The following is a 71,708-nucleotide window of genomic DNA, read 5'->3' as shown; positions in this document are numbered from 1 at the left end:
TTTTTTTCTTTTGAGGAACAAATTAGTTAATATTTAAAAGTCATTAGAACAGTGTCTGGAATAGAAGCTCTCTATACCGGTTATCTGTTGGGCTGACTAAGTGAGGAGCCTTGTCCCTGCCTTCAGAACACATGCTGTGAGCGGGGCAGGTGAACGTGGATAATGACAGATCGTGTAGCGTGCAGGGAGCCTGAAGGGAAAATGGTTCCAACTGGAGCAGCCAGGGTCTCTGCGGGTCTGGGTGCCAGCAGAGTGACCCCCAGCTCTGGCTGTTGTGTGCAGCACACAAGGAGAGACCCCGCTGCTGAGCCAGCTTTTCAGGCAAGTTGGTGAAACACTTCATAAGAAAGAGGATTCTGTTTAGTCCAAACAAGATCAAGGGAGCAGAGGTGTGCGCTCCTCACCGTCTCTGCACTAATAGTCTTAGCAGCCATTTGGCTTCATTTCCACATTTACTAGACACTACAACTCTCATTTTCCCCTCCAGCAATTAATAGAGGAGACATCCAGAGCTAGTTCAGGGAACATGAAAAGCCACTCCAAGTGGCCAAATTGTTACCAGTATGCTTGGAAATACAACATGGAAATAATGCTCCATTCCAGGGCAACTGTCTTTCTTGAAACGCCCAGGAGACAGATGTTATTGATAGGTTAACCCCTTCACTGACTTTTTAAATTGTGTTTTTATGTTGGAGCATCATGGCATTGTGAAAAGCTCAGGTTTTGGAGGCAGAGGTGCCCAGATTTGGATTCTGGTTCCTGCTGTGGACCAATTCTGCAGCCCTCCCAACCCCATCCCTCATATCTTCAGCTGGTGCCTCCTGGCAGTACTAGAAGGACTTCAGCTGGGCCGTGCGGGGAAGAGGAGCTCATTGCTCCACCAGTGGGGTGGCAGATGGCTCACCCCAATCCCTTGTCATGAAAACCTTGCATGATTCCAGATTCTGATTTCCCAGGAGCTTGCATTTTCTTCACCATTTCTGCCTTGAGGTCCTAACTTCTTTGGGCAGGGTGGGGGACTTCTCTTTTTCTTCTCCTCCCTCCTCCCATCTGCCCCAGATAACACAGGGACTTCAAATTCTTCTCCTCAGAATTCACATCCAAATCATTTGGGGGCTCAGCAGACAAAATGGGCTTTTACTTGACAGCATTCTTTTCTTTCTTTTTTATTTTCTTTTCCTTCCTTCCTTCCTTCCTTCCTTCCTTCCTTCCTTCCTTCTCTCTCTCTCTCTCTCTCTCTCTCTCTCTCTCTCTCTTTCTTTCCTTCTTTCCTTCTTCTTTCTTTTCCGAGATGGAGTCTCACTCTGTCACCCAGGCTGGAGTGCAGTGTCATGATCCTGGCTCACTGCAAACTCCGCATCCTGGGTTCAAGCGATTCTGGAGCAATCATCTTTCTGAGAAGACAGCTAAGAATATAGATTGCAGAGCTCTTCCTGTTTTTGTTGGAGTTGCTTTTGTTTGAGCTTCCCCCCAAGCAGAGCCTTGGAGATGATGCCAGTGAGGGAGCAGGGAGAGTGAGGGAGCAAAAAACCTGTGAGATGTGTATTAGCAAGACAGCTTCTATAGATAGCAGAGACTCAGCTCTGCAGGAACCTCTGAGAAGAGTCACCCAGAATTGTCTGTTTAAAACCCACACGTTTGGAGTGTGTGTCTACTGGCTCTAGGAAGCCACAGCTTCCCATATTTCCAGGCAGCACATGAGCTGAGTGAGATGCTGTGCTTTCAGAGAAAGCTCAGAAGCAGAGAAGCAAAGAGACCAAAGGCTTGTACCTTGGGATATGTTAGCATGTGTGCTAGAAATTGTCCACTTGCTGTGGCTCAAACTGGAGGTGCCATGCTGATCTGGAGTGAGACACTTACAGCATCCGCCACACAGCAGAGCACGTGAAGGTGCCCAGCTTAGTGCCTGTCACTCAGTGGGAAGTCACTTCCTTTTCTACACTGCCTCCATTCCATCCTGGGACCCTTCCTTCTGTCTGGCTCTCCATGAGATGTTGACAAGGCCGGGATTCCAGCTGGGGCTGTCTGATTTAATTTCAATGCCTTCTTTCCATGACCTCGGCAAGCATTTGATCAATTGAAGAGGTGAAACAAAGATCATTTTCAGTTCTCAAATTGTTGGTTTGCATCTCTGGGAATTAGATATTTGCTAACTCTGGTGAAACGAGACTAGAGAGCAAAGATCTGGGAAGGGAGTCTCTGTCTGTAAGACAGTCTATGTCTGTATCAAATCGAACTTGTGTTTTTCTTTAAGTGTGTACCGTTTCAGGAGAGAAAATAAACAGAGGTGAGGTCAGAACTGTGTACGGAAAGGACAGAAGGATGAGAGAGCAGTACCTTGCTACATGGCGCATCCTGAGAGACAGATAGGATAGGCGGGTGACAAACCTGAGAACTATTTCACATTGGCCCTTTCAGTCACATCACAGACTAGTTTTCAAGCGTGGACTCTACAGAAATGAAATTCAGAGGGAATAAGCTGTTCATAAGGTAATCACAGGAAAGACTCCCTTTTAAACGTTTTATTTTTAGAGACAGGGTCTTGCTCTGTCACCCAGGCTGGTGTGCAATGGCACTATCATAACTCACTGTAACTTTAAACTCCTCAGCTTCAGTGATCCTCCCACCTCAATCTCCGGAGTATCGGGTTTACAGGTCTGTGCCACCATGCCCAGCCAGATTTTTAGAGACAGGGTCTCACTATGTTGCCCAGGCTGGTTTCAAACTCCTGGTCTCAAGCAGTCCTCCCACCTTGGTTTCCCATAGCGCTGGGGTTATAGGTGTCAGCCACCATGCCTGGCCTGAGACTCCTTTAACCTGACTGGCTTTCACCCATGACTGCTCACCTCCTTTTCTAGACTTGGCTCTAAGTGAACTTTTACTCTTTTCTCAAATCAAATTCACTTTTGAAAGGAAAAAATTGGCCTTCTCGGGAGAAGCAGAAGTCACCTTGATGTGGGGCTTACAAGGCATGGGTCTAAGAGAAGAGCGGCCAGAGCCAGGCCACCATTGATGGTGTGATACAGGCAGGTCCTTTCCTACCCCCAGGCCTCACCTGCCCCAGGCCAGTGGACCTGGGCACACTCTAGTGCCTTCCCTGCCTTACTAGCATGTGCTTTCTCCCCTGAGGGGTTTTCATGAACAGGAGTTTCTTGGGGAGTCAGCAGGCCCATGGGCGATGGAGCACAGAGAAGGCACTCATGGTTTTGAGACATCACAGAAACCAGTTTTGCAGGGGAAAATGCTTTTGAAGGTGAAGGGTGGAACATATTTGAACTATCAAAAGATTTTTTCCTAACCCAACTCAATGTTAGAGGCCAGGATAGGTGTCACCTCCATCCTGAAAGTAGTGGAATTCCCATATTGTCTCTTGTCCTAGATCTACACCCAGAATCCCTTGTTACTCTGAGTAGCACTCAGGGAAATCAATCCCACAGAAGGCTGGTTCCTAACTGCTGATACAGACAGACTCGTCACTTTTGGATCCACTTTTTCTATGCAGTGGCTTTTCAAAACATTGGAGCTAAAGAGATTTTTAGACAGCCCAGATAAATCAACACGGTGGGTACTATGAAGACTCCTTTTACGAACAAGCTTTGAAATGCTAAAGATCTTTCTAGTGGGGCCCCAATATACCATGTACCACTCTGAGGATCACAGCTTATACACTCTTCAGTCTAAATTCTATCATGGGCTTTTGGCCAAAAGCAATAAGATCTGACCCCAGTTGCAAGCCCTTTGTACATGGAGCTGTATAATAAATTTCTTTTTTCTTTTGTGTAATTTTGTATATGCCGGAAAAAATGATCAAATAAAACTATTCAATGAGTGGCTTCTATTAAGTCTATATTGAAACTGTTATCAATTTTCTTCCTAATGGGAAAATAGATTTTCAGAAAAGGTAAATCAGGTTGCACCCAACATCTGCTCATTTGCTCATCCTTACATTTTTAATGGCTACCATTACAAATGATGTTTCTGGCCAGGCATGGTGGCTCACACCTGTAATCCCAGCACTTTGGGAGGCCAAGGCAGATGGATCACAGTTCGAGACCAGCCTGGCCAACATGGTGAAACTCCCTCTCTACTAAAAATACAAAAATTAGCCAGGAGTGGTGGCAAGCACCTATAGTTCCAGCTACTCGGGAGGCTGAGGCAGGGGAATCACTAGAACTTGGGAGGCAGAGGTTGCAGTGAGCTGAGATTGCACCATTGCATTCCAGCCTGGGTGACAACAGCGAAACTCCATCTAAAATAAAATAAAATAAAATAAAATAAATAATGCTTCTGGGGAACAGCAAAGACAATGTGAGTGTGGGTTCCCAAGGAGAAGGGCTTCCTCACCCAGGTTGAAGAATGAATAATTCCCTGTTCATTCCTGTGAAAGCCTTGGGAAGGAGGCAGAGGCCTGAGGGTCAAATTTTCTTAGAATGTTCGCTCATGGACTTCCACTCCAGCAGCTCTAGCAGGAAGGGCCCTGGCTTCCTCATGGCTCGTTTTGGGGGTCCATAATCCTGGATTCGACACCTCACCTGGCTCAGCGGCTGCATGGGCCAGGATGTAGTGGAGTGGTAGAATGTGTCCTGCCCACTGTGTGCCTGCTGTGCTGTCACTGGGGGCAAGGATGGGAGAGATGGAGGGAACAAGGGAAGAGCCAGTGAGGGGGCTCTGCTCCTGTGCAGCCTGGGTGAGGAGAGCCAGCTGTAAGCCCCATGTGCTGCCTGACTACAGGGCCCAGGAGTAGGGTTGGGGAGAAGCAAGGCCAGGTGAGGATGCACAGTAGCTGGGACCCAGGGTCTCTGTCACCAGCATTCTGCTGTCTGTGTCTGGAGAGAAGGCTGTTAGTGCCCAGGCTGTAGTCAGCCCTGGTACAGGGGTCCATGAAACCCCTTTTTCACCTGGTGAGGGGTGTAGGGGTATAGGAGATGAGAGCTAGGCTGGACAGCTCCAGGAAGGCCACCATGGAGCTAGAACCACCCCACTTGAGAAGCCGAGAGCAAGGACAGCCGGATTTGGGGCCAGGAGGACTCGGAAGGACAGAACCACAGATGAGGTCTGCTTCTGATACACCCAGGAAGTCAGGGAGGACTGAGGCTGGGAGAGTCAGGGTGAGGTGTTCCTGTGTGTGCCAAATGCTGTGCTAGATTCAATAGCAAGCACTCCACCTGTGGCACACACAGGCTGTGCCACCTTGCAGTTGTCCGCTCATTCGGTGCCAGGCACATCTTACTGTTTTCATTAATCTGATCCTACAGATGAAGAAACTGAGGCCCAAGGAAGTTATGTGACAGGTCCAAGGTGACACTGTATATAAATGGGAACTCAGAGTCTGGGACCCAGGGAGGCTGGCTTTTGGGTGGAGGTCCTAACTATGCACTGAGAGCCCTACTGAAGTCCTAAGCATGCACCAAGAGGCCACCATGAGCCCTGCTCCTAGGCACAGCTGGTAAGGGATATGGCCAGGACCCAAAGCCATTATTCTCTGCTTCAAAACCCAGGACCCCTCTATAATCCCAGCCCCAGTAGCTTAGGACAGAGCTAAGCATCCTCTGTTTTTTCGACAGCTTCTCCTCCACTAAGCAAACACTGCTAGCTGTCTCTTGCCTGTCTATTTTTGATCCTGGGCTCTGCGTCCTCCCTTAGCATCTCTCCCACCCCCAACTTTAATTAGAGCTCATGATCCACTCAAGAGCTTGTTCTGTGCATCAGCTCCTCCATCACGAGCTGCTCGTGTCTCTCAGCTCCTCGCAGCAAAGATGACCGAGAAGAGGACACATAGCTTAGAGTACAGGTGATCTGCCAGACAAACCTCTGGGGAGAGCAAAGGATAAAGCCACCCCTGTACCACAAGGGCCATGCTAAACTATAACGTTTGACCCTTGAGAAAGCTCTTCCCAACTGCTCAGAAGCAGGCAAAGCTCAGAGCAGGATGTGATAGGACTAAATTCCTGTGGAAATGACAGGATGCAGATACGTGGAAGATAATTGTCCCGATTGGGACCTAAGGCAGAAGTTTGGCACAAATGGAACTTGCATAAAATAAAATGAAATAAAATCTCAAAAGCAAGGGAGAAATACACGGAGCTTAGTGCAGTTCCATGACTTAAAGCTGCTGAACATTTCCACTGAGGTTGGATTTAGGTTTCTGTGGGCAGAACTCACTGCAGGGCTGAACCCAAGGACAGTTCTCCTGGAAACACCCCAGCTGGGGCCATCTGACCCACCAGATGGCAGGTCCTGCCAGGGGCAGGCGTTGAGTGGTGGCTGAGCTGGACTGGGGCTGAAGGCTCTTTTAGAAGTGGGACCACTGCTGTGACATTAATAAAAGTTTGGAAACTACAGAAAATTGAAAGGAGGAGGCGTAGATCCTCTCCTAGGCATATAGCCCAGATACAGCTGTTATTGTCATTTTATTATATTTCATTACAGCCTTTTTCTTTCCCATGTATTTTTGTGAGCATGCTGTGTAAACAAATTTTGTACACTGTCTTCCCCCCAAATGGGCTTCTGCATGTTATTACTTTGTAAAAATTACTTTATTAGTTGCTCTATATCCTGTCAAGTGAGTTGGAATGCTCCTCTTTGAACATCTGAGTCATTTCTGACTTTTCACTATTGTAAAGACGTTTGTACATAGGGTTATTTTCCATATTTGGGGTTATGTTTTTATAAAACACCTACAGAAATACAGTTCACATATCAAAGAGCACAGCTATTTTTAAAACTCTTGTTAAAAATTACCAACTGGCCCTCTCAGCATGACCGTCCGTGGGCCTCCCTCAGATTCACCTTGCAGTGTAGGCTTTGGCTTCTCTTTGCTATTTTCTCATTCATTCATTCATTCATTCAACAGTTATTGAGTCCCTGCTGTATACCAGGCACTGCTGTGCGTGCAGCAGAAACAAAAAATGAATCGGACACATCCCTGCTCCTTGGAGAACTCTCGGTCCAGAGGAGAAGATGGATGACAACACAGCATGCCATGTGGAGTCCGGGGAGTTGTGTGCCATGTGCTGTGTCTTTCTGGACAGCCCTTGTGGAGATGCCTGTGGCTAGGCTCCCCCTGAGGCCAGGCTCCCATTCCCTAATCCCAGTGTTCCCAGGAGCACCTCCCACGCTTCTCCTTTTTCCAGAATTCCTCTCCTCTCGCCCGCTGCCCAGCAGGGATCCTCATATTCAGGCCACAAGATGCTCAGATCTCCTGAGCTGATAACTGTGTCTTCAGCTTCCTATCCACACCAGCCCTCTTCAGACAGACCATGTAGTCGGATTGTCTGACCTATTTCATCTCCTGCTGCTTCTGTCTTTTTTCTCTGTAGCCCAGAATCTCCGGTCCAGGCTGCCTGAGCCTCTGAGCTCTTTTCTCCATACATCCCAATCAGTCCTGAGTTTCTCAGCCTCCTGCTGGGATGCAGAGAAGATGCCTGGGTAGAGGCAGCAGCACAGTGCTGGAGACATAGAGCATTTCCGCCATCCCTGTGCCACTTGGGTGGTCTTTGGGAAAAGATCTGGGCAATGGCCCTTCAGAGAATTAAACAAATGCAAACAATCAGGGGACAGAAGATTGGTTTTTTTGCAGCTTCGTTAGGTGCAAGCTGTTGGTCTGAAGTTCTAATGTTATTTTCATTTTTTTCTCTGTCATAACCTGTTTTGAGGTAAGAAAAGTTCATATAGTTTTTTTTTTTTTTTTTTTGACAACTTTTGCACAGAGGCAAAGTTGATACAAAGGAAGTCATTCCCTCCTGGTCCCAGAGGATAGTAACAGTAACACTTTAGCTTGCCTCTAATTACAGCCACCATGACAGTTCATATGTTGTAGCAATAAAAATAACCATAAACCTTACATAATCATTAAAGTTAAGCAAACAGCCCCTCACTGCATCATAATGTACAGGTAGTTGCTAATAATCCAGGAACAGCATTGGGGCGTTCAAGGAACATCTTTCCTATCTCCACAGTTTCTTAAACAACTTTAGAGACATATTTTTATTAAGTATATGCAAGGCAGATGATCTTAAACCTCAAGAAGAGCGTGCATAATAATTGTGTACTCTTCTAATGCTCTCCAAAGACCTATTCAGAGTCCATTCTGAAAGACAATAATATATCAAGAAGTTCTGCAAACTTCCTCCTAATGAAGACATGCCAATTTGAGACCAAGAATGTGGCCTCAAAGGACAAAATAACCACTGCTCTCAGTCTCTCGGTGTTTTGCTACTTTATTTCAGAGTGATTCAAAATCTAATTAAATTTCTAAACTCTAATGAAATTACAGAAGAAAAATCATTTAGGATTATATTAGGTACAATTACTCACAGCTGAACATTACAGTTACCCTCTTTCACCAGGACAGAATCTCTTGAGAAATCCCTCGTTATTTATCCACCATGTAAATCTGACACTTCTCCCACTATTTACCGGTTGGAGGTAAAGCCGAATTAATTAAACGTATATATCCTGAGCTGCAACTAACAGGTGGGGAGGGAGCTCAAGGAGAGGGAGGAAGCATGTGGGCTGAGATTCCCTTAAGTAAAAATGTCTAGGATGGGTGGGGACAGACTGACACTGGGCAGATGCTCAGGATCTGGAATCTCTTGCACATGGGCAGAGAGGCGCAAAGCCTTGGATGATGAATTTAGGTGTGGATGTGCATCCTAAGCTTTGCTTAGTTTTGGGAATCTTAGCTTAGATAGAAATATGGGTTAGAGAAGGTCTTGCCACCAGAAGATTGCTTAGGGATCGTGGCCTGGATTTCTGCACTAAAAGAGTTCAATACTTGATCAATCCACACTAATATAGATAATTAGAATATTTTGAGTAGTCAGCAGCTGGTTAGTAATTCCATGAAATCCATCTGTTTGAGGTTTTTCATCTCCTTGAATAGAGAGCTTTGAAGGTGTCATCATACTTACAAATATCATAGCACACTGAAACAAGTTTGGCTTTGGGGGACTTGGACTTTCAAAAATATAGACAAGATAATTCAGACCTTAATTCTTCCCATTAGGAATGCCTAGAAAAAATAAATAAAAATATATTTTAAAACATGTGTTTGAAGGTAGCAGAGAGATAACAAGGGAGTGAAGAGTTATGAGAATAAGCTCAGGAGGTAAAACTGAAAAATGAACTTGGACTTTTAAAAGTTTTTCTTCTAGAGGCATCTTTCAATTCCACAAGAGGTGGCTGAGAAGCTGAGAAGTGAGTAAAGCTGCAAATAGCTTTGAGGGCTAGAACTCAGAACCTGCCAAGGAAGAGGAACCCTGGTAACCCTCCCAGGTTTGGGTCAGGATGCAGAAGGACTAATCCCTAGAAGAATGGTCAACCAGAAACAAACTGGTCCTTGAATGGTCTGAAACCCAACTTTAATTCATAATCATCTCTGAAATTGGATTTAGGGGTTGCAGTTTTGCTAGGGAAATCTAGAAGACTGTCAAAAGCAACATGAATCCATTTGAAGGAAGATAACATTGTCCCAGGGTTAAAGTAATTTTATAATTTTTAATTTACAATGTCAGAGTCATTAAAAAATAATGACCAGACATAAAAGAAGACACAGAATTTTCTGTGTTGTGTTTCAGAACACACACACACACACACACAAACACACACACACATATGCAAAAAAAAAAAAAAAAAAAGAGAGAGAAACAACATACAATAAAAACAGACCCATAGTTGATTCAGGAACCAGAATATATACTTTGGAAGAACTATGCTTACTTTGCTCAAAGAAATAAAAGATAAAACTGTGAACATTGGTAGAGAATTGGAAAGTATAAAAAAGAATTAAGAAAATCATTCTTGTGATAAATTTCAATCACATGAAAATTATAGAGTACCAGAAGGAGAGGATAGACAGTATTAAACAGAAATGATATTTTAAAGATAATGGCTGAGAATTTTCTTTAACTAACAAAAAAATTAAAGTTTCATGTTTAAGAAGTCTTGAAAACTCCAAGCAGGATAAATCAAAAGAAAATTATACTTGAGCACATCAGAGTAAAATTGCTGAAAATGAAAGACAAATAAAAAGATTAAAGGTAGACAGAAAAAGAAGAAAAATAATCTATGAAGGGGCAAAAATAAGATAGGCTGCCAGAGATACATTTTGGTGATAGCAATGAGGCTTAAACTTCAGTGTTCTTCACTTACATGGGACCTTCTTGGGCATTTGCTTATGTGGTCAAAAGCTCTTATAAAATTTGCTAGTAAGAAATTTTAACTCTAACTGTTAAGACCACTCCTTTTCCATTCCAAGTTCCCTGCATGTACTAATCACTGTGATGGGTGGTGTTAGAGAAGTTCTAGGAGTTTTGGGAATCAGGCAGATGTGAAAGTGAGTTGGGGATTTATTTAGTTTTGGTTTAATGGGATATAGTTGTGTGGTTCTTGGTTACTTTCACATATATCCTTATGGTTTAGAAACAGTTCTCAGTACCACACAGAGGTATAAGGTCAAAGGTTGCATTAAAGTCTGCATGTGCCTTGTAATGGTTGGCAGTGGAAGAATGTGGATAGTAGAGAAAAACAAAAAAAGGAATGAGCAAACACAAGGTTTGGAACATACAGAAGCAGAATCTAGTCAATGAAAATTCTTCCACATCTTATATCTAATATGTGAGAGAAAATTGATAAGGGTTTCCCCAATTTTGGCAACAATCATAAACATTTTTTTTCTACATTACCAGTAAGAGTGGCACTAAAGAAACTGCTATAAACAATCAGTAACAAAAAATAAATTCCAATCATGTTACAAGAACTTTCCAAACTCTTTATAAAAGATAGTTATACAAAGATACACAAAAAATATGTAGCAAAAAAAAGAAATGGAGGAAAATGTATTCTAGTCTTTTTAGGCAGTTAATTAATAAAATATTATTTTGCCTTTTTAAGATTTTTGATATTTGTATTATTTTTAGTTTTTTATAAATTTGTAATTTTTTGTGATTTATTCTCTCATTCTAAATAAATATTCACTTTTGAACCAAAGTTTATGTTCCTTTTCTTAAATTAGCTTTCCCACATTTTAGATAGCTTTCACACTGTAGATAGCTGTCTTTAAAAATTATGTTTTTGTTTAACAACACATAGACAACAGATTGGGGCATTTTATAAATTTTCATATAATTTGTTTTATACATTTTAATAGTTTTATAATTATGAGGTGTCCCCATAAACAAAAAAAGGCAATAAAACAATATTTTCCAAATGATAAAGAAAAATTATTGCCTCTGTTTAATTCTGCTGATATCTAGCAAAAAATATCCCATGCAAATGAAAGTGATAAAGGCTTTTTTTGGAAAAATACAGAATTTGTCCGCTTCAGACTCACACTGAAAAATATACAAAGGTATTCTTCAGGCAGAAGGAAAATGCTCGCAGATGGAAGTTTCGAGATGTGGGAAGGAATGAAGAACAATGAAAAAAATACATTACTATACAAAAGAATCATCATCATCTAATAATAATAATCTCATCATAATAATCTCATTATTCTCACTATCACCTAGTAGGGGTTAGCATCTAGTAGGGCAAGGTACCCTCCACCAACAACCCTCATTCCTACCTCACACTCAGTCTCTTTTTTAAAAACATCTTAGCTATTCTTCAACTTGTGTTGATCTATATAAGGTTTAAAATCAGCATATGAGGCTCCTAAACATTCCCCTGGAATTCTTATTGTCATTATATCTAAACTATGCATTTCAGACAGCTATCATCTTTAGAACGTTAAATTGTCCCTAATATAAATGTGATGTTCTTTGCATTTATTCAAGTCTTCTTTAATGTCATTCATTGGAGATTTATGTCTCTACAAATGACTTACGCATTCTTCATTAAATTTCCAGATAGTATAAAATTTGTTACTATTGAGCCTGATGTCTTAATATTTGAAAATATTTTTGAATTTATTTTTGGTGTCTTAAAAGAAAGCTATTGCTTTATATGGCTGCTTTGTGTTCAAATATCTAGCTTAACTTCTTTATTAGTTTTTATAATTGTATATTAATGCTGTGGAGATTTCTATTCAGATAATTGTTTCATCTGGAAGTAATGGCAATTTCATTTCTTCTTTTGTGACATCAAGAACTCTTTTTGTTTTTAAAAATGATAAACAGGTTTTGAACTTTATTAAATGTACTTTCTGCATCTATTCAGAAAATTATATAACTTTTTGCCTTTGATCTACAGATATAGGGAACTACATTGATTGACTTTCTGATTTCAAACCATTCTTGAATTTCTGAAACAAACTTTTTTGGTATAGTTTATTAGTTGTCTTAAATAAGCAGTAGAATTGTATTGGTTAATATAAAAATATATATATTCATATGTGAATATCTTTGTTTGTTCTTCTCTTATCTGGTTTTGACACCCAGCTGATAAGAGCTTTTATTAAAAATAAGTTGAATAGGTTTTACTTTTTTTACTGTAGAAATTTCTGTAAGAATGATTTGTTCCTGTAAAATTTGGTAGAGAATAATTATAAGGCTCATCTAAACATGGACTTTTTAAAGGAAGAATGTCGTTGATTACCTTTTCAATTTTTAATGGCTTTTGTATCTTTAAATTATCTATTTTTTCTCATTTTAATTTTGACATTTTATATTTTTACAAATTTTTGTCCATTTCTTTAAGGTTCTTAATTTTATTGTTGTAAATCTTTATAAAATTATATTTTAAACTATTGGTATCTTATTTATTTATTTGTACATTATTTCTTCTTTCCCCATTGTAAGTCTTGCTAGATGTCCATTGTGTTAGTCTTTGTAAATAACCAGTGTTTTGTTAATCATTTCTGTTGTGGGTCTCCTTTCTCCTCTACTAACCTCAGTAACAAATCTCTCAGCTTTACATAGGACATGTGAGTGAAAGATAATATTTCCCAACTTCTTTGCAGTTAGGTACAATTATATTAAAAAGTTCTTGTCAATGAGATGTAAGAGGAAATGATGAGTCATAAGACTTGTATTCTCTCTTTGTTGAGTATAAATGTATTAGTATGACCTTATTTATAGTGTTAATCAAATTGTCCAACTTCTGTTTATTTTGTCTACTTGATCTCTCAGTTTCAGAAATAGATGTATGACATTCTCCAGCTAAACCTGTTTATTTCTCCCTATGGTTCTTTCCGTTATTGCCTTATGTATTTGAGATTACTTTTTAGGTGCCTACATGTGCCTGATCCTTATATTTCCTTTACTTATGTATGTATAATATTCATATGTATAATATTCAATATGTGTAATATTCAATTCATCTTTCCTCATGTAATATGCATCTTAAATTGTGTTTTATCCCATATTAAAACTTCCACCTTGTTTTTATATGTGTGTGTTACATTTGTTGTTCCTTATCGTCATCTTTTATGAATGTCTTTAAAAAATATATCTCTGTTTAACAACACATGGACAATAGATTGGGGCATTTTATAAATTTTCATGTAAGTTGTTTTATAAATTTTTAATAGTTTTATAATTATGAGGTGTCTCCATTTATATATTTCAATTTTTATTGAAGTTCAGTACACATGCGGGGAATGCATATTCAATATACATGCAGGGAATGTATACACACAGGTACATACCAGAAGAATTTTCACAAAAGAGTACACTGTGTAGAGCTCCCAGTTCATTACCAGTACCCCAGATCTCCTGTGCTCCCTCTCAATCACTCCCACCCCAGCAGAAAGCCTATCCTGGCTTTTCAGTGCAGAAATTAATTCGACCTCCTTTTGTACTTTACGTAACCTATCTGACTTCTTTTGCTTGAACAGTATTATATTAGTGAGACCCATCTATGTTGTTGTGTAAAGATGTTGGTTGTGCCTGTCTGTTACTATACACAATTCAATTGTGTAAATATATAATTTGTTTACCTACTTAATTATTAGGCATAGTGATGATTTCCAGATTTTTGCTATTTCTGTTTGGGCTATGAACATTCTAATATATTTCTTCTGGTGAACATACACATGCACACATTTCTCTTGGGTATATACATAGAAGTGGAATTGCTGGGTCAGTGTGTGTGTGTGTTTGTGTGTGTATGTATGTGTGTATCTGACCTTCATGCATATTGCCAAATATTTTAGTGATTGTACCAATTTACCCTCCTACCAGCAGTATATGAGCAATGTGTTTGCTTGACATTTTCACCAACCGTTGGAATTTTCTGTTTTTGTCCTTTTAGCTATTCTGGTAGGTATACAGCAGCATCATATTGTAATTTTAATTTGCATTTCCCTGCTAACAAATGAAATTGAGCACTTTTTCATATATTTTTTGGCCATTTGGATGTCTTTGTGTGTGTGTGTGCGTGTGTGTGTGTGTCTGTGCGTGTGTGTGTGTGAAGTGCCTCCTCAAGTCCTCTGCCTATTTTTCTATTGAGTTGCTTGTCTTGTTTTATTGATTCCAGGGAATATTTGCTATATTCTCCCTACATATATATTCTGGAGATGAGGTCTGGGTCAAATACATGCATTATAAATGCCTTCTCCCACTCTGGGTTTTATTTTTACTCTTAATGATGTTTTTTTGATGCACAAAATTTCTTAATTTTAATGAGGTGCAATTTATCAGTTTTCTCTGTTAGGTATTTTAGATTTTACTTAGGAATTCTTTATCTACTCCAAAGTCACAAAAATATTCTTTCCATTCATATTTATTTTACTTATTTTATAATCATTTCATAATTTACTTTTGTAGTATTCTTTTATTTTTCCCTTTACTATGCTTTTTGTCATTTGTTCTTTTTCTCTTTTCTTAGGTTTCCTTGGACAGGCTGAGTTTGCTTTTGTTCGTTTAAAACTTAAGCAGTCCATTTTTATTTATGATTCTGATGTTTATCCCTAGCCTATTATAATCCATCCAGATGTTTTTCTCCCCATTAATTTATTGAGTTTTGCAATATCTGTGTCTTTATTGGAATAAGATAAATTCATTAGCATAAGTTAACTTCCATCTGACATTCTATCTTCACCTCCATGTTAATATCATATAGAATTTTAATTCTTGAAATATGTGTATGTGTATGTCCATAATTATTTTAAAAGTGAAAACAGTGGGGAAAATGAAAATGGAGAAAAGAGGGATTTTATAAAAAGCATACAAATTTTGCCTATTTGTTTGGTAATTCCACATTTGGGTAATAGACTTGAAATTTTTGTTTTTGTTTTTGTTTTAACACTAATTTCTAGTATCTTTCTTTGCCTTCTTAAATTTTTCTTTTCTGGTGAAGTATTTCTTCTGAGTCCTTTCAAAGAGATCCTGACATTTTGCATGACTGAGACTGTATTTTATCTTTGCATTTAAATGAGAGTGTGGCCAGATATAAAATTTTTGGTTTTAAGTTCTTTTACTTTAACTCTCCATTTTATGGACACATTCATTTTCCCTTGTCAGTGATGTTCATTTTCTCTCTTAAAAGTCTTAGAATGTTCTTTTTTTTCTTTTCTGTGATGTTATTAAATTTTAGTAAAACACACATAGATGTTTTGCTTCCTTATATATCCTTTTTAACATTCTTTGAGCCATTTCTATGATAAATTAAATTTATTATTTATTCAAATATCCTTCATGCTCTTAACTTTTTTATCTTTTTCTAATTCTCCATGTATTTCAATGTTGACACTTTTACTCCAAGCTTCTTCTTCTTTTTTTTTTTTTTTTTGAGACGGGGTCTCATCCTGTTGCTCAGGCTGGAGTGTAATGGCTCAATCTTGGCTCACTGCAACCTCCGACTCCCAGGTTCAAGCGATTCTCCTGCCTCAGTCTCCCAAGTAGCTGGGATTACAGGCATGTGCCACCAAGTCCGGATAATTTTTTGTATCTTTAGTAGAGATGGGGTTTCACCATGTTGGCCAGGCTGGTCTCAAACCCCTGACCTCGTGATTCACCCTCTTCTTGATATTTATTTTATTCTTTCCATTCTCTTATTCTTCTTTCTGGTGTTTTCTGAGAGATTTCAGGAAAACCTGAACTTTGAGAACTCAGTAATGAATTTTCTGCTATGTTCTTTCTTCTATCTCCTCCATTGCGTTCCTTATTTACATACTTTCATACTCAGTGACTCTAATTATTTTTTATGACTGCTCATTCCTGCTCAATGTTTCCAACAGTCTCTCTTCTCCTTGCGTATTTTTGTGTGCTTATGTTAAATTACTTGTTTTACTACCCGTTCCATTAACTGTAATTCATCATGATCTGTTTAGTTTTTCACTTTTCACTTCAGATGCCCCGTTACCTTCTGTGTGAACTCATATTATTTTAGGACCATCGGCTGTGCTGGTTGGTGATCCGCACTAAAGGACCAGCACCCTCCCGGCTCCACTGGTGCCTTGTTAAGGGAGTTGAGAGCATGTTGAGTGTCATTCCTCTGGTTTTAGGATCTGGGTTCAGACACTCCTTATTTGGACACCTAAGCCCACCCGCTAAGGCTTAAAGTTTATCTCTTTTCATGGGGCTGCTCAGAAACTCCACGTGGCCCTGCTCTCAGTTATTATTTCTTTGCAGCAACGCTGTGGACATGCGTGCCCTGAGAGTGTGGCAAGATGGAGGCAGTGTCAAAAAAGGCTCCGGGAGTGGCCAGTTGGCTTTCACCTGTTGGTATTGGTCTCCTCTACTCTGGTGTCTTCCTGCTGTGAACACGTCACCTCCACCTGGCATTGGGCTGCCCTGCTATTCTTTTGCTTCCTCCAGGCAAGTGGGGTGAGAGTAGGTCAAGTAGAGGACTTCCCACCAGCCTGAACCTGGTGCAGGGTGCCTGGCCTCTTCTGCTCCTGGCTGCCAATTCCTACCGCGCACACTGATGCCCAGCTGCCTCTGTCTTCTCAAGAGTTTCTCATGGTTTTCAGTTTAGATCCTAGGGTTTCATCCATTTTCTCACTTCTCCGAGAGAAGCCCTGTGCTGGTCTACCAGGGACCCTACGCCTGTCCATTCAGGAACCTGTGATAAGTGTCCATTTATTTAAGTCATCCATTATATCTCCCAGTATAGATTTGTCGTGTTCATCTTATAGGTCACTCAAAATTGAGCTAGCTTTTGTAAATCAACATTGCAAAAAACAACAACAATAGCATTGACAACACACACTTAAATTTACTATGTGTTAGTCGATGTTCAGAACTATTAATTCACTTTATCTTCGTAACAACCCTATGAGCACATTTTTATTTCTGTTTTACAAATGAAGAAACAAAGACAAAGATTAGTTCTAGGGTCAAAGTCATCTGGCCCCTGAGTCTGTGCTCTTAATCACTACCTTACAGCTGACTCTGAATTTCCTTTTTAAAAGCCTCACTTAACCCCAAGACCGTTTCTCTCTCCAGCATTTGTTTATTCTTTTCCATCCCAAGTCTTACTACTTAGTAAACAATATATCCTGATATGACTATTGACCAAGTAGATAGGTCTTTGAGATTGTGTAAGAAGACATTTTTCATGTAGGTGCATTTTCAGAATTTTTACCTATAAGATGACACTTTTAAATACAAAGTAAATTGTTGTCTATACTTAATTCTTGTGATTCCAGAGCTGAATCCCAACCAAATTGAGAATTTGTCATTGACTTGAGGCTCATTTCCTAGGCAGAGAAGCCAAGAAACATGTTTATTACTCCTGAGAAAATGAGGTGGGGGTGTGGGATCCCCAATAGTTGGTAGTGTTCTCAAAGATGCTTCCTGCATGATATAAGATGGCCAGATATCAGGACCTCTTTTACTCACGGTTGAGATAAAGAAACAAGGCCTCTGGGTGGCTTGCTTTGCTGTTCTTCAAACTCGATAAATGCAAACTTTTGCAACGTTCTAAGAGATAGGGGCTGAGAATGAAGGTCCTCTTTTCAACAGTGAGGAAAATACTGTATGGGCCATAGTTTCCTAATTTCACACAGCCTTCAGGTAGCCAAATATGGATGAAATTGGATGCCCAGCTTGAAAGAGCTGCTCTGTCCTCCAGCATCCCTTTGAGCTGGGCTCACAGAAAGCCATGCCTCGGTTTCCTTGGCTGGGAGGCCCGGGCCCGGTCTCCTGGGCTTTAACCCTTTGTGTTTTCGAACATGGCTTTGGTCCATGGCTTCCCCAAAGTCCATTCAGTGGCTCACCAGCTCCTTGGCTCCTATGAGGCATTGGAAAAAAACTGAGGGTGAAAGTTGCCCATGGGTTTTGGTGATGTCATTGTTTCAGAATTGATTACGTTAACAATGAAATTTACATTTGTACTTTAATGGACTTTATGCTTTTTTACCATGACCTGGACATATTTGGGAAAATTTAGAACCACAGTATTATTCTTGGGTTAGCAACAGAAGTGTGCATAGCCATACAGAGATAGGGAAAGAAATGAAGCCATGTGTATGTAAAAGCTAAGAGAGAATTTTTATAATCAGGAAAGAGTATTAAAACAGCACAGGCCGGGCGCGGTGGCTCAGGCCTGTAATCCCAGCATTTGGGGAGGCCCAGACGGGCGGATCACGAGGTCAGGAGATGGAGACCATCCTGGCTAGCACGGTGAAACCCTGTCTCTACTAAAAACCCAAAAAAATTAGACAGGCGCGGTGCCGGGCACCTGTAGTCCCAGCTACTCGGGAGGCTGAGGCAGGAGAATGGCGTGAATCTGGGAGGCGGAGCTTGCAGTGAGCCGAGAACGCGCTTCTGCACTCCAGCCTGGGCGACTGAGAGAGACTCTGTCTCCAAACAAAAAAAAAAGCAACACATACATGTGTATTTATGGTAAGATTGGGTCATATTTATGTGTATGATTCCCTCTAGACTCCCCCTAAATGCACACGTATTCTTATTTTTAAGTCATATCTTCTGCTAACTATGGGCCAAGGTGATGTGGTTTGGCTGTGTCCCCACCCAAATCTCATCTTGAATTGTAGTTCCCATAATCCTCACGTGCCATGGGAGGGACCCGGTAGGAGGTAATAGAATCATAGAGGTGGTTACCTCCATGGTGTTCTTGTGATAGTGAGTTCTCACTAGATCTGATGCTTTCATAAGGAGCTTTTCCCCACCTTTGTTCTGCACTTCTTGCTACTGCCATGTGAAGAAGGACGTGTTTGCATCCCCTGCTGCTGTAATGGTAAGTTTCCTGAGGCCTCCCCAGCCATCCCGAACTGTGAGTCAATTAAATCTCTTTCCTTTATAAATTACCCAGTCTCAGGTATGTCTTTATCAGCAGCATGAGAACGAACTTATACACAAGGTAACACTGTTCTTTAATTGCAAAAGTTCTTGCACAGATGGGCTGCAGCCATTGACCTTGTCTGCTTCCAATCTTCAGCTTTCTTCTTTCCCTGGAAGCAGGTATCCACACCCATTTGCTTACTGGAAGTCAGACGAGGTGGTAATGAGAAAGGAACTCTCATTTCCCGGTGAACACGCTTTTGCTTGGTTACCATTGTGTCAGATGTGTGCTAATTTTGGTTGTTTCCTGTCTTTCACTTGTTTTGACTTTCAATTTCAAATAATTCGGTAGTGAGCATCCTTACATATCCATTCATATACTTTTGTTCAGTTATTTCCTTGAACTATGTCCCTTAAAGTAGAATTAATGGGACAAAATTGGGGTAAATTTTTAAAGCTAGAACTGCTAATTGCTAGAATGAGTGAAACCGTTACAATGTCTATCAACACAACCTTGCTGGAATTAATATTTGTTTTAGTTACTTCTTAATTATGCCATCTTCAATAAACATCAAATTTTCCATAATATATGTAGGTTTTGAATAAGGACCTTTGCCAGACCTTTGAGAGTGAAAGGGGATGCTATTATTATTGTATTAAGATAGTGGGCATAAACCAGGACTTTAGGAAAAACTCAGAGTCTGACCTTCCTACTAACAAAACAAATACCCATGCACCTACCTCACGGTTAAAGAGCCAGACCATTACCTCTGCATCTTACTGTGTGTTCCTTCCTCTCCCTTCCCTCTGCCTTGCTCTGAGAGATTAATCTCTCTGGAATGTTGTGTTTATCATTTTCTAGATTTTTAAAAATACTGTTTAATGAAGAATATATATGTATCTCTAGGTTCTTTATTATATAGTTTTGCTTGGTACCGGGCTTCATAAAATTAATGTAATTCTATTTATCCTCTTTCACAATTTGATTTTTCATGTAATGCTGTTTTTAAGACTTATCCAAATTGTCCTAGGTGGCTGTCATTTATTCATTTTATAGCTATATGCTATTCCATTATAAAAATGTATCATAAATTATTCATCCATTTTCCTGTTGATAGATTTCATGGTTCCTCTAAGGTCTTTTTTGCTGTGACCAATTATGCTCTATGAATGTTCTTTTCTATGTCTCTGAATGTACAAGTGTGAGAGAGTCCCTGGGCATATATTCAGGAGGAGTACTGTTGAATCACAGGATACACTAATCTTCAACTTTACCAAAGAATAAAAAATTGCTGATGTTACACCATATATGTTCACATCCTCACTTACGTTTAATATTACCCAAGATTTTTATTATTGCCAGTCTGAAAGTGTAAAATGGCGTCTCACTGTGGTCTTCATTTCATTTCTCTGACTACTAATGAAGTTGACTGGAACATGGTATTGACACCGTAGATTCATTTGAGAAAATGAAAATCCCCAACTTAAGGATTTTTGAGTTTTTCTATCCATGGTGACACACTTTTTGCTTACTTAGATCCTCTTTAATGCTGTGCACTAGTGTTTTCTCCATGTGTCTTGAGCAACTTTTGTTAGATTCATTATTCATATATATAAAACAAATGTATTATATATTTATTATATTCCTTAAATATGTGTATATATTATTTTGGTCATGTGGTCTAATTATTATTATTAGCATTTATGTATTTATTTAATTAACAAAATTGTGCGTATTTATCAGGTACATGTTATTTAAAAATATGTATATATTATGGAATAGTGGTTGTGTAATTTTATATTTCTTAAATATTTTTATATTTTTATATTTTTAATAACTTGTTTTCTTTTTGTTACTGGTATATACAAATTAAATTGATTTTAAAAAATATTGACCTTGTATTAAGCCATATTATTATTTTTAACAATTAGTCTTGGAGTCTTAAAGGCTTTCTGTGTAGACAAACATATCAACATTCTTCTTCCTTCCCAATCCTCATTATTTGTATTTCTTTTTTTAAAAAAAATTATACTAGCTAGACCTTAGACAGTTTTGAATAGAAATAGTGATAAAGGGCATCTTGTTCCTAATTTTAAAGAGATTGCCTCCGTGTGGTTCACCATAATGATGACGCTTGCTGTTATATTTTAGCAGATAATTTTTCATTAGATTAAAAAAGCTTTTTTCTATTTCTAGTTTATTAGGAGCTTTTATCATGAATGGATCATGGATTTTATCAAATGTTTTTCTGTATGTATTAAGTTAATTTAACTTATTTTCTGTTTAAATCCATTAAAGTGGTGAATGACTTGGTCATAATAGTTTATCCTTTATATGTACATATACATCACTACATTTGATTTGGTAATTTTTAAAAGGATTTTGGCCTCTATGTTATTTACTGGGATTGGGATATACTTTTATTTTCTTGCTTTCTTCTTGCCTGGTTTTGGTAAAAAGATTATGCTAGGCTCACAGAACTGTCAGATAATTCTCATTTTATTTCTATTATCTGAACTAATTTGTTCAAATTGTAATTTCCTAGTCCTTAAAGTTTCTAAAATTTTTGTAAAATTCTGTAAAATAGTTTGGAATGATATTTTCTTTGTGGCAAGATTTTTAACTATCTGATTCAATTTACTGAAAGGCATCTAGACTCTTCTGTCTTGCTGTTTTTGTCTATTGCATTTCAGTAAGCTACATTTTCCTGAGATTGTGTCCATTTCATCAAAGTTTTCAAATTCATTGGCATAAGATTGCTAATAATGCCATTATTGCTACCTTTTTGGACTTATTTATTCTTAATATTATTTATTTTTGTCTTTTCTTTTAATCCATTCTGTGAGGAATTTTTCACATTATTAGTTTTTTCAGAAAAAACTTTTAAGATGTGTTGATCCTCCACATTGTATCTTTGCTTGCTTGTGGTTCATTCATTTTTGCTCTCATATTTATTGCTTCCTTTCTTCTGCCTTTTTTTCTGGGCTTTTTTTTTTTTTTCCCCCTCAAACTCCTCAGACTGGATGCTTATCTCATTCCTTTTTCAGTTCTTCTTTTCTAAGTATTTGCATCTATGCATTTCCTTTTAATTATTACCTGGCTTGCATTCTAGAAAATCAGATGTGCAACATTTTCATTACCATCCACTTCCAGCTATTTGTAATTTTCATTTTCATTCACTTCCAGCTATTTGTAATTTTCATTGTAATTTTTTCTTCATCTATGAGTTACTTAGAAATGTTTTAAAATTTCCAAGCCGATGGAAATTTCTATCATGTATTTTTGTTTCTGTCATTTAATTCAATTACATTGTGGTAAGAAAATATGGTCTATATGTCACCTTTTCTTTGAAATTTTTGAGACTTATATTATGGTCCAGTGTGTGACCATTTGGGGGTTATAAATGTTGCATGCATGCTGAAAAGAATGGCTATTTTCTAATTGTTGGGTGCACGGTTCTATGTATGGCCAATAAACAAATTCGTGTGTCGAATCCTCCCTATCTTCAAATTTTTAAAAATTTTGCCTAATGATGGAGTTTGGCAGTTTCTTGTGACTTGCACTAAAGGCATTCACGTGAGGAGTGAATCCCGCGAACTTCCTGGCTGGTCCTGAGGGTGCAGTGTTAAGGACAGAAGAGTCCCAGGCTTGGTGACCTTGGAGGAGGCCCCGCACCCGAGTGAGGAACAGGACATCAAAGCTGCTGGAGTGGGGCTCATTTTTTCTGATTGGCAGTACAGTGACCTTCCTCACCTAGATGACCTGGAAAACATTCCTGCCAGGTGGGCTGGAGACTGGGCCAGCTGAGCATGAGATAAGAAAGTGACTTAAAGTGACTTCTTTCTTTCTTTCTTTTTTTTTTTTGAGACAGAGTTTCACTCTTGTCACCCAGGCTGGAGCGCAGTGGCTCAATCTTGGCTCACTGTAACCTCTGCCTCCCGGGTTCGGGTGATTCTCCTGCCTCAGCCTCCTAAGTAGATGGGTGAATTGAATTCTTCATTCAACAAACACCGCTGGGAGCCTGCCCTGTGTCAGGTGCTAGGCCAGGTGCTCTGGGCCCTGCCCTCACAAGCTCCCAAGTCAGTGCGACCATCCTACACCAGTGACAGGAGCAGCCTCACGGTCAGAACTGGGCGTTCATTACAGGGGTACGGGGTGGGGCACCCGCTCCTCTGGGTGCATCGTGTCATACCGAGAAGACACACAACCATCTTGCCAAGGTGCCGCGGCTGGGTGCCAGGGCATCTCGTGAGATTCTAGCTTATGGGGCGTTTTGAGCCTCTGCCTGTCCGAGCAGGAAGCAGACTGCATTTTCCAGACTCGGAGGCTATGGCAGAGTGAAAGCAGAAGTAGCTGCAGATGCTTCCCCCACTGAGAGTATGTAGGATGGGTTGAGCTCCCAAGGACATTTGGAGAGGTGTTTGGGAGCAGAAGTTCACGCTAGTGTTTAGATTGACTTACCCCATGCAAAAGTATTTTGAAATCAGTTTCTGACGACATTTGAATCTTAGTGATTTCACATAAAAATGGACCTGCCTGGTGTGGCTAGAAGCCCTGGGCCTGGCCTGAATGTAGTTCTGCCGTCTCCAGCCACTGTCTACAGATCGTTGGGTCTGCACTGGCATTTTCTTTCAATACACTTAGAGGAAAGTGACATATTTTTCTTACACATGTTCTCATGAACTGAGGCAAAATTAAGAAAACTCCACATATTCCAGGAGAAATAAGAGAGTATGTTTCTTGGTGCAGGTGGAGACTGATCTTAATTTCATGAAATAAAGTGTGGACAGATGGAACTTGAAGGCACCCAAATGAAGCCAATTGCTTCTCTCATGACCAGCCTTCTCCACTCATGTCCATTATTTATGTGAAACTCAGAAGGAACCACAGCAGCCATGCAGAAGGACTCAGGGGGCATCTGTGGCAGCAGGGCAATCAGACTGCCCCTGGCTGGACCTCGGCAGGGAGTGTGCTTGTGCACGGAGGGCACATGCAGCCTGAGGGGCGTAGGCTGCCAGCCAAAGGCCTGGGTTTCAAGTCCAGCTCTCACATTTACTGCTGCGTGGACTCGGACAGGTCACATGCTAGGATGGCATTGGGCACAGTGGCAAGTGCTCATGGTGTTGGCTGCTGCTGTCAGGAATTTGACTGAGGGAGCCCAAGAATGAAAAGAGCTCAATTTCTGCCAGCTCAGTTGGGTGGGGGACTCAAGATTTGTCATTAAGTTGATTTATAATTTAAAAAGTGACATTTCCTGCGCATTTGAGTTGGTGGCTGAACAGCTAAGCATTGTGACAACGTGTAGATATAAAGGAGTACAGGAGCACGTGGCCCTCAGTCTGCTGGCTGAGCCTGTGTGACTACCAAGGTTCCTCCAGGCTAGGGACCTGGACGTGGGGCCTGTAAACTTGGATGGGAAAAAAATTACATCTCTGTTCTCTAACCTCTAAGGAACATTTAGCATCTTCTTCTAATAGTAGTGTGGCGAACGAACCACAGCAATATTACCACCCAGTAACTTTATTCCTGGTAGGAATCACAGGTCTTTCCATCCACATTCCAGCTGTTACAGGTATCTCTCAATATCGATTCCATTTATCACCATGTCGAGATGGTGGTAGCTGTTTCATCTGCTGCCAGATCTTGCTATTTACTGTGTGGGTAAAGAAGCATGTATATTTCTATGTTGCAAGTTTAACAAAATATTTTGATAACTATGTGTTAATACTACTAATTTCTGTTATGATCCTTATCTATTTTAGTTTGGGGATTTAAAAATCTTATTCTGAGAAGAGAGTGATAGGCATTCCTAGACTCAGAAGCGCCCATGGCACAAAAACAGTGACCAAGCTGGACTATTGGCTGGAGGGGCATTTCCTGTTCCTGCTCCAAGGCAGAGGCTACTGCAAGGGCTGGACTGCAGGGCTGGACTGCAGGGCAGATCGGCTTTGCCCACATTCCTCTCTGAGACTTACTAGCATGGGTCGTTGGGCAAGAAACCGCACCTTACTGTGCTTTGTTCCCACACTCTGTGGGGAGGTTTACAGGAGAGAACACTGGGTATAATACCCCAGCGTGTGCAGTGGTCCTAATCACAGCCAGCTTCTGGTGGAGGCCAGGACGACAGGGGCTTCCTTCAGCCCTGTATTCAGAGAGGCTGAGAGGAACTGAACAGCCTGCTGGCTGTGGCAGCGGCTTCCTTCCCCATCAGTCACGTGGGCCTTGTCCTGTCCCCGGAGCCTTGGGTCACATGGCTCATTGTGCCTGCGTTGCCAGGAGCCAGGAGCCAGGAGCCAGGAGCAGAGCAGAGCGCCAACATGAACTTGGGGGTCAGCATGCTGAGGATCCTCTTCCTCCTGGGTAAGTGGGGATTGTGGGGATCTCTGGACTGGGGGAGCCTCAGTAGGCAGAAAAGTGGGAGAGCCTTAGCCCACTGGGGCTTGATTCCTAAAGCGTAACTCTGTCCCTTTACACAGATGACATTTCTCACTTTGATCTGGTAGTAGGCAATGATCTTGTTTGTCTCATTCCAGCTGCAACTTACAAATGTTTCTGGGCTAAAGGAGAATAGGAAGGGTCATGGCAGACGGAGCTTCAGGCTTGGGATCTAGAAACATCTGGGTGTAAACTGTGGCTCCGTTGCCAATAAACTGGAATAAGCTTCCGAAACTCTCTAACTTTCTGAACCAATGAGATAGGAGATAATCATGTTTACTTTTTGGGATTGTGAGATAATTAAGTTAAATTTAATTAAGTCAAATCAAAATACTGACATAGAATGAGAGCATGTAGGCCTGTAGATGCTGCTATACAGTTAACGTTGAACCAGAATTCTCATGCAGTGAAGCAGACTCTTTGCTCCTCAGAGGTGTCTTTGTTTTTAAAAATTATATTTAATGCATTCATTGAAAGGAGAAAGGAGAGAGGCAAGGATAAAAGAAAATTAGGGCCAAATGAAGAGAGAGAAATATAAAGTCAGAGAAGTAGACAGAGAGGAAGAAACTCAGACAGAGAGAGAGAGAGACAGAGATGTAGAGAGATGGCTGGAAATATGCATAGATGGAGACAGAGTTGGAGAGAGACATGTGGCTTTACAAAATCCCCTCTGACATTAACTGTTGTTTCCTAAAAAGGCAGCACATGTCCCTCATATATACAAAGATGTTCCTTCGCAGAACTTGCACTGGGCCAAGACTCGATGGGAAGCAGTCTGTCTCCAGATTAAATCTTGTGTCTCCAGACCAATAGGTTGTATCCTGAATGCGGGCAAAGTTAGTGCTGTGGGCAGGTTTCCATCTAAAGTCTGCACTAAGCAGGGGATAGCAAAGACTTTGGCCTCTGGGAGTCAGCATGTCAGACAGACAGACAATCACAACATCCATCATTTTACACATGGAAACGGGCCCTTGGCAGTGACTGTGAGGGGATGGCAGGAACCAGCAAGAAGCAATTAAGAGTGTGCATGGTGGTTAGACGCAGTGTGCCTGCCTGGAGATGTGGTGGAAGGTAAGAGAAGTTGTAACTCTTATTTCTGCTTTTGACCTATCTAGATAAACAAACTAGTCTGCCCTGGTAGAAGAAAAGGAAGTTAAATTTAAGAAATCCAGTGAAAAATGTGCAAATTATATAAACAGGCAATTCATTGAAGAATTACAGACAATGAAACTTAAAAATGTCCAGTCTCACAAATAATAGTAGAACTAACAACACCTTGCATTTTTTAGTGTGTCAATGTGCTGGGTGCTCTGCTAAAGATGTTGCATGAGCTCATTTGGTCCCCACAGCAACTCTGTGCAATAGGTGCCACAGTTACCTGCATTTTATAGGTAAGGTTTTAATCACTGGGCCAAGGCATCACAGCACGTTTGTGTTTTCATATACTATTGGTGGAGGTACACAGTGGTTAGGAGCGGGTATCCAGTGCTAGACTCCCTGAATGTTCATCCCTGTTCTGTTATTTACCAGCCTGGAAAACTTGGACAAAGAATTCATCCTCTCTGTGTTCAGTTTTCTCATCTGTAGGATGGGGACACGTCATCGGACTATTGGGAAAATGAAATCTATTACCACATTTAAAACACTTAGCATGGGATATGAAGCATGGTGAGCACTCACTATTGGATATGAGGGAACTCATTTATTCACTCTCTCCAGAGGGCAATTTGGCAAAATCTGGGTGTCGATGTAAGCAAAATGTAAGATGTTCATAGCCCTTCACCCAGAAATTCCACCTCCAGGAATATAACCTAATGAAATAATAGGGTAAAAGCCTCCCGAAATATTTCACAGGATATTATTCAACACTGCTGAAACCGTAGTGAAAACCAGAAACAAGTGACTATCAGTAGGAATTTGACTAAGTTAATTATGCTTCAGTATTTCCAACAATACCCAATATATTTAGTTGAAAGACATGCCTTTCTATGAACTGACATGGATGAAACAGAAGTGATGAAGTGATAGTTACAGGTTAGAGTTCCGTAGTAATAATTTGCATGTGTTTAGTTATCTATCCAAAAACTGACTGGAAAGAAATAAAGCAAATGGTTCCTAGTATCCCTCCTCCTCCTCCTCCTCGTCCTCCTCGTCCTCCTCCTCCTCCTCCTTCTTCTTCTTCTTCAGATGGAATTTCAAGTGATTCTCCTGCCTCAGCCTCCCTAGTAGCTGGGATTACAGGCGTGTGCCTCCACACCCGGCTAATTTTGTATTTTTAGTAGAGATGGGGTTTCTCCACGTTGGCCAGGCTGGTCTCGAACTCTTGACCTCAGGGGATCCGCACACCTCGGCCTCCAAAAGTGCTGGGATTACAGGCGTGAGTCACCGCACCCGGCTATCTTTTACTATTCTTAGGAAAAAGAGTTATATAGCATCTTAGTTTCTCTGTATTGGTATTTTTCATAATGATTGTACATGTTGTTAATTCCAGTAAGTAGATGTTTGTGAACAAAAAGCAAACATGACAGCCTGTTGAAAGCAAATGAATAAAATGTTGGGCTTCCCCTTTATTCACTGGAGAAGGGCCTAGAGCACTGTTTAGTGCAATCTGCTGGCAGATGGGGGTCTTTGAAGGTGGGTGACCAGGCCAGTCATCCGGGGTGTATGAGGACTGTGCCTCAGGGGCCTTGGGGGGCATGGGGCACTCTCTCTCTAGTCCCTCTATGACATCCAGGATCCCAAGTATGACCGGGGGGGACCCTGGGATGAGAAGCCAGGTCACTCTTTCCCACACACAGAGTAGGTAGAAAGTTTTTAAAGAAACAGTGTTTGAGTATTCTTTAAATATTTTTCAAACACGTAGATTAATGTAACAGACATTTATGGAGCCAACACCCTGAATTACCAAATGTTAAGTTTTTTTCTAGATACATATTTAAAGGTAAGTAGCTAAATCAATATATCCATCAGAGAAATAGAACATAAGAGATGGAGTTTGGCTCTCTTCCTCCTCCTGTTTTTCTCCCTTCCCCGAAGGGAGAGGCACCCCAGGCTTGGCTATGCTTCCTTCCTGGGTTGCTTTGCAGATATTAAAACCTTTGCAAGAATCTGCCATAGCATAGTTAATAAGTTGCATAATCTACCCATTCTGATAATATGGGTCAAATGCATTCATCCCAAATACTCTACAAGTTTCCACAGAAACACTGTCATTTATCTGTTTATTTATCCATTCCCATACTGTCAGAATTTAGGTTGTCTCTAACTTGCAGCCTGATGGCTGATGCTTCGATGAGCCCTCTCGCCCTGCCTCCTGGAACCCACCTGCACTATTTTTATAGCAGACACCCCTGGCAAAGGAAATGTTGTGTCAATTCTCCTTTTATCAGATATGGCCAAATTGCTCTCCAACACGGGGTTGTGGGCATATCTGTTTCCTTACATACTCAGTAATACTTGATACTGCCCAACTTCTCAATTCTTGACATATCAGAGAGGTATAAAATTTTATCTCAAAGTTTTTATTTTAGTTTGTGTGTTCCTAATTACTACTGAGAATAACTACTTTCTCTACATTATCAGACAGCCCATTCTCCTTTTCTGTAGATATCTCATTTTATATACCCTTCTTCCAAGTTGTATTTGATTATTGGTCTTTCATGTAGTATTCTGGATATTAATTATTTGTATGTTTCATGTGTTACAAATATCTTCTCTCAGTATGTTGCTTATCTTTTATCTTTGTGGCATCCTTTGCCGTGAGAAGTCTTTCAATGTGATATAATCAAATGTATTGGTCTTTTCCTTTTTGTGTGTTTGGTTTTTCTGTGTTAAGAAACATTTAAAAAATTATTTTTACTTTAAAATGGTTGCATTTTTTATCATTAGGTCTTTAATTTATTTGGAATTTATTTTTATTTATGGCCTAAAGAAAGGATCTAATTTTAATGTTTTCCATATGGGACATCAGTTGTTGCAATATCACCTGTGTAATAATCTTTCTTTTCTTTGCTTTGCAATGATTCTATATTGCAAACATATTCTATGTCTATTCTGTACCCGTTTAATATGTCTGAACCATTAATGGGCTTCATCTTCTGTGCCACTTTTTGCATCTGTCTTTCTTTGAATCATGCCACACTGTTTTATTTGCTATAACTGACTAATCTTGATAGCTTGCAGGTGAAATATCTATTGCTTGTCAGTGTTGTTGCTAGAATCATTTTGGCCTTTAATTCACTTCCTCTTACATGTAACACTCCTTCCTTGAAAGTGTGATAAAATTTCACTTCCTGAGAGCCAACCATGGGCCAGGGCTGCTCTCAGCACTCCCATGTGGACCCTGTTCATTTCTCAGCCCCAGTGCAGATACTTTTATTGTAGTCATGTCCATTTTTCCAGACAAGGAAACTGAGGCACTGATAGGTTAAAGTAGCAGGTGAGTGGCCCAGCTGGGATTCAAACTGAGGCATTTTAATGCTTCAAAGCTGAATTTTTAGCTCTAATGCCAAACTGACTCTTAGTCAAGAATAAAAAGGACATTGAAAAAACTGAAGTGACTTTTTAACTTTTAAAAAAATTTTTTCGTTTCAAAATAATTCAAACTCTCAAGAAAAGTATAAGAATAAAAATAGTACAAAGAACACCCATATGACTGCCTATTTTAAATAATTTATCTTATTTGCTTGATAATATATTGCCTCTTTCTCTTTCTCTCTCTCCACATACACACACGCACACACACGATTTGTTTCCTGAAACAATTGAGGTAAATTGTGTATACCATGGGGTTTCCTTTAACCCTTAAATACATCAGTGTTTATTTCTTAAGAATAGAGATACTCTCTTATATACCACAGTACAATCATCAACTTTAGGAAATTTACTGTTGACAAAATACTTTTATATAATCTATTTATCATATTCTAATATTTTCAATGGATCCAGTAATGTCCCTTCCAGTCTTGGTTTTGCCTCCAGGCCAGGACCCAATCTAGGAGGGGTATGGCAGGGGTGACCGACTGTGTCACATTAGCCTTCCTTAATCTGGTACAGCCCCCAGCCTTTGTTTGTCTTTCATGATAAAGATATTTTTGAAGCACATAGCTTTCGAACCCCACTTTTTTCCTCACAGAACATTCCTCATCGTGGGGTTTGCCTGATAGCCCCTGGTGATTCGATTCAGATTATCCATTCCCTTCCAGAAGACTGCATGGCTAACGCCGTCCTTCTCAGGTGTCCACACTTGGAGGCAGGGGATGCCTGAGGAAGGCTGATGTATTTTTGCTATCATGATTAAAAAAACTTAAAACTAGGTTTTGGATTATGGTTGTCACAATTCTAAATAAATTGCTACTTAAATATCAACCAATCAATATTTTTAAATTTTGCTAAAATATTGATCTAAGACTAGCTATTGAAAATATCTGGTGAAATTTCTAGGCATTTTATTAGAGGTCTGCATCTTCCTTTTACAAAAGCTGTCATATAAAATATTCCTGTGAACTCTAATTCCATCTAAAATGTCAGCCATCTATCTCCGTTTTAATTCTGTTGGCAAGCATCTGCTGAAATCTATGTATTATTATAATCTTGATAATAAGAGAAATACAATATCACTTTAATTACATTCCAGGGCCTAAAACATTCTTCACTGAAGGAGCCAGAGTTATTGAAGGGAGCAGAGTCTTTTTTTTCCTCCCTTAATTTATAATGAAAAGATGGAAGAGGCCCGGGTAAGGAGAATTAAATTCGTTTTTATCTTACAAGTCAAAGTCATCACTTTATTCCTTGGGTCTGAATCCCTGAGATCTTTGTAAAAATCTTTCCTGACAGCTTTTCCCGTTCCAAGTTCCTGCCAAGACAATGGTTCAGAAGCATGTGGTGTGTGAATTTTAGTGAGGAAGAATCTTTGGTATATTCATTTTATTTTGCGCAAAACAAATCTCTACAAATGTAACAAAAAACGAATACACCAGGGTCTGCTGCAAGTCAGCAGAAGGTCAAGGAAAAGGCTGAAACCTCAGGTAGGCAAGAGACATTTCCTGATAGGGCAAGAATTCCCCTAATGACTTCTGCCCATTTTCTAAATGAATTGCTTACTTTTTTCTTTTACTGTTGAATTTTAAGAGTTCTTTATATACTCTAGATATGAGTCATTTGTCAAATACGTGGCCTGCAAATATTTTCTTAGTTTATAGTTTGTCTTTTCACTCTCTTAACAGGGTCTTTTACAGAACAAAAATGTTTAATTTTAATTGCCTAACTTACTAATCTTCTTTTTTCATGGATTGTGCTTTTGATAGCATGTCTGAGAAGTTTGCACCAAACCCTAAGTTCTCAAGATTTCCCCCTAAAATTTACATAGTTTTATGTTTTATATCAAAATCTATGATCCATTTTGAGCTCTTTTTTGTATAAAGTATGAATTTAATCAAGGTAATTTTTTAACCTATGGATATCTAATTGGTCCAGCACTATTGGTTGAAAAAATGATCCTTCCTCTATTGAACATACTTTGCTCCTTTGTCAAAAACCAGTTGGTCATACTTGGGTGGGGCTAATTTGGGGTTCTCTTTTCTTTTCCATTGATGTGTCTGTCCTTCTGCCAATCCCACACAGTCTTGATTTCTGTAAATACATTAAGTCTCAAGGGAGTAGAGTGATTCCTTCTACTTTATTCTTCCTTTTCAAAAAAGATTTTTCGCAATTCTCTTTCCATTATCTTTCCATGTGAATTTTAAAATAATCTTTTGTACATCTACAAAAACAGTCTTCCTGGGCTTTTGATGAGAATTACATTAAACCTATAGATCAATCTGGGGAGATTTGACATCTTTATCATGTTGTATTTTTCCACAAACTTGGTACGTGCCTCCATTTATTAAGATCATTTTGGATTTTTTTTCTTCAATGTTGTGTTATTAGACTCACACCTGCATAATTTTTGAGTGATCGTAAGCTGTGTTGTATTTAAAGTATTTCTTTCCGTGTATAATTTTGAGCATACGGAGACATCATTGATTTGCATATGTTAATCTTACTATATCCAACCACCTTGCTGAACTCACATATTCTAAAGAGAGTTATTTTTCAGATCCCTTGAGATTTTCTATGTTGACCGTCATGTTCTCTGCAAATAGGGTTGGTCTTATTTTTTCCTTCCTGAAAGGTGTGCCTTTATTTCCTCTCCTTGTCTTACTAGGCCGACAAGAATGCTAGTACTAGGTTGAACAGGTGTGGTGACGGCAGACATCCTTACTTTGTTCCTGATCTCAGTAGAAAAGTATTTTGTTTCTCACCATGAAGTTTGATTTTAGCTGTAGGTGCTTTTGCAGATATTCTTTGTGACGTTGAGGAAGTTTTCACAATTCATCATGGAAGCATTTTTATGGCTACTTTGACATCTCTGTCAGATGACTCTAAATCTGTGTCATCTAGGTGATAGCATCTGTTGTTTTTTTTTCTCATTCAAATAGAGATTGTCCTCATTCTTGCTTTGACAAATAATTTTCCACTGAAACATGAACATTTTGGATTTGATGTTATGAAACTCTGAAACTTATTGAAATCTTCAATTTTAACAGGCCTCCTCAGGTATCATTCCGTCAGGAGAAAAGAGGCATTTCCTCATAATCGCTAGAGGGTTGGAGCTTGACATCGTCTCTGGCCGCCATTGACACCTGGTGGGAGAAGGGCTCTGTGTTACTGTGGGGTGGGGTGCAGGCTAGGTTCTAGGCCATCACTCTAGAACCTGCTCAGTAATTAACACTTGTTTGAGTCAATTATTGCCCTAAGTAGAACGTCAGCCTTGGGCTTGTGCGGGCCTCCCCTTTAGCCCTCGCAGATAGCACCTGGCTGGGAGTGCCCAGGCTCATCACTGTTCTCCATGTGTCCCTTGCTGACACTGTGGGGCGGGGGTAGCCTCGTGGTGGCTGGGCAGTGGAGGACGTCCTGACTCTTTCCTAACTGGCGCAAGGTGCCTAGAGGTGCCTTGTCACTGCCAGGAGGGGGTGGAAGTGCAGGATCCCACAGGGTCTCCACTGACACCCCTGGGGGCGGGGACTTTTTCATTCATTGGGCACGAAAGCCTCTCTTCCCCATGTGACCCTCTGACACCACCCTCGTTGGGGAGTGGGGGCTCCTTATAACTGACCAGTGAGCGTGGAAGTCCAGGTCTCCACTTGGCCTCTGTTGATGAGGGTGGGGCTTGGGGTGAGGGCACAGTTTTTTCTGTGCTGTTTGACCGTTGTGGAGTGGTTATCACCTAAAAGTCTTGTCTTCCTAGGCTGAGCCTTTCCCAGTCTTTGGCTCACGGGAACTGGCTTTTCTTGGGGCTTCTGTGTCTGTGCCCAGTGTCATTACAGGGTTGCCAGCTTCTCCCGTTCCCATCTGAGACACCTGAGGCAAAAAGGAAACTCAGAAATTCACCGCCCTGTTATTCCTGGGCTCCGAAGGTCCCTAGCCAGTCGGCCTTCTTCTCTCCATTTTTGGGGGTCTTTTTATATTTGTTTTTTAATATAATATTTAGGGGTTTTAGCTATACTTAGAGGAATAGGGAAAAGTAAACCTATTTCATCTTTCCAGAAAAGTAAGTCTGAAATGAGTTCTGGGGGATAGGTGATTTGGAGTAATGCTCTTTGGGGAGGGGCCCTGGGCGGCAAACCTCTCTCAGACACACAGTCTTGATTCTAGAGGCCCCTGAAGGGGTCTTCCCCATGGGGTGAAGGAAGGAGTGGGGATGTAGGCAGAGTGCCTGCTGGGGAGTCTCTGATCCTCAGTCCCTGATGAGGGCCACAGCTGGGCGGCTGCAAAGCCGAGCCCCCCAGGCCAACACATGCTCAGCAGACCTTTTCGCTAGCTCCCAAATTAAACATCTCCACTTCCTCTCTAAAGTCACTATAAGCATTGTTGTCACACCTAGACCCTCGTTTATCCACCAACAATTGCTTGAACTGCTCCCTTTATTAAATTTCATTCCATGAAATAACTGGATAATGGTTCTTAGTGAGATGGACTGGGCTCACTCTCCCCTGTTTGTCTGAGGGAAGCAGATGGTCAGCCAGGGAACTCCTGCCTGAACCCCAGCTGCAGCCAAGTTCTGCTCCCACCTTTGCAGACTCTCTGACCATGTAATCAAGAAGTCACTCTTCAGGGCAAGAGGTGAAGGACCTGGAGTTGGACCCACAGGCTGTTTCGGAGGACTGGGACTCACAGACACCCAGAGCTTTCTCTTTGATTAAGCAAATATTGATTTTCACCAAAGTCCACTGGCACATGAAGATAAGTAAGTCAGGCTCCAACCTGAGGAGCTGACAGTCTTGGGGGGACAGTTGCAATGCAGTGTGTTAAATACTGAGATGAAGGATGCACAGAAGAAAAAGGAGAAGCTCTTGATCCAAACTGGAGTATTCAGGAAGGCTTCCTGGAAGAAGAGTCTTGTTGAATGCTAATTGCTTACATCTCTACCTAAGTGAAATCCTTCAGCAGCTTCCCATTGCTGCCAGCACATACTCGAGTGTTTACTGTGTCACTGGCCTCCCAGCCCTGTCACAAGCCATCCCCTGTTGTGCCTGCTCCCTGGTCTCAGGGAACATCCATCAGGTTACTGTCCAGCCTCCTCGCATGTTGTCTCTTTTGCATGGGATGATGTTGTTCCCCTCCAGGGCCATAGAGATACTCCCACTCCCCTCTGTACTATCACCACCATCAGGGGAGAGATCTGGTCTTGCTGGGCCATCACTCTAGAACCTGCTCAGTAATTAGCACTTGTTTGAGTCAACTATTGCCCGAAGTGAAACGTCAGCCTCCGGGAGCCTATCTGCAAGAAAGGGACAGGTGGTGTGGCCTGAGAAGAGAGGACAGCCTCTGCTGAGGCCCCGGGCAAGGGCAGCACGGAATGCTGGGGTTATGCAAGAGGGGAGAACAAGAAGTGACATGGGCCAGCAAAAGAGGAGGGCTTGATGAGCCCTGGGAGGACATTGGGCCTCATTCTGCAGGATTTTAAACAGCCTTACAGGACGAGTGCCTGGCTGCAGTGCCCCAGATGGGTTGGAGGCAGGGAGACTTACTAGGAGAAGGCAAATGGATAGTCCAGGAGAGGGGAGACTGGCTGGATTAGTCCCAGGCCATGCCAGCAGGATCATGTTGGCTTCTGAGGCCCTAGGTCACCCATCTCTCACAGTACTTCCCCGAGGCAAGCAGTGTGTGGCCTGAGGTCAAGGTGTGTGGCTGAGTACACTGGTGTCCATCCCAGTTCCTGGCCAGCCCATGCTTAGCCCCACCGGCAGACAGTGTTGGACAGGCCAGGCCAGGGCTGTGTGGCAACAGCCCTGAGTAGCTGAGCAGACCCAGGCGGGGCTCCCTGAGCCAACCCTAGAGTCCTAAAGAACAGAGATCCTCCCAAACTGCAGATGAGCCCTGATTGTTGAGTCACATGTGACACATTAAGACACTTTGGTCAATTTGTAATGACTGTTCACCCTCCATGCTGCTGTGAGACTCTTCCTCGGACCCAGTAACTCAGGCTCAGGCTTGCGAGTCTGAAGAGGTCATGTCAGTTCCTGGGGCTTTCCCATGAAAAGAGGCCACTGTCCCCAAGAGAGGCCTTTGTCCTGACACTGGCTCTAGGACCCCACATACACACATATATGCAAATGCAAAGACAATTTTTTCTTTTTTAATCTTGTCAGGAAATGTTTTGAGAGTTTAGGAACCAGGTCAGCACTCAGGCAAAGAGAGTGGGATGTGTGTGTGCAACGGCTCAGTGCAGCTAAAAGTGAGAACCCGAGTCGGGGAAACCACAGCTTGTGGCTGCCCTGGGAACTAGAGAGGGAGGGAGGAACTGCTTTTATTTCAATTTCCAAAAGACCAGATTCCCAGATAACAGCACTTCCCCCCTCCACCTGGTGGTTTCCTTTGGGGACTGAGCATTGCCCAGAGCTCTAGGAGAAAAGCCAGGGCTTGGGTAAGGGAACTCGCTGGTGAGTCTGATGACTCAGACCCCATCTTTGGTCCTGGAGGGTCTGTGGTTCCAGGTGGCCCAGGCCAGGCCTGGCTTCCTTCTGCTCTACCCATCTGACCCTGCTTCCCCTGGGGGCAGGCAGCAGGGCTGCACCTCCCCCTCTGGAAGGGACCCTTGAAGAGTGGACTGCAGGGCCCTGGGGTCAGGGGGACTTTGGCTGGACTGTGCATGGGGCTTGATTTATAACTTAAATCTTTAGACATGTGGCATGCTCTAGGCTCTGCAAATGTCAGGAATTGCCTTAAAAACTAACTAGAGTGGAGATTCCTAACATGGATGCTAGTGCCCCGCAGGGCTCACAAATGGCTTGTCATGGTAAGTGGAGGCCGATGGGTTTACTAAGGGGCTCCGGTTTAGGCTGTGTGCTGCTGTTTCCTCTGCAGCATCATGGCCCCTTCCCTGTGGTGCAGGATAGCTGTCATCCCACAGCTCTGCTCCCTGGACACGCACTCCCCTCGGTCAGGTCCCTCAGGACTCCAGAGCAATGTTTCCCAGAGGCTGAAGAGCACAGTATGAATATTGCATGAATAATAATAACCCCACCACTTAGCGGTTATGCAACGCTTTCCTCTTCCACAATACTTTACCATCATTAATTAGTTATTCTGCATGGCTTCCAGCCTCCCCAGCTCTCTATGCAAGGCATGCCCTGAGAATTGATCCTGCAAACAGGCCTGTCCTGGTCTGAAGCACCAACATCAAGTGGCCAGGCCCCTCTTCGCTGGGATTGTACAGGCTTTGGGAGGCCTTGGCTTGGCCACTTCTCATAACAGCAGAGATCTGTGCCCTTGCTGGGGAGCACTACCTCCTTTCTGACCTGAGCACCTTCCCAGAGTGCCTCTCGGTGTGCTTGGCTCCCTGTTTCACTCACGGCCCCTAGGAAAGTGGCAGACGCCGGTCTTAGGTGGTGGCGTGCTTGCATGTGGAAGGGCAGCTGCCGCCTGCACCTCACTCTGTGCACACACTCCTTCCAGGGACTTGTCCCGCCATGCTCTGTGTGCAATGGGGCCACTGAGCTGGGAGCTGTGTTGTGTCTGGTCCAAGGCCACTGGCTGAACAATGGGTAGCAGAATGGGGACTCAGATATCTTGGTTTCAAATACCCTTCCCTCCTACCCGCCATGGGGGTCATGATGAGGTTTCAGATCCCCACAGAGAGGCTCAAAGGTGGGGCAAGCCCTTTCCCCAGTGAATAGGGTCACTTAGGTGTCCGGCTGTGAGGCCTCTGATCTGGCCCTCCCTGGATACCACTGTCCACCCAATCATGACAGCCTCAAGTTCCTCCTTGTTCCAGAAATCCGTGTCTTCCTCAAGGCTTCAGCAGCCCCTTCCCAGGTGTGGCTCAGTGCTCACATGTGTCACCACCCCTGGTCAGAATGGACCCGGGACACCCGGGGGGCCCTACCCCCTTGGAGGAGCTCCTAGCCCTGGTTAAGGCCCAGGCCAACTCCCCGCCTCCACCCCTCCATTAGCCTGAAAAGTTATTGATCAGTTTGTCTTCTGTAAGCTGAGTGTTTTAATCCCACTGTGTGAATCTTTAAGAATTAATTAGCAAAGATTGCTCAAGAAAAACAAAGCGGGCACCAGTTTTGATACCTCCTGGTCACCGACTGTTATTGTTTCCCTCTTAATTATGATGCTATTTCTGGAAGCTAGAGGCAAGCTCCCTGGTGCATCTCAGCCTGGGGTGGCTTCTGTGTGGCCCTCCGTGGCCTCCTGCTTCTAGTTTCTGCCCAGGGTGGCGTGTGTCGAGGAGAAAAGGCACAGGGGCATTGTAGCAGGCAAGATATGAGTGACCAAGCACTCCCACCTCTGGGAGCAGAGTGGCCACGGGACTCTCCGCTCTGCTTGTCTGAAAACCTTATCTGTCCACAGTGCCAGCCACATCTTACGCCAGTATCCCCAGCTGTTCTGTCCCTGCTCAGCTTCTTTCTTTAGCTCTCGAGCCCTCTGTACCTTCTTGAATCACCTGACCTTTGCTTGTACCTTGTCCTCTGCTTGGTCACAATCCCTGTCTGGGTACTTTCCATTCCAGTCCCTGCTACCACCTCACTGAGACTTTATTAGCTCTAACGGGTCCTTTTGTTTTTAATTTAAATAATGATATCTCCAGGGGAGCTTCTGTGACACCCCTAGGCTGGGTTAGGTGCCTGCCTTGGCCCACCTGGCTGGCTAATCATTGTACTTTCATGCATTAGCAGGGACTGCCGTGTGTGGAATTCCTCAATCACTACCTGTCTTCCAGAAACCTTAGCATCAGGGGCTCAGGGGTCCTGAGCTGGAGTTGCCAAGCAAGTGGTCTGCTCTGACTCCAGGCTTCTTGTCTTTCTGTGGATGGGGGAGCGGTCCATGGAAATCAAGGAATTGTCTGAAAGCTCCCAGAGTCCCCCTTGCCCCCCCACCCCACTCCACCACTGCTTTGCACTCCTTTTTCCTGTGTGTCCTTTTTGTACAGCTCTGCCAGGTAGGTTTGGGTTCTGCTCAAGCCTAGTTCCTTTCACAGAAAGCAAGGACCACAAACAGGCATGGGAGGGGTCGGCCGACATCCTGTTTAGAGTCATACTCTGATAAGACTGGAGGGTGACTGAGGAAGAGAAATCTCAGGTGGTTCCGGGGTTTGAGATGGAAACTCTGAGATTTCTGCAAGTCTTGATCTAGAAGGCTCTAGACTCTGGCAGGAGCCAAACGATGCTGGAAGTAGGAGGACTGTGTAGCCAAGGCCCACACACCTATGCCCCTGCATTCTGCTTGAGAGAGGGCTGAACAGGTGCTATTGCACTTGGAGTAGGTGTGCTTCATTTCCACTTTCAAACAGCCCCATGGAGTGCCTGAGAAGCGGACCCATTTGTGAGCCCTGAGGCAGGGGCAGGGCCCGCCAGCACCCACACCACCCAAGAGAGCATATTTAAAAAAGTATACCTTGTGTTTCAGTCTGACCCCAGGGTCTATTGACATTGCAGGGTGGCACAGGATAAATGAACAGAAAGGCAAGAGTTGTCTCTGGCGAGTCTTCTATATGTCAGGGTCCTGCATCCCCATTTTCAGATGAAAAAAGGGAAGCCCAGGATCAATCTGCTGTGTGAAGCATAGCTGGGCTGTCTCCCTTGACTCTACACATCCGGTTTCTTTTCTGAGCCTCTTGGGTGCCATGGTGTGCCAGCCAGGCCTCCAAGGCTCACAGCGGGCTGAAAGATGGAACCACCACAGTGTACATGGTCTCAGAGCAACAGAGGAAATGCTATCGCCCCCGTTGTCTCTCTGTGGCTGAACTGTACTTGGATCCTAAGCTCCGTACCACTCAGTACTTACACTAGATCTTATCTCTTCAAGCCACTTTTGGTTTAATACTCAGTTCAGACTTCTCCCATCCACCTCTCCCGGCATCCCCCAGGAGAAGAGTCTAGTTCTCACGCATCATCTTGCTCTTGGGAGAAACAGCTTCCCCTGGGTTTTTTGTGGCCTTCATGCCATAGAGCAAGCTGCAGACTGGGGCCAACAGTGCAGGGGAGAAGTGTGATGCATGGAAGGGGTGATCCTGGACCAATGAGAGCAAGGGGGACTTTCAGAGGAGTGGCTTTGAGGGATAAATAAGCACTTTCCGCAGGGATAAGGGAAAGGCATTGCAGCAAAGAGAGCAGCAGCCTGTGCAGAGGCCTGGAGCCATGCATGTTGCATGACTCGCAGGTCCCAGGCCAGCTTGTGTGGGACTGTGTGGCATAGCTCCGCCTTCACAGCCAGCCTTCTCTGCTCCCATCTCCCCGTCTCCAGTGATGCCCTCTCAGGACCCATCACCAGAGTCATTAGGATTCCTCTGATTGCAGATGACAATTACTGAGCTCACATAAGAGTAAGAAAAAGAAGCAATTTCCTTACTGAGGTGACTCAAAAGTCCAGGGAGAAGTGCTTCAGGCACAGCTGGATTCAGAGGCTTCAAAGTATCTTTAGGACTTGGTCTGGGCTCAACCTTCTTCAGCAGGGACTTCAGTCTGCAGCCTCCCTGCAGTGGGCAAACTCAGGCCTCCCTCGGCCCCATAGCTCTCAGCTCCAGAAGACATTCTTGCTTCTCAGTTTCCCCTGAGGCCCTGAGTTGGGTGTCACTGATCTGAATTGGATCATCTGCCCCACCTGTTGACCAATCACAGTTGACAGGAAGAAGAAATATGCTAATTGGTCAGGCAGGGTTCACACATTCCTCTGGAGCCAGTCCTATGGGAGTCACGTGGAGTGCCTCCCAGTGTGCTTGGCTCCCCACTTTGACCACAGCCCCTAGGAAAGTGGCAGATGCCCATCTCAGGTGGTGGCGTGCTTGTTTGTGGAAGGACAGCTGTTGCTTGCACCTCACTCTGTGCACACACTCCTTCCGAGGACTTGTCCAGCCATGATTTGTGTGCAATGGGGCCACTGAGCTGGGCGCCGTGTTGTGTCTGGTCCAAGGCCACTGACTGAGCAATGGGTGGCAGAATGGGGACTCAGATCTCCTGGTTCCAAATATCCTTCCCTCCTACCCATCATGGGGTCATAGTGAAGTTTCAGATCCCCACAGAGAGGCTCGAAGGTGGAGCAAGCCCTTTCCCCAGTGAATAGGGTTGGCTGGAGTTCTGGTTGTGGGGCCTCTGGTTGCTCAGAGGAAAACCGAGGTGCTAGTCAGGGGAGGAAGGCAGGCCATGCACCAGTGTCCACCCTGCACTCTGTTCCCACTTCCTCCAGCTTGTGAGACTGAGGCTTGGGGAAGGTGCTGAGCTTTGCCTGTGACACTCTGATCTTTTCTTCAGTGTAAATCTTGTCTCCCTGGTCACTCTGTGAGCTCCTTCATGGGGGACTTAGGTCTTTGGTTGCTCTTTGATTTCTCCTAGGCCCTGGGGCCCCAGGGAACACCCTGCAGGCTCTTTATTTACATGTGTGAGCCCTGTTAAGAGACTAAGGAAGCCTGTCCTAGACATTTGAAGCCACTTCCTCTAGCCGAGAATGTTGGAATTCATGAGCTCTAAAGTTAGGAGCCATTCAGCAACATTTAAGTCCCAAGATGACTATGGGCAGGCATCATTGACAAATACTTAGGGCAGCCTCTCCCTATTTTTAGTTCAAATACTTATAGAACGACATCTGAGTGCACGCACGCCTACTGGCCCACAACTGGGAATCCCACAGCCCGATTCTGCCCAAATAAGGGTGGCAAAGAGTGCCAGTCCCCCATCGAGGGTGGACCCAACAGGTGGACAGCTCAGAGAGGCCTGGATGCTGGGGATGGGCTCTCAGCAGGTCAGATTCCAAGTGAGATGGGGCAAAGCTAGGCCGTGCCTTCAGCGTTCTCCAAAATAGCTCATCTCAGCTTGTGTAGAGCAGCCCTGCCATCTTCCTCCCCAGGAACTGGGGTGGCTGCCCTCTCGTGTTTCTGGGGGTCCATAAGACAGAGGGCCATCCACTCTTGCAGAGGGCTCCTTGCTGTTGGGAGAGCCACTTACAGAGCAATCTGTGTGATGCAGGCCTGAGATGGGAATAGCAGCTGTGAGGGGGCTGGAGCCCACTATTTTGTCAGGGAGGCACAGAGTACCAGGTCCACATGGGGCACCAGGGAGAAAGCAGAAACTCTAGAATCTAGAGCCCTTAGAGTGGCCTTGTGCAAATTAGGAAAAGCTCCTATGGTCAGTGGCTGATCTGACCACACATGGAAGCTACACAGGTGGAGGCTATGGAAAGCCCCTGCATCTCAGCAAGCCCTCTGGAGGTAGCCCTCTGCCTTCTGCTCTCTGCTTTAGGCAGCAGCAAGGGCTGTGTTCTGGCTCTCTGACCCTACACAGTGTGGACAGTTCAAGGGAGGCAGCCAGCCAGACTCGTGCAGTTGGTGGTAGCAGTCAGAGGGGGTCAAGCCAGATTTGGCCAGAACTTTGCCTATTATGGCCTCAGCAAATCTACAGGTTGGAAGGGGGCCTGCCCCACACAGCCCCACCTCAGCCCCGTGTGACTCTCCTGTGGGTGCCAAGCTTCCCCCTCCTTGCATGAGATCCCAGAGAATTCCTGCAGAGAAAGTGTAGTGCAGCTCCTGCTGGTCCTTGTGGGCTTCCTCCTGGGGTCTCCCACAGATCTAAATGCAGCCAAGACACTCCAGAGACCTCTGGCTGTGATATCCAAGCAGGCCTGCTAGGGCCAGCCATCCTCCAGCTACTTTGCAGAGCCAGGGGACATCAGCCAGTGCTGGAGGCTTGCAGTGGGTCTACGGCCCAGGGGGCCCTCCCCAGCTCATGACCCTAGCAGAAAGCAGGGGCAGGGCCGGCCAGGCTGCTGTCCTGAGCATGCACCCTAACCCAAGGGCTCATGAGTGTATGGAGTCACAGCTCCAAGCACAGGAGGGCTGCATGGAGGGATTTCCCTCCCTGAGGAGGGGAAAGGCTGCCGCCGAGTGGCCGAGGGGCTGGCTCGCAGGAAGGGCTGGGCCTTTGGCTGTTTTGAGTGCACAGCTGGGTTCTCCGCCCACGTTGGTCTCCCTGCAAGTGACTCAAGGTAGTGGTGGAGTTGGGGTGGTGGTGGGAATTCACTCAGTCCCAAAGTCAGACCCCAGGGAGGAGAGCCTCTTTGAGGTCAGGGATAGGGGAAGCCTCACAGCTTGGAGGGGACACAGGATGGGACATAGAGGATGGTGTCTAAGGGACTGGCCTCCGTTGGGGGCTGAGCTGAGGCTCAGCCAGGGGTCCCAGCCACAGAAAGGGGCAGAAGGAGCCGAGGTTTCAGGGCAACACATTTGGGGAGTGAAGCCGATGAGGAAGGATGCGGGACAGCCTGGCGAGAATGGAAACTGTGATGCTGCTGGGGAGACCAAGGCCAGGATTGGGGCCTTTTGACGTTAGGGTTTTCTCCTCTTCCTTTCTCTTCCCTCCCGTTGATGGTCTGAGTGACTCAAGCACAGCCTGAGTGTGTCTCTTGAGCGTCTCTGTGTGTACCTCTCTGTATTTCTCGCCCTTTCTAACCTGTGTCCTTCTTTCCTCTCTGCTCGGATTTCATCTCAGGCTAGCATGAATTTTCCATGCCAATGCTGCAGATGAGAGCAATGCCTACCAAGGGAGGACCGGAGGGGGAATCAAGCAACATGCTAGCATGGCAGGGGGAGGGTGTGGGGTGAGGCTGCGGCTCAGGGGCCTGGCCCCACCCACTGAGGCCCTGCCCTCTGCTGTCCTCCTGCCTTCTGCCCAGTAAAGACAGAGAGAGATCAGAGGTGTCAGAAAGGGTCCCGTCCCAGGAAAGGGTGAGGACATAGCACACACAGCTCTGGGTTGGGAGCATTAATCTGGAAATGTGCTCCCACTCACTGCCTTCCATTGAATATAAACCTTTGCCCCATGTCCGGAATGATGTTCAACCTAGCTGGAGCAGCAGGACTGATTTAAAGAAATGATAAGACAATGGAATGAAGCTGATTGGGGCTTCAGAGAACAGACAAAATCAGGGTCATATTGTGTGCGATGGTGTCTGTGTGTGTGAGCAGATGTGCTCACATGGGGCTTGTGATCTGTGGGAAAGAGAGAAGAGGTCATTGAATTTCCAAAAATATCTGTGATTAGAACAAAGCTGGGAAATTTTGCTTTAGAAAAAACTTGGGGAAGCTTTATCAGTCTACAAAGTTAGGCTGCCAGAAAAATTCTGAACTCTAGTAGAACAATCCCTCTCTCCACAAAACACACACAGAGCAAAGCTGTCCCTTGCAGAACTCCAACCTACCATGCCACTCTGGGCATCACTGAATGTGGTCAGCAGACAGGGTTGGGTGGAGGATGTCTTTGCTATGATGCTTCCTCCATCATACCACCTGGTCTTTTCCAGTGAAGTCACCGGCTTCCCTTTGTGAGGAACAGGAGTGGTAGCACTCTCTCCTGCTTTTTCCTGGAAGTTTGAAAGTGAGACTCAGGCTTGGATCTCACCATTTGCCCGTCCCCAGCCCAAGTCCATGCAGCCCCGCGGCTTGATGGTTTTGGTGGTGTTGTATCTGTTAGTTCCTTGGATTCATGTTCGCGTCTGCAGGCCTCCCTGGGCTCTCAGTGCAGACCTGCCGTTTCCCACTTCTCTTGGCACTTGGGTACATTAGCAAGACCACGATGCCTCCCATTCCTCATTTTGTGAATGGCAATAATAACAGTATTTATCTCACAGAGTTGTTGCTGTGAGTATAAAATATCTGTCTCAAAGTAAGTGGCCAATAAATGTTCACATTTCTCTCCAAGGACCTCACGTCTGGATCGCCCTTCTACGGCCCTGTTTGTGAGCAGTGTCTCCTGTCTTAAGGTTTCAAGGCTTGGCTAGAAGAGTGAGGGACCCTTACAGCATGCTCTCTTTCCTTCTTTCCTTCCTTTTTTTTCCTTCCTTCCTTCCTTCCACCAACGTCTATTAATGCCTCCCGTGGGCCAAGCACTGCATCAAATGCTGGACACTGTACCATGCAGTCCAGGGTGAGACCAGCCAGAAGACGCATTGATGTGTTAATATGTGAGAAGCTTTTAGGATGGTGCCTGGCGCACACTAGTGCCATGTAAATGTTGCTACATATCGACATGGTCAGTTATGGCGGGCAAGCACCACAGCTGTGGAGCACACTGGGGTCAGCTCACTCAGGTCTGGGGAGTCAGGGAGGAAGTGGCATGGAGCCAACACTAGGTAAAGAAGGAGGGAAAGAAGGTGGGGCCAGGCAGAGTGTGTGGCTCCAAGGCAGGAGATGCCCCGGCTGTGTGGGGAACTAGAAGCACCAAAGCCCTGCTGGATTAAGGAGGGCCTTGGGAGCCACAGGGGAGCCTGTGGAGCAAGCTTGGGTCAGAGTGCAGGTCTTGGAAACTGCTGAACAGCTGACTGAACTGCATTGGGTGGAGATGCATTCCTGGTATGAGTTTTGAGGGAGCTCTGATGTCTCAGCAAGGCTCCAAGATGCTCCATGGCAATTGGGAGCCCACCTCTGTGCTCCTGGGGTACCTGAGGCAGGCTTTCCCAGGCCTCTGAGACTGGGCGGCTAGGGCCACAGCCAGCTCTGTTCTAATCAGGCTCTGGGGTTTCTTTCTTTGCAGATGTAGGAGGAGCTCAAGTGCTGGCAACAGGCAAGCCCCCTGGGGCTGAAATCGGTAGGTGGCTGCCCATGTTATTCTGTGCACAGGGTCAGGGGCAGGAAGGAGACTCCCACAACACACAAGCAGAGGGCTGCAGTGCTGGAATTGGTTCCCTGCTGTCAGCATAGGAAAAGGGGCACCTCACCTCCAGGCCCTCCCGAGTGGCTGACAGCTTTATTTTGGGGGGCAACACCTTGCATTAAAGCTCATCCACACAGGAGGCATGATACCTCAGGGCCAGAGATACGTGACTCCAGCACCCACAGAGCCCTATCCTGCAACCATGGGCCCTGAAAGCACGCTCTGCCAGGCTCACAGCCCTCATCAGTGCCTCCCTCCACCTGCGAGCTTCCAGCCTCTCTGCCCCTTAAGGGCCTCATATGCTGGCCAGGCTCAGTCTGCATGCCTCACCCTCTGAGAAGGCTCTGGATGCCCATGATTCCAAGCCAACCCAGCTTCTCCTGTCATGAGCTCCTTCCCAGCCCTCCCCAGCTGACTGCAGGCTCCTCAAAGGCCAGATAGGCCTTATCCATTCTCCTGCATTGCTCACCATAGAGCAGGCAATTAACACACACCCAATAGATGAGTGGATGAATTAACGAAGGGATCGGTGAGGAAGGGCTAGGAGGCTCAGGCGGCCAGAGAAATGAGCAACTCACCATTTGGGGCAGGTAGCCAGGTGAGCTTCAGGGAGCGTTGAAAGGTGGGAACAATTTCCACAGCTGAAGGAACCAGGGATGGTGCTTCTGAAGGAGGGGATGGGGTGCAGGCAGAGGCTGGGAGCAAAGTGACTCCTGGGAGAGTGGAAGGTGAGGCTGGCCTCAGCCAGTGGGAGATGGCGTGTTAAGGGCCACATGCGTGCTTTGGACCTCATCTGGAATGTAGAGGGAGCTGCAGGTGACTGAAACCCGGTGTTCAATTCCTTCCTGAGTTTCAGATTTCAAGTACGCCCTCATCGGGACTGCTGTGGGCATTGCTGTATCTGCCAGCTTCCTGGCCCTGAAGATCTGCATGATCAGGAGGCACTTATTTGACGACGACTCTTCTGACCTGAAAAGCACACCTGGAGGCCTCAATGGTGAGGGATGCGGTGCTCAGGCCTGGCTCTGCCCGACGAAGCCAGGCACCGAGGGCCACTCTGTGATGCTGGCTACAGCAAGAACGAACCCACAAGCGCAGAGCCCAACAGGCTGTAAAGGAAGGCAATGACCTCTCCAGGTTTCTGTCTCTCTTACTATGTCTTTGCCTCTGTTTCTCTTTCTTCTGTCTTTCTCTCTCTGTCTATTTGTGTTCCTTTTTCTGTTTCTCTTTCCATCATTCTGTCTTTCTGTGACTCTTTCGCTCTGTACCTTTCCTTTCTGTTGCTCTTGGCAGTCCTGAGAATCACAGTGGGAGAGGAACTAAAATTGGCTTCACACAGAAATTTCTGTTCTCTCATCCAAATGATGAGATCAAATAAACCCAGTGCCAGGAGGCAGCGAGGTTGGTCGTAAGTGTGGGTGGATGGTGGGAGGTTCTGTTGACTGTGTGGGTCAAGATGCATTTTTTTCCATAAATTGGGAAAGTCCTTCTCAAAACAGTACTGAGTAGCCCCTCAGATAGAAACTGAGCTGGCTGATGCGCACCATGGCACAGTCCTCCACCTCCTTGGCACCCAAAATGCAGTGTTGATTTGCGTCCCTTCTCTCAGGGTATCACCCCCAAACTCATCCTCTGTTGTATTAGACGGCTCAGTGCAATGATGGTGCAGTTTTCCACGGGGTGCTTCTGGGGAGAACAGAGCCTCACTGTCTTTCTGGAAGATGTGATTATGATCCGTGAAGATAAGCAGAAGGGGCTGGTCTGGGCCAGGAGAGGAGGAGGCTTCCCAAGATGCTGGCGTGTGCATCACCCAAGGGGCTTAATAGGCCATGGGAGTTTGCTTATCCTTGAGTTTGCTTATCCTTGTGTATCCCCACAAATAAGGGGAGGAAACAGCCTCTTCATCACATGGCAGCCAGGCCCCGGATCTCTCGAGGGCATCATGAATGAGAGGACCCAGGAGAGGGAGGTGAAAGTTCTAGGGAACGCTCTGCACCTCTTGTCACAGGACCCCCTTCCTAATACCCGGCTTTCTCTGTTTAGACACCATCCCGCTAAAGAAGAGAGCCCCAAGGTAAGGTCACTGCCCACATAGTCAGGGAGGGGTATCGTGTTCTCTCCTGTCTTGGCCATGCCACTCCCTTGCCTGTCATCCCCAGCCTTCTCTGCGTCCTGGCATGCTTTCTAGGTGACTAGAATGCACCTCATGGCCCCCTCCTTACACTCTCTCCTCCTCTGGACGAGTGGGCAGGTGTCACAAGAGTGAGGGCCACAGGATACAGTCGTCAAAGGAACTAGGGCTCGCCTCTGCACAGCCTGGATTAGATCCTGCTCCACCTCCACTCAGACCCCTTCAGTGCATACCTCTGACACTCAGAATGAGGCCTCCAGCCCCTGTCACTTGGGAGGTCACATGTGGTTTGTTCCAGGTTTCCAGGCTTCTCTGCTGGCATCAAGGTACCCTGCTCTTCTGTGCGGAGCCCATGTCCTCAGGGATGGTCCTGCCTCAGGACCTTTGTATTTGCTGTTTTCTGTCATTGGAATGCTCTTTGCCGGAAAGCTGCAAGCCTCGCCTCTCTTTTCATTCAAATCCCTGCTTCAGTGTCACCACTACATCATAGAGGGCCTATTTAAAGTACAATCCCCTCTCGACTCCAACCACCATTCTCTTCTCTTTGCTTGGCTTCAGTTTTCTTTATAATTCTCTGCACTAGTTGATGCTATATGATATATTGATTTGTCTATTTTGTATGGGTTTCTTTCTAAAATGTAAGCTCCGGGCAGGTAGGGTCTTCCTTTTCACTTCTGTAGCCCAGCACTTAGCACAGTGCCAGGGACAAAGTGGATACTTGCATATGTGTTGAATGAATGAATAAATAAATGAACATGAGGCCATGGGCTAGGTGCTGGGGGTCAAGGAGAGAGAAGTAGGACAATCTCCTTCAGTCTACAGGGGAGACAGGCAGGTCTCAGGTGGTGGCTGCACAGTGAGGGTGGGAGTCCCGGGAGGGCTATGGCAGGCTATGTGTGTGTTGCCTTGTGTCTTGGGGGTGCAGAGGGCTGCATAGCCACTAGGAGGTGCAGGGGAGCCTCAGGCTACATGCGGAAGGACTAAGAGAAGCTCAAGAAGGCAGCGGGAAACCTAGCATATGTAAGCATCATGGGTAAAACCTGCAGCTGACAAACATGCCATGTGGCAGAAGTAAGTGTTTCATGTGACGATGTGGAAGGAAGGGCTGGAGAGATAAGTAGTTTCTACGCATGTACAGTCAGAGGAGCTGGTGCTAAGCAATGGAGTCTGAAATCTATCCTGAAACTTCTGGTCGCCTACTGATGGATTCTAAGCAGGGGAGGGATAGAATATTTTTTTGTTATCTGGTAGCATGGAGGAGGGCCCAGCTGCAGCCAGGAAGATGTGCTGGAAGTCCGGACAAAGACACAGGCCTGGTGCAAAGCCCTGCTGGAGTAAGTCCGGGTGGAGGCAATGGAGAAAATAAAAGATGGGAACAAAGTTAAGGAGGAGCTGGCCCAGGGACCTGGGATGAAGGACTGAGACAGCCACTGGAGGAGAGAAAAGAATCTAGAACAGCTCAGAGTTTTCTCTGAGCTGGTGCCCTTTGGGAAGTTGGTGGGGAGCAGCTTTGGGCAGTGAGCTGGTTGAGATGAAATTTTTTTTTAACATGGTGAACCGAAGGTTTCTGGACACTTCCACGTAGAGGAGATGTCTAGTAAGTAGCTGGCATTTAGGACAGAGGCCTGGGCTGACACAGGGATAATGGCTTTTAGAAAGTACCCAGAGCCCAGTCTCACCCTCCAGTTCTTCCATGGGACCTGGGACTGGGTAACTTCCAAGCAGTGGCTATTGAAGGAGCAGATGGATTAATGGCTGCATGAGGGATGAACGCATGGTGCACTGTGGCTGCAGGTCATCACTCATCAGCCCTCATGGAGTCATGCCCTTGGGATGAGCTGGACATGGATTGTCTTGAGAAGTTCATTTTTTTTTTTTTGTGAGGATTTGTCCTCCCTCAGATATTGTAGTTTTCAGCAGTGGTTTCTGATTGCGAAGCATTAAAGCAAGTTTCATCAACTCTGTCTCCCAGCATTCCATCTCTCCTTCTGTTTCTGCCTCTCACTCTCCTTCTCCCTGTCCCCTCCCATGTCATCCCCCCCACCCCAAGTTTGTGTCAGTCCACTGGGTCCTGGGCTGGAGAAAACAGGGGATATAACTTATCATCCAAGACAGGACTTTATGAGAGTGAGAAGAGACTCTGTAAAAGTTACACCAGGATGATGGGTGTGAGCCTGGACTGTCCTAGGGAAACAGATGTGTGGTCAACTTAGGTTGAGTGGGCCTGTGAAGTCTCCAGGACCTGGTGGCCACACAGCACTCCTCTTGCTGGCCATGTCACATTCTGTGCACTCAGGGCATGTAACCAGCTTGAGTGGGTTTTGGAAATGTGTGGTGGAATTGGAGATATTTCAGGTTGAGGGACCAGAGATGCCATGTGTCCCATTTCTCTCTCTCTCTCTCTCTCACACACACACACACACATATTCACACACACCCAGACCCACATTAGCTGAAGTTGTCACATTCCTTTTTATAGAAGAAACATGCCGAACAGCTCCCAGTGCCCCCAAATCCACTGATGGAGGGAGAGTGGAGTTCCGTGCTGGTCACCTCTTCACACCCCTCCCTTCCCTTCACCCTAAGAGGCTTTCACCCTGGGGCAGCTCTGTGTTCTTCTAGCCCTAGGGGGGTTGGCACAATCACAGGTTCTCCTGAGCATGCAGCTGTAGCACCTGGCCAGGAGGGTGTCCCAGTCCCCACTGACCCAAGGGCAGCACTCGGATGACTGTGGGTTGGGCGCTGAGTCAGCCTCTCCCACCGTGGAATCAGGGTGGACTGGCCATAATAAGAGTTTTCACACAGGGCTCTTGGAGGACATGAGGAGGCTAGATTGAGTCTGGAAGGGCAAGAAGGATTGACTCCCTAGAACCTTTGTTGCCTTTGTGGGTCCAGGTAGCCTCTGTGGTGAGGAGTGCAGGAGGAGTCTCTTTTGAATGGGTGGGCTGTGTTAGCCATGGCGAAGACTCTGGCACCACATGGCCTCAGGGGCCCTCTGTTGGGTGCTTAGGTACCCAGGCGGAGGACACAGGCTGCTGTGGCCAGCTCAGGCCCTGTGGTTAGGAATATTGAAACGTGTGGGGATTCTAGCCCAGTGACCTTCTCACCACAGGGAGGGCTCTAAAGTGCTGGAGCTCCACCCAGCACAGGGACGCTACCTTGACCATCCGAACTCCTGGCACACATTGACGGGGACTTTGAGTTAAGGCACTTTGCTTTGCAAATCACCAGACCTTGAACCAGACCATGCTTCAGGGACATCTTAGCCGTGGACTTGACATAGAATGAAATTCCACAAAACCTGATCCTTAATCCTGTTGTATGTGTGTGCACGCATATGTGTGTGTGTGCATGTAGTGCCTATGTATATGTGTGTGTATATGCGTGTAGTCACTCATGATAGACTCTGACACACATACGTCTGTGTGGGAAGATGCTGCTGTGAGCAATACAACACAGACCCATTTGAAAACACTGCTGAATGAGCAGTTACTGTGCTTTTTATGTTCTTTTGCATGATCATCTAAGAAGAGCATCTCTGTTATATGTGTTTTTTGGAAGTTCTGGGTTATTTTGAGCCATCAGGGCTATAGAAGGCATTTTTCATAATCCAGGAAAGATGGCTCCAATAGTTATTCAACAATGAACTTTTTGAAAGCAAAGTTCATGAAAAAACATGAAGGGATGCTAGAGGAAGCAGGTGGGTGAGGGAGGCAAGAAATAAAGGCCAGGAGAGAGCAGGGCTGGGAAGCAATGGCTGGATGGGAGTTCATGCCCCTGATAATACATTGCCCTCACCACGTGCAGGGAGCTGTTCTTGGCAGGTATCGTAACAGAGCTCCTCTGCAAATAGAGGGACTTTCAGAGAGAAGCAGGATTCGAGTTTCCAAAACTAACACTAGATGGAGTCAGGCTGAGTCATGAGGCAGTCAGACCCAAAAGAGCAAGCTAATGACAAGCAAGCCACTCTCCTGCAGCAAGCTTTGCACTGTCTTTCTGTCATCTAAGGCTTAGGCAATAAACATACTTTTATTTTCTTTTGCAGGAGAAACCACAATTTCTTCGAAAGGTGAGTTGTAAGAGTGATCACTTGTCTTAAAATGAGGACAGGCAGTCTCTGCCCTGTGGGGCTGCATGGGTTTTCGGCAAGGCCTCTCCCTCACCCTGGCCACGCGGGAGGGGCAATGATGGCCATGGCCAGGAGCCCTCATGCCAGGACAGCTGTGAGACCAGGAATCAGCATCACCTTGGGATGTGCTGGTACTTGGCAAGATTTAAAGTGAAGCTGTGGGGCATTTGCCCAGTTAGAGCTGAGAAAACAGAGTTTTAACAGGATAGGTAAGCTGTTTTTCATTCTCCAAGACCCATCCTATGATAGTGTCCAATCTAATAATTAGCCAATTTAGTCCATTTGGTGAAAAAAATTCCCAGACATCTCTTCATGTCATTATGCTATCAGTTCGGCTGGGTATTTGCATCTCAGTGCTGCTTTGGGGTCTCGGAGTGGACGAAGCCCGTATGTGGAGGGCCAGTCTGCAGAAGGGGACAGGATCTTGGACCCCTGATTGAATGAGCCTATGAATGAACACTCCTAGGAATGAAGGCATCTTCACCAGGGTTTTGAGAATCATTATTTCACAATCCACCTTCCCCAGCTTTTTCCTCACTTCATGCGCCATGAATGTGCCAAACCCACTGAGAATTTGCTCCCTGTCTGACCAGCCCAGGATGGTCACACAGTCCTGGGGCGATCTCTTGATCTTTCTCTCACTCTCCTGCTTTATGAAAAAATTTCAAATCCAAAGAAAAGTTGAAAGAACGGGACAATCCAAATATATACACCGTTCACCTAGGGTCACTCATTGACATGGTGCCCCCTTTGCTTTATCTCTGTGAACATAAGCATTTTTGACTGATCGACTTGCAAATTAGTATAGATACCATGATATTTCACCCCTGAATACAGCACCATTGTGTCTCCTATTGTGTGTAATCACAATACAATGACCACTCCTAAGAAAATTAATGCTAATTTAATATCAGCTATTATATAGTCCATATTTAAATTTCTCTGGTTATTTCAGAAGTATCTTTTATTGCTCTATTTTTTTGTGCTATTTTCCAATCCAGAAAAAATATTTGTATTTATTTTATCTTTTTTAAAGTCTCTTTCAGTGTTGAACAGCCCCTCTGCTTTTTATCTTTATGACATTGTTGATTGAGAAGTCCCTAAACCCCGTTGTCTTACACAATGTCCCATTTTCTGGATTTGTCTGATTGTTTTCTCCTGAGTGGATTCAGATTGAAGTTTTTGGTCGGAAATACCACAAGGTGATGTTGTGTACATTTCATTGTGTTGCATCACTGTTGGTGATGCTTCGTTTGCTTGGTTAAGGGAGTGACCACTAGATTTCTATATTTGTGGAAATTAGAATTTTCCCCTCTGAAATGAATGAATAACACAAAGGGAGGCACTTTGACACTATGTGAATATCCCGACCCCCAGCAATTCTTCACCTAATGATTTTAGTCTATTCATGATCCTGCTTGAAGCAGTTATTGCCATTGGTGATTACAAAATATTGACTTTCTGATTCCAGCATTTCTTCTATATCTGATAGCTGACATTCATCTAGAAGAAAGCCTTTTTATTCTATCTCCCCTTTCTCCTTTTTCTTTTGTTGAGGATTATTACTGTGAACTTCAATGCATTTTAATCCATTACCATCATGATTCTTTCTGATGCCCAAATTGTTGCAAATTTGGCTTGTGCAAGTCACTTCTTGGGGGGCCCTGTGTCCTTCAGACAGAACCTCATTAGTCTTTGAGCACGTGCTAGACTTCTGACAACACAACATCTGAGACTCACCTTGTCTTGTTCCCAAGAGTAGCACAAAGGTCTAATTTTCCCAATGGTCCCTGTTTCTTTCTCTCTCTCTCTCTCTCTCTCTCTCTCTCTTTTATTTTATTTTATTTTAAGTTTTACTATGGAATGATTTTTAGAAACTAAGATCTGGGCACAATGTGTGCTCAGGGCTACTGAGGTGTCATTGATTCTAGGCCCTTTCAATGGACAGAGTCAGGAAATGTGCATTTAAATTACAAACTCAGTATCATAAGATTTTTTCTAAGCTTTCCCTATTCCATATGTCTAGATTGCCTTCTCCAAAGTAAAAACCCTGCTTTTCAACCACATAATATTTTTACTCATTTTCTCTATTCTATAATACACACAAAATACCTCCAGAAATTAGAGCACTATACAGCGGTAGACCTGCTCTGTAAACTTGCACATTTCTTTGCAGTGGCTTTAGCCCTCTAGGTATGTACAGCCAGAGTATTGTGTTCAAATGAAATTAATTATATTCTCTGTGTGGTTATGTTATCAATTGGATAGAGAGTCAGAAACATTTGTTTTAGTGTGTATTCTATTTTACTATTTCCTGTTTTAATCTTTTAAAATTTTAATTTACATAGTTTTGTAAACAGAGATACATGTGTGTCATGTACACGATTCAGAGATAAACTATATAAACAGATAAACTCGGAGAAGTGTTTCTTTTGTAACTTCACTCCACCGTATTCCTACCTACTGCTTTGAAGTTGCCATTTTCAATAATTCCTGGTTTATTCTTTCTGTGATAATGTTACAAAAATATATTTAATTAAAAACACTTTTATATAGACACACATTTTTAAAAATAAAATTAGAAAATGTTTACATATAGATGTATACATCTGGGCATATATACTTTTTCCAGCACTTGGATGGTTTTATTACTTACTCAGATGTCTGATCCATTTGGCATTTATTCTGGTGTGTGGTGTGAGTTACAGATCCAATTTTGTTTTTTTCCCAAATGGCAATTGATTTATTCCAATACTATTTTTTAAAACCACCCTATTTCACCCGTGTTTCATTTGCCACTTTTATAATGTTCTAAATTTCTATATGTACTAGGATATTTCTAGACTTTATTCTCCATTGGCATTTGTGGTTATTCATGTGCTGAGGGCTTCCTAGAGAGGCTGAGCCTAGAGAGGCTTCCGGATGTGCTCTACCTTCTGATGGGGCTGGTTCCCTCCACCCGCACACATTATGCTTCCTTTGCAGGGGACATTCTTGCTAGTTTATTCCAGCTATTTTTGCATATTTATTTTTCCGTATGAACTTCGGAATCAACTTCAGAATCTTTCCACAGAAACAGAAATCTTTCATGGTGTGGGGGCTGGGGGAGGTCCCAGTGGAGAGTTTTATGACGATTGCTTTGTGTTTTTGGCTACCGGGTTTTTGTATAGACCAAAGCAAATAAAGTAAAAATAACCCACAGAAAAAAAGAAGCAAACATCTTGGTATTTAGATTGGGATTGCATTACATTTACATATCGAGTTAACAACGATTTACTTCTTTACGATGTTAAGTGGTTCTCCACGGAAAAGAGGTAATTTTTTTCATAAAAAGTTATCTGATTTTGTGTGTTACTGTTTTGTGTGTTTCAGGAGAGTTTTCAGATTTTACTCTTATAAGATTGTCATATATTTTGTTATATTTATTCATAAGTATTTTGCCTTTGCTGCTTTCAAAATAGAGTTTTTGTCATGATGTCGCCTACCAGGTCTTTGATTGTATTTTGATTTTGGGGGATTATGTTAACATTATAGGAGTTGCCTTGTTGCCTGCCAAATCCAAGGCAAACAAAACTTCATCCACTTTGATGATAAAAAGAGAAGTCATTCCTCGAGGTTAATAGGCATATTTTGGGAAACTTGTCGCTTTCTGTAGTTGGTGAATTTGCACAGATCTGTACAGATCTGGGCAGATGCTAAAAGGAACAAGGTAGATAGACCTATGAGAATGGAACTGGAAAATAATGCCTTCACATCTGAACTACAAGCTGTTACAGAGGGTGAGAATGCTTGTTGAATTCTTTTATTATTTTTCTCTGTTTTCTCCTCTGTCCCTTGAGTTTTTACGATATTATGTCATCTGCCAAAATATAGTTCTTCTTTCCCAATTGCTATGCCTCTAATTGTTTTCTCCTCTCCGATTGCATTGACTAAAAACACCAATGTTAAATAATAGTGGGAAAATTGTGCATACAACATGCCTCTGACAGACTTTGATGGGAAATCCACTAGTGGTGTCCATCAAGTAAGATGCTGGCTCTAGGGCTGAAGCACACATATCTTATCATGTTGAGGAGCATTCATCAGTTCCTATTTTACTGAGTTTTAAAAATCAGTGTTGGATTTTGCTAAAGATTTTTTTCAGTATTAGCAGGCATAAATGTATCCTAAAGAGATGAACCCTGGGGCTAACCAGAATGTATAGGCACCCTCATTATTAGTTTCACTTTTGTTGTTTTTTTTGTTCTTCTCTCCTTGTTGGTCTATGTGATTCTTGGAGGATGTGGTCAAAGATTTGGGTCTGTAGCCACTAAATTGTAGGGTATGCAACACTCTTGCTCTTTCTCATGATGCCAGCCTGGAGTACCATGCAGCCTAATTCACCTACTAGTCCAGCCAGCAGATGCTACCCCAGACTCTGCCAGCCTTACCTTGTTTTCTCCAGATTGTGCCTGGCTCTCTGGTGGCTGGTGACACACCCATCTGCAGAGGTATCGCTACCTGTCAGAGCACCTCATCCAGATAGCTCAGCAGGATGCTACCCTGACTCTGCCAGCCTTTTACCTTGTTTTCTCCAGATTGTGCCTGGCTCTCTGGTGGCTGGTGACACACCCATCTGAAAGAGGCATCGCCACCTGTCAGAGAGACAATCCCCATCCATGAGGTAGCTCAGCAGTGTCCCTTCTTCTGTTCAGGCAGCCAGCAGGAGGCTGCCTCTGGCTGGCCTTCCACCTGGAGTATTGGTATCTCAAGTGCGAACCTGGCTAATCCCAGCTTCTTTAGATCCCTTCCTTAACAACACCTGATGGGGCCTTTTAATGCAGGGCTTGTTAAAGACAGTAGGAAGGATGAACCCTCTGCTCAGCCTCTGGTCCTCTAAACCCCATGTTCCTCTGGACCTTCCGTCTTTTCAAGGAGAGAGAAAACCCTGACGGCCTTTGAGGCCCTTGCATGGAATCCCTTCCTTTACTTTCCTCGCCACTTCTTCTTACCATATCTTGCTGGTTTCCAGTGTCTTTCTTGTCTTTAATGTTGGTTCTACTACCATCAAGCTCTATATCCCTGACCATGACCTGTGTCCTTGGTCCTCAAATAGGGGGTAGTCAAGTTTTTGTCTGTTTTGTCTGTCTGTTTTATGGCCTTTGATGTGGCTTGTCCCACATCTATCCCGCCTTCCTGCTGTTGCTGCCCCATCTCTCATGGGGAGATCTTAGCTGTCAGGAGACTGTGACTGAATATGCACAATGGAAAGTCATAAACAATTTCGCATCATTCAATGTAAACATATATACCATTATATTATATTCCAGATGTCTATGTGAAACTACAGTGAGGGTGTGAATTTGGTCTTAAGGCATGGAGGTATAAGTGAGTTCCTTAGAAGGGTCTGCGTCCTACTTTCAGCCCAAGTTCTGTTGTATCAGAGTCTGGTTTACATCTTCACTTCCATGTTCCTCTTTTTAGACACCTGTGCTGTCCTTCCCTTCCATCAAAGCTGGTACACCAAGTATGGAGAAGTCTCACCCTCTGTAACAGCTTGCAGTTCAGATGTGAAGGCATTATTTTCCAGTCCCATTCTCATAGGTCTATCTACCTTGTTCCTGGTAGCATCTGCCCAGATCTATGCAAGTTCACCAACTACAGAAAGCGACAAGTTTCCCAAAATATGCCTATTAACCTCGAGGAATGATTTCTCTTTTTGTCGTCAAAGTAGATGAAGTTTTGTTTGCCTTGGGTTTGGCAGGCAGAAAACAACTTCCAGGTTGAGCTCTCCCCTTTACCCAGAAGCCACTGGCCTTCAGGTTCCTTTCTATGTTGCACAAGGAAGTGTTCCGCCTTGCAGGCTTTGCTGATGAGCTTTTTTACCTGTTTAATTGTGTGAGTTGCATGAACACATGCAATAATTAGAGCATAGTTGCCCTGTCAATAAGTCTTCCAGGTGGTTCTCTTCCTTTCCAGAGATGCACAGGTGATTGAGCTGTAGGTGAGCAGTGATGTGAAGAGGGATTCTAGCTCTGTGGACAGCGGCCCATGGTTAACGTCTCAGGATGTTCTGCATTCGAAAACCCAAGGCTGGTAGTGAACTTTCACATGGACTGAATATTGGAGGTAAATAATAGAAGGAATAGACTATACAGTGCCTCTGTCCTGAAGGAAACTATCACGCCTCTTCTGGAAGAAGCGGACTGCACAGAGGAAGCCTTGAGCGCTTTAGCCTGCAGTAGGAAAAGGTGGACACCAAAAACTTCACCCTGTGTTCGAGCTGTTCATGCTTCCACGAGGGCATGGTGTCCATGTCCGTGAAACCTACTACAGAAAATGGCTCATGAAAAGGGGAATCGGACCCAACACACAGCTTCCTATGCACTGCCATCTTCTCATCAGTTAGGCAATACTTTGTAGAACGATTAGCTTCGCCTCTTAGCTGCCAGAAGATCCCTTCTTAAAGATGAACTCTGTGAAGATTTGGGAGTCCTGAAACATGGGGTCTCCGGGATGGTCTCCAGCCCTATCGATGATGAACACTGGCCTTCTGGAGGGGAAATGGCAGGCTGGGCTGGTGTGGGAGGAAGGGCTTTGGCATTCATGGAATGGGCCTGCTGCTCTCAGACCTTCGAAGGACGGAACCAACAAAGGACCAAATAAGAAAGCAGATACTGTGCCTTGTAGAGGGCCATGAATGTCAGTTATTATTTTTTCTCCTTATATAAATTATTTTGTGGTTATTATTACAATGTGCATGGCTGTTGCATAAAAGACATGACTGGTGGAGGCTCAGGAAAGCCACGTCATTCTACAATTGCCATCAGGCTAAGGCCCCATGAGCATTTCTCTCCCTTGTAATATTAACCCTGTGTTTCTGGGATCACATCACGGAATTTTCTTTGCTTTTCCACTTTCCAGGAAATCTTTTGGACTGGGCTGCCTTCTTCATGTGTGATGAAAGATGAGCTGTATTTCAGAACAAAGTGCTGTGTTGTCATAATTTGCCTGACTCCCAGGGCGTCTCTTATGCAACTTGATAACGATGCTGTTCGTTAGCAGCCTTTGTTAACTGATAACCAAGAGTGGTAACGTGATACTCATAAGCAATTTTCTGTGTGTAAGATAAAATAAACCATCTTGTATGGGATCTGCTAATTGATTTGCTTCCTTTAGCAGCATTTTAATTAAGACATCTGGTTTGTGAATGGCAGAAACACTTGTGAACTGAAGGTGAATGCTCCTGGACTCTCAGCCATCGTTTTACCTTCTGTACATACAGCAAAACCTTGGTGTTCTCTCCCCGACCCCACCTCATGACATATTTTCCTAACACCACCACTGCACTCTGGTTTGGTTTTAGCCCCACACAAAGTTTCCTAAGTGAAGAACAGAGAGAATTATGCTGAAGGCCAGCGTCCTCTCCTTGGGTCATAAAGGCCGACATCATATGGGAGGCCAATGGGCAGGAGGCCCTGACATTGAGGTCTCCCTGGCTTACACTCCAAACCCAAGCTTAATATCTTCCTTCTAGATGGCCTTCTAGTCCTATTGGAAGCTCTCTGAAGCCCCCCTCGACAGCTCCTCTCCATAAGAGCAACTCCTGGGGACACAGGGTCCAATGGGCAGTAGCTCTTGGAAGTGACTGAAAGGAGTCCTAACAAGCCATTGGGTCTGCAGTGTAGCTTCTTGAGTCAGGGCCATTCCAGCATGGTTGCCTCACCCCATGGTTTGACAGTATGCTAGCAGAGGCCAGAGTCTGGGCTAAGCCCCATCCTCCCAGCCTTGTAAGTTCTGGGACCCCAGGACACATACAGCTTCCCCCACCACAGCCCGCCAAGCATGGAGAACATCAGACCCAAATGGAAGGGGACAAATGGTTCTCAGATGTCAGGAGGAAGAGTCATCCTGCACAGCAAAGCAGGTCACAGATGGCTGCAGCCAGCCAGGATCTAATGAAGTGGCAGTGGTTTGGGGCCTCCAGGATTCAGTATGGGAAGGAGGGGAAGGTGAGATGGGAGAGGGTTAACTGGCAAGGTCAACAAATTAAAAATCATCTATATATGTATCAGTCTATATATCTGTAAATTAAGCGTGTTTACATTGAATCTATACAAATTAATACATAAACAATTAAATATGTGTATGTATGGGTGTCCTCCTCTGTGTGTTAAAAGTACACATATCATGCAATTTTAGGAAATAAATGCAGGTTTGGAGGAATTAATAAAACTCCTTTCTAAGCCGGCAGAGTTGCTTAGACAGAGGGAAGCTGAGCTGAACAGAACCTGAAGATGCAACCTTTTCATCATCAAAGTTGGGAAACAGCTGAGAGGCAGATGAGCTAGGCAGTTGGAAATAAAAATATCACTGCTATTGTGATTTTCAAATGAGTCACGGCATGCCAGCATCCCTCTGCATCCTCTAGAGTCCCTGCAGCATCCATGCTGCAGTCCAAGCAGGAAGTGAGCATGGCCCAGGTAAAGTGCTGGCAGCAAAGAGGCAGAGAATTGGGGGTGGGGGTGGGGGTTGGGATAGACCTTAGGGGACGAGATGCCAAGACTTGCTGGTGGATCAATCTGTAAGGGAGGCAGAGGGAGTTCAGCACAACCCTAGGTTCGGGAGTCATTGGCTAGGATGTGGAGAGCCTGAGGAGCAATGGCCTTAGAGAGCTCTGCAACTGGGCCTTGGGTCTCCTAGGCTACTGGGGAGGCAAGGATGGGCTGCATTTGGAGAGAGTGAATCTCACCTTTCTACAGGTGTACAAACCTGCAAATCGGGGTTAAAAGCATGTGTCAACGATTATTCTAGAACGTGCTCTGGGATTTATGAGAGAAGATGGGGAGAGCCAGCTTGGAGGCTCCTTTCCCCTGAGATGGAGTGTGCAGGTTGGCTGCTTAGACAGAGAGAGGCTGAACTGGGCAGACCCGAAGATGCAGGCAGAAGGGGTAGTGGCCTGTGATAGGAAGTCCACACAGGGCCAGGTCCAGGCTATGACTGATTCTTTCCGTTCTAAGTCATTTGTCTTAATCTCAGATTTGTCAAATTAATTAATCATCCTTCAAAGAATATGATTTTTTATGAGTACATTATCATCAGATGACAAATAAGTGGCACATCTCCCAGGCTGTGTATACAGATGCGGAGAAGTCACTCAGGCCTTGAATGTCCCAGCCCCCCTTAGCAGCATATCCTATGTCCCAGTGTTCACGGTCCTGGAATTTTAACGGACTCGTGACTATCTCCTCATTTGTGGCTCCGCTCTGTGCAGTACAGAGCAGTCGTAGACTACATGAGCTGTGTAACAAAATGCTGCTTTCTGAGCTGGATAAATTATTTAATGGTGCTATGCCTCAGTTTCTACATCTGTACAATAGGCTAATGGTTGTACCTGCTCCTATTTTTTGTGAGAATTAAATGAGTAACGTGTGTAAAGTTCTTAGCACACTGACATGTAGTCAGCACTTGGTAAACATGAGCTATTACTTCTCATCAGTTTCAGGCAACTTTTACACAATTCCAAAATTCAAAGAAGGTGAGATTATGGAAGTTTTTGTTTCATTCTTAATTTACATATGTATATGTATAGTTTTTTGTTTGTTTGTTTGTTTTGAGACAGGGTCTCAGTCTGTCACCTGGCTGGAGTTCTTTTTCACAATCACGATTCACTGCACCCTTGACCTCCCTGGGCTCAGGTGATCCTCCCACTTCATCCATCTGACTCACTGAGACTACAGGCGTGTGCCACTAATTTTTGTATGTGTTGTAGAAACAGGGTTTTATCATGTGGCCTAGGCTGGTCTCGAACTCCTGTGCTCAAGCAACCCTCCTGTCCCAACCTCCCAAAGTGCTGGGATTACAGGAATGAGCCACTGTGCCCAGCCTTGTTATATATTTTTAAATAAAGTTTTAATTTTAGAACAGTTTTAAACTCACCCAAAAGTTGAGAGCATAGTTGAGAGAGTTCTTGAATGCTCCACACCTGGCCTCCCCTGTTATTAACATCTTTCATTGGTATGGCACACTTGTCACAATTTAATGAGCCAATATTGATACATTATTATTGACTAAAATCTACACATTATTTGCATTTCCTGTTTTTATTTAGTATCCTTTTTCTGGTCTAAGACCCCATCCAGACCACCGCATGACATTTAGTCACAGCGTCGCCTTAGGCTCCTCTTGGTTGTGAAAATCTCTGAAACTTTCCTTGATTTTGACGACCTTGACAGTTTTGAAGAACTCTGGTCAGGCATTTTGTAGATTGGTCCTCACTAAAGTCTGTCTATTTTTCTCATGAAGATAAATTTCTTTTAAGCTAAGTTTAACATAAAATTGATTGTAATTATACAAACACCAAGTGTTCACCAATCTTTATTATTGCTCATAAAATTAGCCAGATAGCTGGCAAATCCCACTTAAGTTTGAACTGGGTAGGCTCAGTAAAGACGAAAACTTTTCCTGTGTAAATAATGCAAAGCAGATGTTTCTAATGAGTGAGGGGCTGCTTTGGTTAGCATCACGCAATTACCATGTGCTTTAGGTAGCAACACAGTCTGGGCGAGCACCTGGGGCTCCGTGCAAGGCAGGGTAGATTGGACACTGCTGTCTTTCCTTATCAAGAGATCACCAGTTGCCTGTGCTCACTCTGCAGATAGGAGCTCCTGGTAGTGTGCTCTGAGCTCTCAAGAGAGGTGGATCAGAGCTGCTCATTATTTATCTTAGCAAAAAAGGAACCATAAGGAAGCTTTTACAATATGGTTCTGATCTTTATCCTGTTTCCTGAATTTAATTCAGGAGATGGCAACAAATTGTGAGTCAAGCACAACTGCTGACTGGCAGAAAAGAAACTGAAACCAGGTCCAAGAATCACCCCAAACATGTTCTGATGGGGTATTTGCAGCCAGCAGCAAGCGCTCTGCTACCGACTCACTCCGAGGGGCAGTATTTTGTGGACTTCTTCCCACAGCATCCAGAGGATGGGGCTGTGGATGGTGCTCCTCTCCCCTCCGTCAGCCTTCTGAGGTCTGCTCTCATTGATGGCTCCTGCTCCTCCTGTCAGGCCTTGACCTGGGGTCCTTCTGTCTGGATGGAAGTGGCACTGACAAACGTAAAGAAACGGTTGGTCTCAAAACGAAAATAAGGCACAATGGAACAGGAGAAAACCTTCTCAGAGGATGGTGGCAAGCACCTGTTATACCCTACGGATACTTTACTCATGTAAATTATATCTGCACTCGTAGCCTAGCTTTTGTAGACACAGCTGCATGCATTCTACCAACCCACCATGATGGTCAGTGTGCCCCTTCGTGGATGGAATTGTTCCTTCTCACAGTTAAGAGTGTGGACTGTAATCCAGCTGGCTAAGGTCTAATTCCTCCTGGCCTATTGCTTACTATCTGTGCGTGACCCCTGACATGTGACTCAACTTCATCTTTGTTTTCTTATTTGTAATGACGATGATGGCCCTAGAGGGTTGCTATGACCTCCCAAACAGTTATTGCACATAAAACACTTGGAGTAGTGTCCAAAATGTGTAGGTGCTCTATAAATGTTCCCTCTTCTATAGTACGGTATGAGACACTGTGGGAAAAAACACAGAAGACATAGATGTGGCCTTGACAGAGGAAAGCACAGGCAAATAGTGTAAGTGAGTGCTGCTTTTGAAGTGTGAACAGGGTGCTGTTTGATCCCAGGAAAAAGAGAAAATCACAGTGGCCAGCAGAGCAACATCTCTGTCTGGACACAAAGGAGTTCGTTGGTCAGAAAAGCAGACAGGGCATCTGGCACCTGGCAGGGTGTCTGGCACCTGGCATGACAATGCCTGGAGGCATGAAATCATGTGGCAAGCCGGGATGGGTAAGGACATTGCTGTGTGCAGTGCTGCGGCTGAGTAGAAGGAGGGTCAGGAAGTCTATGGGGACAAACAAGGTGCTCACGTGTTCAGTCATTTGGTTGTCTGGATTTTGTGAAATCAGTTTTCTCTTTCACAAAGCGAGTTGCAGAAAGACAATAGGCAATTCTGTGAAATGGAAGTTGTGAGATGTGGAGGGAAGATCCAGGAGTTCTAGTGCTCATTTAATAGGTGTTCTAGGAGGAGGGAGCAGACAGAGCAAAAAAAGGACAGATCAGACGAGAGAACACAATTTACCAGAGCTGCCGAAAGACACTAGACCTTGGCTTCGAAGGAAGGATCTGGTGAGTAATTGGCCCTTAAAAGAAAAGAAGTAGGTGAGCTCCACATTTATTTAGATCAACTCCTGAGGACCCATTCCCGTTTATACTGCATACAGGACAAGAGAGTTGAAGCAGGATGTGACAATCTTACCGTGCTGGGAAGACAGAGGTTGGGGCTTGAAGCCATCACAGTGGCTAGAGTTTAGGGGAGCAACCCCAGAAAGGAAGTAACTTTTGATTTTGGAAGAGACCCCAACCCTGCTTCAAAATTCCCCTTAAATTGATGGCTGACTCCTAAACTAGGCATGCACAGAGTGAAATGCCAAGGGGCTCAGTGGAAAACAACAGCTGGAAGGCTTAAAAAGAGCTGAGCAGAGATTTCAGCAGCTGTCCTGCCATTGAGAGACAAAGTTTGAAGTTTAAATCCTGCCAAAGTATTAATAGAAGGACTTAGTGTGATGCTTAATTGTATGTATCAACTTGGCTGGGCCACAGTGCCCAGATATTTGGTTGAACATTATTTTGGATGTGTCTGTGAGGGTGTTTGTGAATGAGATTCACATTTAAGTTAGTGGACTTTGAGTCCACCAGAATCTAAGAAAACATAGAACAAGCAGATTGTCCTCCATAACTTGGCTGGGACTCATCTAATTATTAGAAGGTACGGACAAAGCAAAGCCCGAGCAGGAGGACTTCTGCAGCCTGTGGCCTTCAGGCTGGAACTGCAACCTCAGCTCTTCCTGGGTCTCTAGCCTGCTGGCCCAAACTGCATGTTGTACTTGCCAGCTTCATAATTGTGTGAGCGAATTCCTTAAAATAAACCTCTTTATACACACACACACACACACACACACACACACACACACACACATCTTGTTGGTTCTGTTTCTCTGGAGAACCCTAATATATTTGGTAAGCACAGCTTGCTTCCCATGGAAACCAAGACTAGCGGTTGTGCTCTAGGACCAGAGACGGAACTGAAATAGACCCAGCCAATACAGCCTGAAACCAGGATTCTCTAGAATCAAGGTAACTTACCAGTGATGTCACTTGCCAGACTAATGATTTGTGCCCAGGCCTTAATTTTAAAGGTGACTGAAAGACCACACAGACAGCTCATGTCATTGAAGGAATAATTTATTACAGTACTTATATTTCCTAAGAGAAGGGGACATACCATGTCCCATGAGACCACAGGGAGGAAGCACCAGGTTGGTCAAGAGGCAGAAAGAGCTAGAGAAAAGCATGGCCCAGAGCCTTTATTGAGCTTTCCATGGTAAAAGCAAGGCAACAAAGAGGAAGCAACTTAGTACTGGCTAGTGTGGATAGGGTTGGTGGGCTCTGGTCTCCAGTTGTCTGAGAGACTGGCCCTGGGTAATTTAGGGCAGGGCAAATACTGACTTGTGTGAGAGTTAGGTAAAGAAGGTGGTTGGGGTACACACTCAGGATTAAGGAGAAAGTTTGGGATAAATTTTTTTTTTTTTCAGAGATGGAGTCCCACTCTGTCACCCAGGCTGCACCCAGGGTTCAAGCAATTCTCATGCAGGTGCGTGCCACCACTCCCAGCTAATTTTTGTATTTTTAGTAGAGAGGGGGTTTCATCATGTTGGCCAGGCAGACCTCAAGTGATCCGCCTGCCTCGGCCTCCCAAAATGCTGGGATTAGAGGTATGAGCCACTGTGCCCAGCCAGTGATAAGATGTTTCAGGCACATAGGGAAATTGGACTGCAGGGCAGATATATACAACAGTAGCTGTTAGTTTGGCCCTGTAATTAATTGATGCTTAGTAGACAAATACAGAATCTAAGAAAACATAGAACAACTAAACATCAACACTCTTCAAAGGAAGATAACAGAATCCAGAGTTTCTATAATGTATCATCTACAATGTTTAAAGGAACAATACCAGGCAATCAAAGAAGCAGGAAAACATGACTCTTAACAAGAGAAAACAGACAATAGAAGTAAACCCATGATAATCCAGATGCTGAAATTAGCAGTCAAGGACTTAAACAATTATTATAAATATATATATTTTTTCAGGTAAAATGAACAGAAAGGTGAATAGGCAAATGGAAAGTATAAAAGAGTCACATGGAATTATTAGACTTTAAAAATGCCATATCTAGCCCAGGTCTTTGCACTTGCTGTTTCTGCTAACTGGAAAGCTTTTTCTCCAGATTCTCAAATGACAGATCACTCTCTCCACTCAATGTTCTTCCCCAACATCATTCTGCAGGGAGACCTCCCCTGAGAACACTTCTTTAGTTGTATATTCACTTACCATGCTGTATTTATCATGAGGGCACTTATTGCCACTGGCATTATGTTATGTATTTATGCTTCTATCCATCTATTTTTTTTCATCCTCCACAGTAATGCCAGCTTCTTTAGGACAAGGATTTTGTCTTTTTCACTGTCAGGACAGTGCTGGGCAGAAAGTAGGTGCTTAGTAAACATTTGTTGCTATTCCATTAAAAATATCCAAACAGTATAAGCAACTATAAAAATATTTTTATAGAAATAATTTGACCATCCAGATAAAATGCATTATTTTCTTCCCAAATTTAAATGACTATGTTTGCTCAAAAAGAAGTTGGGCCTGGATGTGGTGGCTCACACCTGTAATCCTAGCACTTTGGGAGGCCGAAGAGGGCAGATGACCTGAGGTCAGGAGTTTGAGACCAGCCTGGCCAACATGGTGAAACCCTGTCTCTACTAAAAATACAAAATTAGCTGGGCATGGTGGTGCGCACCTGTAATCCCAGCTACTTGGGAAGCTGAGGCAGGAGAATCACTTGAACCCAGGAGGCAGAGGTTGCAGTCAGCTGAGATTGCACCACTGCACTCCAGCCTAGGCAACAAGAGCAAAACTCCATCTCAAAAAAAAAAAAAAAAAAAACAAACCAGAAACAAAAACAAACAAACACACACAAAAAAACAAAAAAAGGAAAAAAAGAGATTGGGAAACTAGTTAGGATAATTACCATAGGTAGTTAGTGCCTAAATCTTCATCACTGAATCTCTGTCAATTCACTGTCCCGCTAACAGTCTAAAGCAATATGCTTTCCCACATGCTCACCAATGCTTTTTGCCTTTTAAACATTTTGCTATTTTTTTCTTAATTGAAATCATTTCCAGTGATTTACTCAGTCTTTTGTTGCATGCCATTTCTAGTTTTTTGTTACTGTAAAACACATGTAACAAAAATTCTTGTGTATATTATTTTGGCACAGACATAAGAATTTTTCTAGGGGCAGATAGAATTTTTACTCCTAAAACTGCAGTTTGCGTGTGGCATGCCCAGTGTAAAAGAAGTCTGAGCATTAGTGTTACTGGGGAGCCTGGTCTCCAGGGCTTCTGGAGCACTGACATTGGAACGGAAGCACATTCCTCTCTGGCCTCTTTGAGTTTACACCTCAGGTTTGGCTCTGATTGTGCCAAGCTGGTCTTGGAGACAGAGAGGTCAGAGCTGCTTCTGCTGCTTCTGTGGGTGAACTTGGTTGAGAGAGCCCCCAGATAGGAGAGCAACATGGACAGAATGAACTGTGAGACCAGAAAGGCAAACAGGGTAGCAAGGTGGTGAAAACAAGCTAAGATTAGAGATCAAAGCCAGCCCAGTGTCTGAGTGAAGTGAAGGTGGGGATGCTGCGACCACAGCCATAGGCACAGGTATATGTTAGGCTCAGGGGTCCGTGGGTGTTGAGAGAGTCAGCGGGGGAGAGCCAAGGTGTATTCATTGCTCCTCTCTTTCTTGGGAGTAGCTCGCTTAGAGATGGCTTTTATCCCCACTACCTGGGTGAACAGATATGGAACCAGCCTTCAATCAGGATAGGAATCTCTAGGAGCAACAGCAGGCACTGAATCCAGAAACTCTTAGCTCTCCATGGTGGTCATGGATCTACTATGGCTCAGCCCTGAGGAGTGAGCAAAGCTGTAGACAAACACATGCAGGGTTTTATGCCCCTGAACCCTAGGGCGCTCCTCCTAAAAAAAAAGCCCAAGACCACTGACACCACTTCCTAGGGAAGGAATTGGGCAGAAGAGCTGGTTGGCAGGAAGGGGATCTGCCTTCAAAAAGAGTTTCCATAAGTTCCAAGGGAGTGAAACTTTGTAGAAAGAAAATAATGTCCAAAGAGGGATTGTTTGGGGAAGTTTTGCCACTTAAAACCCTCACTAGCCCTTCAAGGAAAGATAGATTCCAGCCAGGAAGGGCATGAGATGATCTTAGGCAAGCTAAATGCACCTTCTTTCAGTGACTTTCTAAATGGGCATGGTAATGACTCACCCAACATTAGGGAAGAGATGGTAAAAAGGGGAGGAAGAAAAGAACAAAATCAGAGGGTGGTGACAGGAGGTGACTTTGACACCTGGAACCTGCAGGCGGGGGCAGGTCACATTCTCAGACATCACCTGGGGGCTCAAAGGGAGCCCCTCTTCCACTACTCCATTCTGAGTGGGGAGCCTGTGCTGTCATCTGAAAGCCGTGAGGGAGAACATTGCAAGGTCATATTTAGGCCCAGGCCAGTTAAGAAAACTTGTGGGTGTACTGTAACTTCTAAGCTTCAGCGATTGTCCACAGAACCAGTGAGGCATTCTGTCGCCCAAAAGGAAACATCTCCTCAATTAATGATAATTTACAATATGTGCTTAGCATTTCCCTGGCACAGTTTGAAATAACCACTGTAGACCTGCATTCACCTTTGCAGGATGGAGACATGGTAATACCAAGTCTGGGCTCACACTGGTTCTTTATGGGGCTCTGCTGCTTACAGGAATTGATGGATGGTGGTGGCTGGAAGAGCTGTGGGCTGGGGCAGGTGTCCTGGGCTGGGGAGGGCAGAGGGGGGCACTGGGAGGGCTCAGGTGGGAACGAATGAGGATCTGGCTTGCTGGGATGGAAAAAGCCTGCACTCTGTAGATGGACATGGGCCTTTGGATTCGACGCCTGCTGCACAACTCAGCAGCTCTGTGACCTTTGAGCAAATTCACCTGAAAAATGGGAAAGAGGGGTTCAAAAATCATCTGCTTCAGGACTGTCATACTTGATGATGTAATGAAATTACCACCCCATTTAGAAAGTCACTGAAAGGGAACGGTTTAGCCTGCCTGTGGCAAGTCATGTCCATCCTGACTGGAATCCATGTATTCTTGAAGGCATATGTGCTCTGCACCTGGTTGGTGGTAGGTAAATGCTGACTGTTTTCTGTTCTACAACCATGGGGCTAAGAAGACAGTTCTGGGTGGGCCATCCCTCCCAGCAGCTGGAACAGCTAATTCAGGTCTCAAGTGTCTGAAGCCTCAGTCATACCCAACTTCCCCCAAAAGGGTTGGAATTCTTGGCCACACTCCCTGGGGCAGTCCCCATAGCTGGAGAGGCTGCCCTGGCCTCCCCCACAGACCCTCTCCAGCCAAGCCCGCTCCTAGGGTATCTCATCCTGAAGCCAGGCCTGGAGCTTGCTTGCCCAGCTGGCTTTGATCAGGCTCACTCTGAGCCACATGTCACTGTCTTCATCTGTTATTGTTTATGTTTCCTTGCAAACAAATGTCACATCTTTCCCAGGAACCTCTTCTCAGCCAGTTAGGTTTTAACCCCTTGTGGTCAGAGGCAGGTTTCCACTCCTCAACCTAGCCTGAGATCCAGGTCTCTCAGCCTGGATCCATTCAAGGGATCCAGGCTGAGAGACCTGTCCAGGGGACTGGCGTGGAGCATCTTAGGACAGAGTGGCCAGGAGTCATGGGGCTTTGTAAAATCTTGCTGTGGGCCTATACGTTTTTTTCCAGCCTCATTTAACCTTTAAATAAAGCCAGAAGTAATTTATTGCTTATTTGCTTACAGAATTATCATAGAAACATATTAACAAAAGGATGGGAATCTCTTTTTCGTACAAAGAAATGTTTCTAAGGCTTGTCATGTAAAATTTCAGACTTTACGTGTGTGTATGTATACATGCATGCATGTTCTAGGTTTTATATAACTGGGATTATTTGGTACATGCTTTTAATCATAATATTGTGAACAGATTTTCCCATGTGCTTTATTCACTACATTGCATTCCATTGTTTAGTTTTTCCATAATTTACTTAACCTAGGAGTTCTCAAACTCTAGCAGGCACCAGAATCAATCCAGGGAAGGCTGATTGAAACACAGATTACCAGGCCTCACTGCAGAGTTTCCCAACCAGCAGGTCTGCCTGCTGTGGGGACTGGGAATTTGCATCTGTAACAAGTTTCCAGGTGAGGATGATGCAACCAAACCAACTTAGCCCAACCTCCACCTCAGGCACTTAGGTTGCCTCTGAGTTCACTCTCATACACAATGCTGTGTTGAACATGGCTGATGAAAATGGGCTAAGAAAGGCACACTTTTAATTTATTAAGGGGTCAATTTCTAGAGGTAAGATTGTCAAGACAGATGGTACCATAGGTTTAAAGTGTTTGCTACCTATTGCCAGAACATTAGTTTCAATTTATTTTTCCAACAGGGGACACCAGTTCTTGACCTCATGTTGATTTAATTCTTGCTTTTCTTTTTTTTTTTTTTTTTTTTGAGACGGAGTCTCACTCTGTCACCCAGGCTGGAGTGCAGTGGCCGGATCTCAGCTCACTGCAAGCTCCGCCTCCCGGGTTTACGCCATTCTCCTGCCTCAGCCTCCTGAGTAGCTGGGACTACAGGCGCCCGCCACCTTGCCCGGCTAGTTTTTTACGTATTTTTAGTAGAGACGGGGTTTCATCGTGTTCGCCAGGATGGTCTCGATCTCCTGACCTTGTGATCTGCCCGTCTCGGCCTCCCAAAATGCTGGGATTACAGGCTTGAGCCACCGTGCCTGGCCAATTCTTGTTTTTCTAATGAGAAGTGCCCACCACATCTAGCTAATGTCACTGAGAAAGCTAGGTTCCCACTCTTAGAGCTGTGTGAACCCAGGAAGCCTCCTCATCTGTTTGAGGCTCAGTTTCTTCATTTATTAAAGGGGAAAGAACACTGCTTTGCCTGCCTGTCTGGGCTGTGGTGAGAACCATGAAATGATGGTGGAGCACCCTTCCTAAATTGCGACTTGTATTCTGAAAGATCAAAATAAACACTGCTGTATCAACTAAGACAGACACCAAGGTTAAGGAAACAAAGTTGCCTACAGGTTAGGGTTCAGGGCCTGGCTGGCATGGGTAATGTCTATATTCCTATGGCTCCAAACTCTCTAACAATGGCACTATCAGACCCCTCCCAAGTCTGATTTACAACCCAGTCACTACAACTCTGATTGGGCAGAGGATGCCCTTACCAACATTCTTTCTTGATAAGCAATTGCAGACCTTAAGCCATTTTCAGCAGCTTACAGAGGCTGTGCACAAATTGTCTTTGTGTCCTGTGGTTCACCTTTTGTCTTAAAAAGCCAAATTCCACCTTCTTTTAATGCTAAAACCCTGCCCCAAAGTGAACATGGGATGTATGTGACATAGACGTTTACCCACTGTGCATGCACTTGACTCTCCTCATAAATATGTACAGCTTTCCCCCCCAAACCTGCTGCATACATAGGA

The 71,708-nt window shown here is 44.3% G+C and overlaps 1 protein-coding gene across 11 annotated transcripts; it reads left to right on the top strand.

Annotated features, from left to right (window-relative positions):
* Window positions 1–22,138: 22,138 nt before the first annotated feature.
* TMEM273 (transmembrane protein 273) lies at window positions 22,139–59,153 on the top strand. 11 transcript variants are annotated; one of them, XM_021943260.2, is made up of 6 exons: window positions 22,139–25,491; window positions 45,630–45,683; window positions 46,606–46,746; window positions 47,793–47,823; window positions 51,926–51,949; window positions 57,473–59,153. In XM_021943260.2, exons 1-6 carry the CDS (start codon window positions 25,449–25,451, stop codon window positions 57,696–57,698), a joined length of 519 nt encoding a protein of 172 aa, XP_021798952.1. In that variant the 5' UTR covers window positions 22,139–25,448; the 3' UTR covers window positions 57,699–59,153. The 11 variants fall into 11 exon arrangements, 10 of the variants coding, with proteins under 10 accessions (XP_021798952.1, XP_021798953.1, XP_021798951.1 ...); XM_021943261.2 differs by having other exon boundaries at window positions 46,600–46,746; window positions 57,948–59,153; XM_021943259.2 differs by having other exon boundaries at window positions 46,600–46,746.
* Window positions 59,154–71,708: the final 12,555 nt, after the last annotated feature.

This window comes from Papio anubis, chromosome 11 (assembly GCF_008728515.1).
Source record: "Papio anubis isolate 15944 chromosome 11, Panubis1.0, whole genome shotgun sequence".
Classification (NCBI taxonomy): Eukaryota; Metazoa; Chordata; class Mammalia; order Primates; family Cercopithecidae; genus Papio; species Papio anubis.
The sequence above is the reverse complement of the archived record's forward strand: the minus strand, read 5'-3'. Positions and strand labels throughout refer to the sequence as shown.

Excerpts from the sequence above, each read along its gene's own strand:
- TMEM273 (XM_021943259.2), top strand. The coding sequence starts at position 25,449 with ATGAACTTGGGGGTCAGCATGCTGAGGATCCTCTTCCTCCTGG. Across the intron at positions 46,747-47,792 it reads CACACCTGGAGGCCTCAATG|ACACCATCCCGCTAAAGAAG; the intron begins GTGAGGGATGCG and ends TTCTCTGTTTAG. Across the intron at positions 51,950-57,472 it reads AACCACAATTTCTTCGAAAG|ACACCTGTGCTGTCCTTCCC; the intron begins GTGAGTTGTAAG and ends TCCTCTTTTTAG.